The following is a 72,089-nucleotide window of genomic DNA, read 5'->3' on the forward strand; positions in this document are numbered from 1 at the left end:
AAACGTTACTGATGGAGTCTGTACCGTAACACAACATAACAGACCGGTAGAGATGAGAAACGTTACTGATGGAGTCTGTACCGTAACACAACATAACAGACCGTTAGAGATGAGAAACGTTACTGATGGAGTCTGTATAGTAACACAACATAACAGACTGTTAGAGATGAGAAACGTTACTGATGGAGTCTGTACCGTAACACAACATAACAGACCGGTAGAGATGAGAAACGTTACCGATGGAGTCTGTACCGTAACACAACATAACAGACCGGTAGAGATGAGAAACGTTACCGATGGAGTCTGTACCGTAACACAACATAACAGACCGGTAGAGATGAGAAACGTTACCGATGGAGTCTGTACCGTAACACAACATAACAGACCGTTAGAGATGAGAAACGTTACCGATTGAGTCTGTACCGTAACACAACATAACAGACCGTTAGAGATGAGAAACGTTACCGATGGAGTCTGTACCGTAACACAACATAACAGACCGTTAGAGATGAGAAAAGTTACCGATGGAGTCTGTACCGTAACACAACATAACAGACCGGTAGAGATGAGAAACGTTACCGATGGAGTCTGTACCGTAACACAACATAACAGACCGTTAGAGATGAGAAACGTTACCGATGGAGTCTGTACCGTAACACAACATAACAGACCGTTAGAGATGAGAAACGTTACCGATGGAGTCTGTACCGTAACACAACACAACAGACCGTTAGAGATGAGAAACGTTACCGATGGAGTCTGTACCGTAACACAACACAACAGACCGTTAGAGATGAGAAACGTTACCGATGGAGTCTGTACCGTAACACAACATAACAGACCGTTAGAGATGAGAAACGTTACTGATGGAGTCTGTACCGTAACACAACATAACAGACCGTTAGAGATGAGAAACGTTACTGATGGAGTCTGTACCGTAACACAACATAACAGACCGGTAGAGATGAGAAACGTTACCGATGGAGTCTGTACCGTAACACAACATAACAGACCGGTAGAGATGAGAAACGTTACCGATGGAGTCTGTACCGTAACACAACATAACAGACCGTTAGAGATGAGAAACGTTACCGATGGAGTCTGTACCGTAACACAACATAACAGACCGTTAGAGATGAGAAACGTTACCGATGGAGTCTGTACCGTAACACAACATAACAGACCGTTAGAGATGAGAAACGTTACCGATGGAGTCTGTACCGTAACACAACATAACAGACCGGTAGAGATGAGAAACGTTACTGATGGAGTCTGTACCGTAACACAACATAACAGACCGTTAGAGATGGGAAACGTTACTGATGGAGTCTGTACCGTAACACAACATAACAGACTGTTAGAGATGAGAAACGTTACTGATGGAGTCTGTATAGTAACACAACATAACAGACCGTTAGAGATGAGAAACGTTACTGATGGAGTCTGTACCGTAACACAACATAACAGACTGTTAGAGATGGGAAACGTTACTGATGGAGTCTGTATAGTAACACAACATAACAGACTGTTAGAGATGAGAAACGTTACCGATGGAGTCTGTACCGTAACACAACATAACAGACCGTTAGAGATGAGAAACGTTACTGATGGAGTCTGTACCGTAACACAACATAACAGACTGTTAGAGATGAGAAACGTTACTGATGGGGTCTGTACCGTAACACAACATAACAGACCGTTAGAGATGAGATACGTTACTGATGGAGTCTGTACCGTAACACAACATAACAGACTGTTAGAGATGAGATACGTTACTGATGGAGTCTGTATAGTAACACAACATAACAGACCGTTAGAGATGAGAAACGTTACTGATGGAGTCTGTATAGTAACACAACATAACAGACTGTTAGAGATGAGAAACGTTACCGATGGAGTCTGTACCGTAACACAACATAACAGACCGTTAGAGATGAGAAACGTTACCGATGGAGTCTGTACCGTAACACAACATAACAGACATATATAAAGATGTTGATTGCACAGTCAGAGGTAGTGCTCTATGTAGGGAATAGGCCTGTCTATGTAATATGTCTCTATATAGGGAATATGTCTCTATATAAGTAATATGTCTGTATGTAATATGTCTCTATGTAATATGTCTCTATATAAGTAATATGTCTATATATGTAATATGTCTCTATATAAGTAATATGTCTGCATGTAATATGTCTCTATATATGTAATATGTCTCTATATATGTAATATGTCTCTATATAAGTAATATGTCTGTATGTAATATGTCTCTATATATGTAATATGTCTGTATGTAATATGTCTCTATGTAATATGTCTCTATGTAATATGTCTCTATATAAGTAATATGTCTCTATATATGTAATATGTCTCTATATATGTAATATGTCTCTATATATGTAATATGTCTCTATATATGTAATATGTCTCTATGTATGTAATATGTCTCTATGTATGTAATATGTCTGCATGTAATATGTCTCTATATATGTAATATGTCTCTATATATGTAATATGTCTCTATATATGTAATGTGTCTTATGTAATACGGCTCTCAGTATCACAACATAAAACTGCTCCAGTAATAAACTGCTACCCCTCAGGGGACCTACACTGAACAAAAATATAAACGCATAAAAATATAAAATGTAAAATGTTGGTACCATGTTTCATGAGCTGAAATAAAAGCTTACTTTTCTCAAATATTGTGCACACATTTGTTTACATCCCTGTTAGTGAGCATTTCTCCTTTGCCAAGATAATCCATCCACCTGACAGGTGTGGCATATCAAGAAGCTGATTAAACAGCATGATCATTACACAGGTGCACCTTCTGCTGGGGACAATAAAACGCCACTCTTAAATGTGCAGTTTTGTCACACAACACACTGTTACAGATGTCTCAAGATTTGGCATGCTGACTGCAGGAATGTCCACCAGAGCTGTTGTCAAATAATTGAATGTTTATTTCTCTACGAAAGCCGTCTCCAACATCGTTTTAGAGAATTTGGCAATGCATCCAATCGGCCTCACAACCACAGACCATGTGAAAACGCTCCACATCCGGCTTCCTCACCTGCGGGATCGTCTGAGACCAGCCACCTGTACACAGCTCATCTGTAAATAGCCCATCCAACCAACTACCTACCTCATCCCCATATTTGTTTTTGTTTTTCTGCTCTTTTGCACACCAGTATTTCTACTTGCATATCCTCATCTGCACATATATCAACTGGACTACCTTGTTAAATAAAGGTGAAATAAAATAAAATAATAAAACCTTGACAGCTGATGAAATTGTGGGTTTGGCACAACCGAAGAATTTCTGCACAAAACTGTCAGAAACTGTCTCAGGGAAGCTCATCTGCGTGCCATTGTCACCAGAGTCTTGACATGACTGCAGTTCGGCGTCGTCACCGACTTCATTTGGCAAATGCTCACCTTCGATGGCCACTGGCACGCTGGAGAAGTGTGCTCTTCACGGATGAATCCCGGTTTCAACTGTACCGGGCAGATGACAGACAGCGTGCAACATTGTGAACAGAGTGCTCCATGGTGGGGTTATGGTATGGGCAGGTATAAGCTACAGACAACCAACACAATTGCATTATATTGATGGCAATTTGAATGCACAGAGACACCGTCATGAGATCCTGAGGCCCAATGTCCTGCCATTCATCCTCCACCATCACCTCATGTCTCAGCATGTTAATGCACAGAGACACCGTCATGAGATCCTGAGGCCCAATGTCCTGCCATTCATCCTCCACCATCACCTCATGTTTCAGCATGATAATGCACAGAGACACCGTCATGAGATCCTGAGACCCAATGTCCTGCCATTCATCCTCCACCATCACCTCATGTTTCAGCATGATAATGCACAGAGACACCGTCATGAGATCCTGAGGCCCAATGTCCTGCCATTCACCCTCCACCATCACCTCATGTTTCAGCATGATAATGCACAGAGACACCGTCATGAGATCCTGAGGCCCAATGTCCTGCCATTCACCCTCCACCATCACCTCATGTTTCATCATGATAATGCACAGAGACACCGTCATGAGATCCTGAGGCCCAATGTCCTGCCATTCACCCTCCACCATCACCTCATGTTTCATCATGATAATGCACAGAGACACCGTCATGAGATCCTGAGACCCAATGTCCTGCCATTCATCCTCCACCATCACCTCATGTTTCAGCATGATAATGCACAGCCCCATGTGGCAAGGATCTGTATACAATTCCTGGAAGCTGAAAATGTCCCAGTTCTTCCATGGCCTGCATACTCGCCAGACATGTCACCCAATGAGCATGTTTGGGATGCTCTGGATCGATGTGTACAACAGCGTATTCCAGTTCCCTCCAGGTTAGGGTTAGGAGCTAGGGTTATGTTTAGGGTTGAGGTTAGGGTTAGGAGCTAGGGTTATGTTTAGAGTTGAGGTTAGGGTTAGGAGCTAGCGTTATGTTTAGGGTTGAGGTTAGGGTTAGGAGCTAGGGTTATGTTTAGGGTTGAGGTTAGGGTTAGGAGCTAGGGTTATGTTTAGGGTTGAGGTTAGGTTTAGGGTTAGGAGCTAGGGTTATGTTTAGGGTTGAGGTTAGGTTTAGGGTTAGGAGCTAGCGTTATGTTTAGGGTTGAGGTTAGGTTTAGGGTTAGGAGCTAGGGTTATGTTTAGGGTTGAGGTTAGGGATAGGGTTAGGAGCTAGCGTTATGTTTAGGGTTGAGGTTAGGGTTAGGAGCTAGGGTTATGTTTAGGGTTGAGGTTAGGTTTAGGGTTAGGAGCTAGGGTTATGTTTAGGGTTGAGGTTAGGTTTAGGGTTAGGGGCTAGGGTTATGTTTAGAGTTGAGGTTAGGGTTAGGAGCTAGCGTTATGTTTAGGGTTGAGGTTAGGTTTAGGGTTAGGAGCTAGGGTTATGTTTAGGGTTGAGGTTAGGGATAGGGTTAGGAGCTAGGGTTATGTTTAGGGTTGAGGTTAGGGTTAGGAGCTAGGGTTATGTTTAGGGTTGAGGTTAGGGTTAGGAGCTAGGGTTATGTTTAGGGTTGAGGTTAGGGTTAGGAGCTAGGGTTATGTTTAGGGTTGAGGTTAGGTTTAGGGTTAGGAGCTAGGGTTATGTTTAGGGTTGAGGTTAGGTTTAGGGTTAGGAGCTAGGGTTATGTTTAGGGTTGAGGTTAGGTTTAGGGTTAGGAGCTAGGGTTATGTTTAGAGTTGAGGTTAGGGATAGGGTTAGGAGCTAGGGTTATGTTTAGGGTTGAGGTTAGAGTTAGGAGCTAGGGTTATGTTTAGGGTTAGGGTTAGGGTTAGGAGCTAGGGTTATGTTTAGGGTTAGGGTTAGGGGAGAGAGAGGGAGAGAGAGAGCGGAGAGGGAGGGAGGGAGAGAAAGGGGGAGAGAGGAGGGAGAGAGGGGGGAGAGGGGAGAGGGAGGGATAGAGGGGAGAGGGAAATGAGAGAGAGGGGAGAGGGAGGGAGGGAGAGAGAGGGGGAGGAAGGGAGAAAGAGGGGGGAGAGAGGAGGGGAGGGGGAGGGAGGGAGGGATGGGAGAGGGAAAGGAGAGAGAGGGGACACTAAGCTGTGTCTCTGGTTGACTGTGAATGTCTCTGGTTGACTGTGAATGTTTCTGGTTGACTGTAACTGTTTCTGGTTGACTGTGAATGTCTCTGGTTGACTGTGAATGTCTCTGGTTGACCGTGAATGTTTCTGGTTGACTGTGAATGTCTCTGGTTGACTGTGAATGTCTCTGGTTGACTGTGAATGTCTCTAGTTGACTGTGAATGTCTCTGGTTGACTGTGAATGTCTCTGGTTGACTGTGAATGTCTCTGGTTGACCGTGAATGTTTCTGGTTGACTGTGAATGTCTCTGGTTGACTGTGAATGTCTCTAGTTGACTGTGAATGTCTCTGGTTGACCGTGAATGTTTCTGGTTGACTGTGAATGTCTCTGGTTGACTGTGAATGTCTCTGGTTGACTGTGAATGTCTCTAGTTGACTGTATATGTCTCTGGTTGACTGTGAATGTCTCTGGTTGACTGTGAATGTCTCTGGTTGACCGTGAATGTTTCTGGTTGACTGTGAATGTCTCTGGTTGATTGTGAATGTCTCTGGTTGACTGTGAATGTTTCTGGTTGACTGTGAATGTCTCTGGTTGACTGTGAATGTCTCTGGTTGACTGTGAATGTCTCTGGTTGACTGTGAATGTCTCTGGTTGACTGTGATTGATTGCAGTCATAATCACAACACCTCATAGACTGTAACTTACTTTACTAATGCTGGTAAAGTTGTGGTAAATCTCCTCTCTTCTGCAAGTTGATACAAATCAGAACTGTTGAGACAAGGTTCATACATTAGATAAAATACAGTAACCTCTCTGGGAGTCTGATGTTAGTAATCTTACACCCTTTCCCACCACCTCTTCTCTTCTCTCTGAATGGAAGACTAAACACTACAGGGAGAGAATGTGATTCTGGAACAAGAAGAGAGATACAGGAGCTGAAAAAGGTTGGCCAAACAAACACTACTTCCCACTTTCAGAGACACTGGCTGCATCCCAAATAGAACCCTATTCCCTATGTTGACTGGTCAAAATGGAACCCTATTCCCTATGGGGACTGGTCAAAATGGAACCCTATTCCCTATGGGGACTGGTCTAAATGGAACCCTATTCCCTATGGGGACTGGTCTAAATGGAACCCTATTCCATATGGGCACTGGTCAAAATGGAACCCTATTCCCTATGTGTACTGGTCTAAATGGAACCCTATTCCCTCTGGGCACTGGTCTAAATTGAACCCTATTCCCTCTGGGCTTTGGTCAAAGTAGTGCACTATATGGTGCTCTTTGGGACGCAACCTATATTCAAATCAGCCCTCATCACAAGTGACATGGGTCTCCATGGCTACAACCCCCCTGGCTTTCAACGGGAGCTAATGGTAGATGATAAGCTATCATTACTGGATGGCAGAAAGCAAAATCTCATCACAGATGAACTTAGACCACTCCAGGCCTCTCACAGACCTCTCACACACACCCACACACTGTCCTCTTCACTGACACCCACACACACACTGCCCTCTTCACTGACACCCACACACACACACTGCCCTCTTCACTGACACCCACACACACACACACTGCCCTCTTCACTGACACCCACACACACACACACTGCCCTCTTCACTGACACCCACACACACACACTGCCCTCTTCACTGACACCCACACACACACACACACACACACACACACACACACACACACACACACACACTGTCCTTTTCCCTGAATAACACACACAAGCAGGCAGGCACACACACACACACAGAAGCACAGACATACATGCACACATGCACGCACACACACAACACACCACTCTCTTCCCTGACTCTCACACCAAATTACACAGCTACTCCAACTCCAACACAATCCCCTGGGAGCAGAGGAGCATCGTCACCTTGGCTACTGGTGCCATAGCTACCTAAATGGATGGCTGAGCACTTCCTCCCTCTCCCTCAGTGACTACAGTTACTACCCATGTTACTGGTGAGGTTTGGTAACTTCTCTCTACCTCCCCCTCAGTGACTACTGTTACTACCCATGTTACTGGTGAGGTTTGGTAACTTCTCTCTACCTCCCCCTCAGTGACTACTGTTACTACCCATGTTACTGGTGAGGTTTGGTAACTTCTCTCTACCTCCCCCTCAGTGACTACTGTTACTACCCATGTTACTGGTGAGGTTTGGTAACTTCTCTCTACCTCCCCCTCAGTGACTACTGTTACTACCCATGTTACTGGTGAGGTTTGGTAACTACTCTCTACCTCCCCCTCAGTGACTACTGTTACTACCCATGTTACTGGTGAGGTTTGGTAACTACTCTCTACCTCCCCCTCAGTGACTACTGTTACTACCCATGTTACTGGTGAGGTTTGGTAACTACTCTCTACCTCCCCCTCAGTGACTACTGTTACTATCCATGTTACTGGTGAGGTTTGGTAACTACTCTCTACCTCCCCCTCAGTGACTACTGTTACTACCCATGTTACTGGTGAGGTTTGGTAACTACTCTCTACCTCCCCCTCAGTGACTACTGTTACTACCCATGTTACTGGTGAGGTTTGGTAACTACTCTCTACCTCCCCCTCAGTGACTACTGTTACTACCCATGTTACTGGTGAGGTTTGGTAACTTCTCTCTACCTCCCCCTCAGTGACTACTGTTACTACCCATGTTACTGGTGAGGTTTGGTAACTTCTCTCTACCTCCCCCTCAGTGACTACTGTTACTACCCATGTTACTGGTGAGGTTGGGTAACTACTCTCTACCTCCCCCTCAGTGACTACTGTTACTACCCATGTTACTGGTGAGGTTTGGTAACTACTCTCTACCTCCCACTCAGTGACTACTGTTACTACCCATGTTACTGGTGAGGTTTGGTAACTACTCTCTACCTCCCCCTCAGTGACTACTGTTACTACCCATGTTACTGGTGAGGTTTGGTAACTTCTCTCTACCTCCCCCTCAGTGACTACTGTTACTACCCATGTTACTGGTGAGGTTTGGTAACTTCTCTCTACCTCCCCCTCAGTGACTACTGTTACTACCCATGTTACTGGTGAGGTTTGGTAACTACTCTCTACCTCCCCCTCAGTGACTACTGTTACTATCCATGTTACTGGTGAGGTTTGGTAACTTCTCTCTACCTCTCCCTCAGTGACTACTGTTACTACCCATGTTACTGGTGAGGTTTGGTAACTACTCTCTACCTCCCCCTCAGTGACTACTGTTACTACCCATGTTACTGGTGAGGTTTGGTAACTACTCTCTACCTCCCCCTCAGTGACTACTGTTACTACCCATGTTACTGGTGAGGTTTGGTAACTACTCTCTACCTCCCCCTCAGTGACTACTGTTACTACCCATGTTACTGGTGAGGTTTGGTAACTACTCTCTACCTCCCCCTCAGTGACTACTGTTACTACCCATGTTACTGGTGAGGTTTGGTAACTTCTCTCTACCTCCCCCTCAGTGACTACTGTTACTACCCATGTTACTGGTGAGGTTTGGTAACTTCTCTCTACCTCCCCCTCAGTGACTACTGTTACTACCCATGTTACTGGTGAGGTTTGGTAACTACTTCATGTTCATGTGCAGAAGAAGAAAAGGGAAAACCTGAACTGTGTTTTGCACTGGAAACCCATGATGTACCTTTCTGCATTAATAGAGTAGCCTAGTCCAACCTGACTCTCCTGTGTCTCCATAGATCAACACCAAACTAGATAATGTAGTCTAGTCCAACCTGACTCTCCTGTGTCTCCATAGATCAACACCAAACTAGATAATGTAGTCTAGTCCAACCTGACTCTCCTGTGTCTCCATAGATCAACACCAAACTAGATAATGTAGTCTAGTCCAACCTGACTCTCCTGTGTCTCCATAGATCAACACCAAACTAGATAATGTAGCCTAGTCCAACCTGACTCTCCTGTGTCTCCATAGATCAACACCAAACTAGATAATGTAGTCTAGTCCAACCTGACTCTCCTGTGTCTCCATAGATCAACACCAAACTAGATAATGTAGTCTAGTCCAACCTGACTCTCCTGTGTCTCCATAGATCAACACCAAACTAGATAATGTAGCCTAGTCCAACCTGACTCTCCTGTGTCTCCATAGATCAACATCAAACTAGATAATGTAGTCTAGTCCAACCTGACTCTCTGTGTCTCCATAGATCAACACCAAACTAGATAATGTAGTCTAGTCCAACCTGACTCTCCTGTGTCTCCATAGATCAACACCAAACTAGATAATGTAGTCTAGTCCAACCTGACTCTCCTGTGTCTCCATAGATCAACACCAAACTAGATAATGTAGCCTAGTCCAACGTGACTCTCCTGTGTCTCCATAGATCAACACCAAACTAGATAATGTAGCCTAGTCCAACCTGACTCTCCTGTGTCTCCATAGATCAACACCAAACTAGATAATGTAGTCTAGTCCAACCTGACTCTCCTGTGTCTCCATAGATCAACACCAAACTAGATAATGTAGTCTAGTCCAACCTGACTCTCCTGTGTCTCCATAGATCAACACCAAACTAGATAATGTAGTCTAGTCCAACCTGACTCTCCTGTGTCTCCATAGATCAACATCAAACTAGATAATGTAGTCTAGTCCAACCTGACTCTCTGTGTCTCCATAGATCAACACCAAACTAGATAATGTAGTCTAGTCCAACCTGACTCTCCTGTGTCTCCATAGATCAACACCAAACTAGATAATGTAGTCTAGTCCAACCTGACTCTCCTGTGTCTCCATAGATCAACACCAAACTAGATAATGTAGTCTAGTCCAACCTGACTCTCCTGTGTCTCCATAGATCAACACCAAACTAGATAATGTAGTCTAGTCCAACCTGACTCTCCTGTGTCTCCATAGATCAACACCAAACTAGATAATGTAGTCTAGTCCAACCTGACTCTCCTGTGTCTCCATAGATCAACACCAAACTAGATAATGTAGCCTAGTCCAACCTGACTCTCCTGTGTCTCCATAGATCAACACCAAACAAGATAATGTAGTCTAGTCCAACCTAACTCTCCTGTGTCTCCATAGATCAACACCAAACTAGATAATGTAGTCTAGTCCAACCTGACTCTCCTGTGTCTCCATAGATCAACACCAAACTAGATAATGTAGTCTAGTCCAACCTGACTCTCCTGTGTCTCCATAGATCAACACAAAACTAGATAATGTAGTCTAGTCCAACCTGACTCTCTGTGTCTCCATAGATCAACACCAAACTAGATAATGTAGTCTAGTCCAACCTGACTCTCTGTGTCTCCATAGATCAACACCAAACTAGATAATGTAGTCTAGTCCAACCTCACTCTCCTGTGTCTCCATAGATCAACACCAAACTAGATAATGTAGTCTAGTCCAACCTCACTCTCCTGTGTCTCCATAGATCAACACCAAACTAGATAATGTAGCCTAGTCCAACCTGACTCTCCTGTGTCTCCATAGATCAACACCAAACTAGATAATGTAGTCTAGTCCAACCTGACTCTCCTGTGTCTCCATAGATCAACACCAAACTAGATAATGTAGCCTAGTCCAACCTGACTCTCCTGTGTCTCCATAGATCAACACCAAACTAGATAATGTAGCCTAGTCCAACCTGACTCTCCTGTGTCTCCATAGATCAACACCAAACTAGATAATGTAGCCTAGTCCAACCTGACTCTCCTGTGTCTCCATAGATCAACACCAAACTAGATAATGTAGTCTAGTCCAACCTGACTCTCCTGTGTCTCCATAGATCAACACCAAACTAGATAATGTAGTCTAGTCCAACCTGACTCTCCTGTGTCTCCATAGATCAACACCAAACTAGATAATGTAGTCTAGTCCAACCTGACTCTCCTGTGTCTCCATAGATCAACACCAAACTAGATAATGTAGCCTAGTCCAACCTGACTCTCCTGTGTCTCCATAGATCAACACCAAACAAGATAATGTAGTCTAGTCCAACCTAACTCTCCTGTGTCTCCATAGATCAACACCAAACTAGATAATGTAGTCTAGTCCAACCTGACTCTCCTGTGTCTCCATAGATCAACACCAAACTAGATAATGTAGCCTAGTCCAACCTGACTCTCCTGTGTCTCCATAGATCAACACCAAACTAGATAATGTAGCCTAGTCCAACCTGACTCTCCTGTGTCTCCATAGATCAACACCAAACTAGATAATGTAGTCTAGTCCAACCTGACTCTCCTGTGTCTCCATAGATCAACACCAAACTAGATAATGTAGTCTAGTCCAACCTGACTCTCCTGTGTCTCCATAGATCAACACCAAACTAGATAATGTAGTCTAGTCCAACCTGACTCTCCTGTGTCTCCATAGATCAACACCAAACTAGATAATGTAGTCTAGTCCAACCTGACTCTCCTGTGTCTCCATAGATCAACACCAAACTAGATAATGTAGTCTAGTCCAACCTGACTCTCCTGTGTCTCCATAGATCAACACCAAACTAGATAATGTAGTCTAGTCCAACCTGACTCTCCTGTGTCTCCATAGATCAACACCAAACTAGATAATGTAGTCTAGTCCAACCTGACTCTCCTGTGTCTCCATAGATCAACACCAAACTAGATAATGTAGTCTAGTCCAACCTGACTCTCCTGTGTCTCCATAGATCAACACCAAACTAGATAATGTAGTCTAGTCCAACCTGACTCTCCTGTGTCTCCATAGATCAACACCAAACTAGATAATGTAGTCTAGTCCAACCTGACTCTCCTGTGTCTCCATAGATCAACACCAAACTAGATAATGTAGTCTAGTCCAACCTGACTCTCCTGTGTCTCCATAGATCAACACCAAACTAGATAATGTAGTCTAGTCCAACCTGACTCTCCTGTGTCTCCATAGATCAACACCAAACTAGATAATGTAGTCTAGTCCAACCTGACTCTCCTGTGTCTCCATAGATCAACACCAAACTAGATAATGTAGTCTAGTCCAACCTGACTCTCTGTGTCTCCATAGATCAACACCAAACTAGATAATGTAGTCTAGTCCAACCTGACTCTCCTGTGTCTCCATAGATCAACACCAAACTAGATAATGTAGTCTAGTCCAACCTGACTCTCCTGTGTCTCCATAGATCAACACCAAACTAGATAATGTAGCCTAGTCCAACCTGACTCTCCTGTGTCTCCATAGATCAACACCAAACTAGATAATGTAGCCTAGTCCAACCTGACTCTCCTGTGTCTCCATAGATCAACACCAAACTAGATAATGTAGTCTAGTCCAACCTGACTCTCCTGTGTCTCCATAGATCAACACCAAACTAGATAATGTAGTCTAGTCCAACCTGACTCTCCTGTGTCTCCATAGATCAACACCAAACTAGATAATGTAGTCTAGTCCAACCTGACTCTCCTGTGTCTCCATAGATCAACACCAAACTAGATAATGTAGTCTAGTCCAACCTGACTCTCCTGTGTCTCCATAGATCAACACCAAACAAGATAATGTAGTCTAGTCCAACCTAACTCTCCTGTGTCTCCATAGATCAACACCAAACTAGATAATGTAGTCTAGTCCAACCTGACTCTCCTGTGTCTCCATAGATCAACACCAAACTAGATAATGTAGCCTAGTCCAACCTGACTCTCCTGTGTCTCCATAGATCAACACCAAACTAGATAATGTAGCCTAGTCCAACCTGACTCTCCTGTGTCTCCATAGATCAACACCAAACTAGATAATGTAGTCTAGTCCAACCTGACTCTCCTGTGTCTCCATAGATCAACACCAAACTAGATAATGTAGTCTAGTCCAACCTGACACTCCTGTGTCTCCATAGATCAACACCAAACTAGATAATGTAGTCTAGTCCAACCTGACTCTCCTGTGTCTCCATAGATCAACATCAAACTAGATAATGTAGTCTAGTCCAACCTGACTCTCTGTGTCTCCATAGATCAACACCAAACTAGATAATGTAGTCTAGTCCAACCTGACTCTCCTGTGTCTCCATAGATCAACACCAAACTAGATAATGTAGTCTAGTCCAACCTGACTCTCCTGTGTCTCCATAGATCAACACCAAACTAGATAATGTAGTCTAGTCCAACCTGACTCTCCTGTGTCTCCATATATCAACACCAAACTAGATAATGTAGTCTAGTCCAACCTGACTCTCCTGTGTCTCCATAGATCAACACCAAACTAGATAATGTAGTCTAGTCCAACCTGACTCTCCTGTGTCTCCATAGATCAACACCAAACTAGATAATGTAGTCTAGTCCAACCTAACTCTCCTGTGTCTCCATAGATCAACACCAAACAAGATAATGTAGTCTAGTCCAACCTGACTCTCCTGTGTCTCCATAGATCAACACCAAACTAGATAATGTAGTCTAGTCCAACCTGACTCTCCTGTGTCTCCATAGATCAACACAAAACTAGATAATGTAGTCTAGTCCAACCTGACTCTCTGTGTCTCCATAGATCAACACAAAACTAGATAATGTAGTCTAGTCCAACCTGACTCTCTGTGTCTCCATAGATCAACACCAAACTAGATAATGTAGTCTAGTCCAACCTCACTCTCCTGTGTCTCCATAGATCAACACCAAACTAGATAATGTAGTCTAGTCCAACCTCACTCTCCTGTGTCTCCATAGATCAACACCAAACTAGATAATGTAGCCTAGTCCAACCTGACTCTCCTGTGTCTCCATAGATCAACACCAAACTAGATAATGTAGCCTAGTCCAACCTGACTCTCCTGTGTCTCCATAGATCAACACCAAACTAGATAATGTAGTCTAGTCCAACCTGACTCTCCTGTGTCTCCATAGATCAACACCAAACTAGATAATGTAGCCTAGTCCAACCTGACTCTCCTGTGTCTCCATAGATCAACACCAAACTAGATAATGTAGCCTAGTCCAACCTGACTCTCCTGTGTCTCCATAGATCAACACCAAACTAGATAATGTAGCCTAGTCCAACCTGACTCTCCTGTGTCTCCATAGATCAACACCAAACTAGATAATGTAGTCTAGTCCAACCTGACTCTCCTGTGTCTCCATAGATCAACACCAAACTAGATAATGTAGTCTAGTCCAACCTGACTCTCCTGTGTCTCCATAGATCAACACCAAACTAGATAATGTAGTCTAGTCCAACCTGACTCTCCTGTGTCTCCATAGATCAACACCAAACTAGATAATGTAGTCTAGTCCAACCTCACTCTCCTGTGTCTCCATAGATCAACACCAAACTAGATAATGTAGTCTAGTCCAACCTCACTCTCCTGTGTCTCCATAGATCAACACCAAACTAGATAATGTAGCCTAGTCCAACCTGACTCTCCTGTGTCTCCATAGATCAACACCAAACTAGATAATGTAGCCTAGTCCAACCTGACTCTCCTGTGTCTCCATAGATCAACACCAAACTAGATAATGTAGTCTAGTCCAACCTGACTCTCCTGTGTCTCCATAGATCAACACCAAACTAGATAATGTAGCCTAGTCCAACCTGACTCTCCTGTGTCTCCATAGATCAACACCAAACTAGATAATGTAGCCTAGTCCAACCTGACTCTCCTGTGTCTCCATAGATCAACACCAAACTAGATAATGTAGCCTAGTCCAACCTGACTCTCCTGTGTCTCCATAGATCAACACCAAACTAGATAATGTAGCCTAGTCCAACCTGACTCTCCTGTGTCTCCATAGATCAACACCAAACTAGATAATGTAGCCTAGTCCAACCTGACTCTCCTGTGTCTCCATAGATCAACACCAAACTAGATAATGTAGCCTAGTCCAACCTCACTCTCCTGTGTCTCCATAGATCAACACCAAACTAGATAATGCAGTCTAGTCCAACCTGACTCTCCTGTGTCTCCATAGATCAACACCAAACTAGATAATGTAGCCTAGTCCAACCTGACTCTCTGTGTCTCCATAGATCAACACCAAACTAGATAATGTAGTCTAGTCCAACCTGACTCTCCTGTGTCTCCATAGATCAACACCAAACTAGATAATGTAGTCTAGTCCAACCTGACTCTCCTGTGTCTCCATAGATCAACACCAAACTAGATAATGTAGTCTAGTCCAACCTGACTCTCCTGTGTCTCCATAGATCAACACCAAACTAGATAATGTAGCCTAGTCCAACCTGACTCTCCTGTGTCTCCATCGATCAACACCAAACTGGATAATGTAGCCTAGTCCAACCTGACTCTCCTGTGTCTCCATAGATCAACACCAAACTAGATAATGTAGTCTAGTCCAACCTGACTCTCCTGTGTCTCCATAGATCAACACCAAACTAGATAATGTAGCCTAGTCCAACCTGACTCTCCTGTGTCTCCATAGATCAACACCAAACTAGATAATGTAGTCTAGTCCAACCTGACTCTCCTGTGTCTCCATAGATCAACACCAAACTAGATAATGTAGTCTAGTCCAACCTGACTCTCTGTGTCTCCATAGATCAACACCAAACTAGATAATGTAGTCTAGTCCAACCTGAATCTCTGTGTCTCCATAGATCAACACCAAACTAGATAATGTTGCCTAGTCCAACCTCACTCTCCTGTGTCTCCATAGATCAACACCAAACTAGATAATGTAGTCTAGTCCAACCTCACTCTCCTGTGTCTCCATAGATCAACACCAAACTAGATAATGTAGTCTAGTCCAACCTGACTCTCTGTGTCTCCATAGATCAACAGCAAACTAGATAATGTAGTCTAGTCCAACCTGACTCTCTGTGTCTCCATAGATCAACACCAAACTAGATAATGTAGCCTAGTCCAACCTCACTCTCGTGTGTCTCCATAGATCAACACCAAACTAGATAATGTAGTCTAGTCCAACCTCACTCTCCTGTGTCTCCATAGATCAACACCAAACTAGATAATGTAGCCTAGTCCAACCTGACTCTCCTGTGTCTCCATAGATCAACACCAAACTAGATAATGTAGTCTAGTCCAACCTGACTCTCCTGTGTCTCCATAGATCAACACCAAACTAGATAATGTAGTCTAGTCCAACCTGACTCTCCTGTGTCTCCATAGATCAACACCAAACTAGATAATGTAGCCTAGTCCAACCTGACTCTCCTGTGTCTCCATAGATCAACACCAAACTAGATAATGTAGTCTAGTCCAACCTGACTCTCCTGTGTCTCCATAGATCAACACCAAACTAGATAATGTAGTCTAGTCCAACCTGACTCTCCTGTGTCTCCATAGATCAACACCAAACTAGATAATGTAGTCTAGTCCAACCTGACTCTCCTGTGTCTCCATAGATCAACATCAAACTAGATAATGTAGTCTAGTCCAACCTGACTCTCTGTGTCTCCATAGATCAACACCAAACTAGATAATGTAGTCTAGTCCAACCTGACTCTCCTGTGTCTCCATAGATCAACACCAAACTAGATAATGTAGTCTAGTCCAACCTGACTCTCCTGTGTCTCCATAGATCAACACCAAACTAGATAATGTAGTCTAGTCCAACCTGACTCTCCTGTGTCTCCATAGATCAACACCAAACTAGATAATGTAGTCTAGTCCAACCTGACTCTCCTGTGTCTCCATAGATCAACACCAAACTAGATAATGTAGTCTAGTCCAACCTGACTCTCCTGTGTCTCCATAGATCAACACCAAACTAGATAATGTAGTCTAGTCCAACCTCACTCTCCTGTGTCTCCATAGATCAACACCAAACTAGATAATGTAGCCTAGTCCAACCTGACTCTCCTGTGTCTCCATAGATCAACACCAAACTAGATAATGTAGCCTAGTCCAACCTGACTCTCCTGTGTCTCCATAGATCAACACCAAACTAGATAATGTAGTCTAGTCCAACCTGACTCTCCTGTGTCTCCATAGATCAACACCAAACTAGATAATGTAGCCTAGTCCAACCTGACTCTCCTGTGTCTCCATAGATCAACACCAAACTAGATAATGTAGCCTAGTCCAACCTGACTCTCCTGTGTCTCCATAGATCAACACCAAACTAGATAATGTAGCCTAGTCCAACCTGACTCTCCTGTGTCTCCATAGATCAACACCAAACTAGATAATGTAGCCTAGTCCAACCTGACTCTCCTGTGTCTCCATAGATCAACACCAAACTAGATAATGTAGCCTAGTCCAACCTCACTCTCCTGTGTCTCCATAGATCAACACCAAACTAGATAATGTAGCCTAGTCCAACCTCACTCTCCTGTGTCTCCATAGATCAACACCAAACTAGATAATGTAGTCTAGTCCAACCTGACTCTCCTGTGTCTCCATAGATCAACACCAAACTAGATAATGTAGCCTAGTCCAACCTGACTCTCCTGTGTCTCCATAGATCAACACCAAACTAGATAATGTAGTCTAGTCCAACCTGACTCTCCTGTGTCTCCATAGATCAACACCAAACTAGATAATGTAGTCTAGTCCAACCTGACTCTCCTGTGTCTCCATAGATCAACACCAAACTAGATAATGTAGTCTAGTCCAACCTGACTCTCCTGTGTCTCCATAGATCAACACCAAACTAGATAATGTAGCCTAGTCCAACCTGACTCTCCTGTGTCTCCATAGATCAACACCAAACTAGATAATGTAGCCTAGTCCAACCTGACTCTCCTGTGTCTCCATAGATCAACACCAAACTAGATAATGTAGTCTAGTCCAACCTGACTCTCCTGTGTCTCCATAGATCAACACCAAACTAGATAATGTAGCCTAGTCCAACCTGACTCTCCTGTGTCTCCATAGATCAACACCAAACTAGATAATGTAGTCTAGTCCAACCTGACTCTCCTGTGTCTCCATAGATCAACACCAAACTAGATAATGTAGTCTAGTCCAACCTGACTCTCTGTGTCTCCATAGATCAACACCAAACTAGATAATGTAGTCTAGTCCAACCTGACTCTCTGTGTCTCCATAGATCAACACCAAACTAGATAATGTTGCCTAGTCCAACCTGACTCTCCTGTGTCTCCATAGATCAACACCAAACTAGATAATGTAGTCTAGTCCAACCTGACTCTCTGTGTCTCCATAGATCAACACCAAACTAGATAATGTAGTCTAGTCCAACCTGACTCTCTGTGTCTCCATAGATCAACACCAAACTAGATAATGTAGTCTAGTCCAACCTGACTCTCCTGTGTCTCCATAGATCAACACCAAACTAGATAATGTAGTCTAGTCCAACCTCACTCTCCTGTGTCTCCATAGATCAACACCAAACTAGATAATGTAGTCTAGTCCAACCTCACTCTCCTGTGTCTCCATAGATCAACACCAAACTAGATAATGTAGCCTAGTCCAACCTGACTCTCCTGTGTCTCCATAGATCAACACCAAACTAGATAATGTAGCCTAGTCCAACCTGACTCTCCTGTGTCTCCATAGATCAACACCAAACTAGATAATGTAGTCTAGTCCAACCTGACTCTCCTGTGTCTCCATAGATCAACACCAAACTAGATAATGTAGCCTAGTCCAACCTGACTCTCCTGTGTCTCCATAGATCAACACCAAACTAGATAATGTAGCCTAGTCCAACCTGACTCTCCTGTGTCTCCATAGATCAACACCAAACTAGATAATGTAGCCTAGTCCAACCTGACTCTCCTGTGTCTCCATAGATCAACACCAAACTAGATAATGTAGCCTAGTCCAACCTGACTCTCCTGTGTCTCCATAGATCAACACCAAACTAGATAATGTAGCCTAGTCCAACCTCACTCTCCTGTGTCTCCATAGATCAACACCAAACTAGATAATGTAGCCTAGTCCAACCTCACTCTCCTGTGTCTCCATAGATCAACACCAAACTAGATAATGCAGTCTAGTCCAACCTGACTCTCCTGTGTCTCCATAGATCAACACCAAACTAGATAATGTAGCCTAGTCCAACCTGACTCTCCTGTGTCTCCATAGATCAACACCAAACTAGATAATGTAGTCTAGTCCAACCTGACTCTCCTGTGTCTCCATAGATCAACACCAAACTAGATAATGTAGTCTAGTCCAACCTGACTCTCCTGTGTCTCCATAGATCAACACCAAACTAGATAATGTAGTCTAGTCCAACCTGACTCTCCTGTGTCTCCATAGATCAACACCAAACTAGATAATGTAGCCTAGTCCAACCTGACTCTCCTGTGTCTCCATCGATCAACACCAAACTAGATAATGTAGCCTAGTCCAACCTGACTCTCCTGTGTCTCCATAGATCAACACCAAACTAGATAATGTAGTCTAGTCCAACCTGACTCTCCTGTGTCTCCATAGATCAACACCAAACTAGATAATGTAGCCTAGTCCAACCTGACTCTCCTGTGTCTCCATAGATCAACACCAAACTAGATAATGTAGTCTAGTCCAACCTGACTCTCCTGTGTCTCCATAGATCAACACCAAACTAGATAATGTAGTCTAGTCCAACCTGACTCTCTGTGTCTCCATAGATCAACACCAAACTAGATAATGTAGTCTAGTCCAACCTGACTCTCTGTGTCTCCATAGATCAACACCAAACTAGATAATGTTGCCTAGTCCAACCTGACTCTCCTGTGTCTCCATAGATCAACACCAAACTAGATAATGTAGTCTAGTCCAACCTGACTCTCTGTGTCTCCATAGATCAACACCAAACTAGATAATGTAGTCTAGTCCAACCTGACTCTCTGTGTCTCCATAGATCAACACCAAACTAGATAATGTTGCCTAGTCCAACCTCACTCTCCTGTGTCTCCATAGATCAACACCAAACTAGATAATGTAGTCTAGTCCAACCTCACTCTCCTGTGTCTCCATAGATCAACACCAAACTAGATAATGTAGTCTAGTCCAACCTGACTCTCTGTGTCTCCATAGATCAACAGCAAACTAGATAATGTAGTCTAGTCCAACCTGACTCTCTGTGTCTCCATAGATCAACACCAAACTAGATAATGTAGCCTAGTCCAACCTCACTCTCGTGTGTCTCCATAGATCAACACCAAACTAGATAATGTAGTCTAGTCCAACCTGACTCTCCTGTGTCTCCATAGATCAACACCAAACTAGATAATGTAGCCTAGTCCAACCTGACTCTCCTGTGTCTCCATAGATCAACACCAAACAAGATAATGTAGTCTAGTCCAACCTAACTCTCCTGTGTCTCCATAGATCAACACCAAACTAGATAATGTAGTCTAGTCCAACCTGACTCTCCTGTGTCTCCATAGATCAACACCAAACTAGATAATGTAGCCTAGTCCAACCTGACTCTCCTGTGTCTCCATAGATCAACACCAAACTAGATAATGTAGCCTAGTCCAACCTGACTCTCCTGTGTCTCCATAGATCAACACCAAACTAGATAATGTAGTCTAGTCCAACCTGACTCTCCTGTGTCTCCATAGATCAACACCAAACTAGATAATGTAGTCTAGTCCAACCTGACACTCCTGTGTCTCCATAGATCAACACCAAACTAGATAATGTAGTCTAGTCCAACCTGACTCTCCTGTGTCTCCATAGATCAACATCAAACTAGATAATGTAGTCTAGTCCAACCTGACTCTCTGTGTCTCCATAGATCAACACCAAACTAGATAATGTAGTCTAGTCCAACCTTACTCTCCTGTGTCTCCATAGATCAACACCAAACTAGATAATGTAGTCTAGTCCAACCTGACTCTCCTGTGTCTCCATAGATCAACACCAAACTAGATAATGTAGTCTAGTCCAACCTGACTCTCCTGTGTCTCCATAGATCAACACCAAACTAGATAATGTAGTCTAGTCCAACCTGACTCTCCTGTGTCTCCATAGATCAACACCAAACTAGATAATGTAGTCTAGTCCAACCTGACTCTCCTGTGTCTCCATAGATCAACACCAAACTAGATAATGTAGTCTAGTCCAACCTAACTCTCCTGTGTCTCCATAGATCAACACCAAACAAGATAATGTAGTCTAGTCCAACCTGACTCTCCTGTGTCTCCATAGATCAACACCAAACTAGATAATGTAGTCTAGTCCAACCTGACTCTCCTGTGTCTCCATAGATCAACACAAAACTAGATAATGTAGTCTAGTCCAACCTGACTCTCTGTGTCTCCATAGATCAACACAAAACTAGATAATGTAGTCTAGTCCAACCTGACTCTCTGTGTCTCCATAGATCAACACCAAACTAGATAATGTAGTCTAGTCCAACCTCACTCTCCTGTGTCTCCATAGATCAACACCAAACTAGATAATGTAGTCTAGTCCAACCTCACTCTCCTGTGTCTCCATAGATCAACACCAAACTAGATAATGTAGCCTAGTCCAACCTGACTCTCCTGTGTCTCCATAGATCAACACCAAACTAGATAATGTAGCCTAGTCCAACCTGACTCTCCTGTGTCTCCATAGATCAACACCAAACTAGATAATGTAGTCTAGTCCAACCTGACTCTCCTGTGTCTCCATAGATCAACACCAAACTAGATAATGTAGCCTAGTCCAACCTGACTCTCCTGTGTCTCCATAGATCAACACCAAACTAGATAATGTAGCCTAGTCCAACCTGACTCTCCTGTGTCTCCATAGATCAACACCAAACTAGATAATGTAGCCTAGTCCAACCTGACTCTCCTGTGTCTCCATAGATCAACACCAAACTAGATAATGTAGTCTAGTCCAACCTGACTCTCCTGTGTCTCCATAGATCAACACCAAACTAGATAATGTAGTCTAGTCCAACCTGACTCTCCTGTGTCTCCATAGATCAACACCAAACTAGATAATGTAGTCTAGTCCAACCTGACTCTCCTGTGTCTCCATAGATCAACACCAAACTAGATAATGTAGTCTAGTCCAACCTCACTCTCCTGTGTCTCCATAGATCAACACCAAACTAGATAATGTAGTCTAGTCCAACCTCACTCTCCTGTGTCTCCATAGATCAACACCAAACTAGATAATGTAGCCTAGTCCAACCTGACTCTCCTGTGTCTCCATAGATCAACACCAAACTAGATAATGTAGCCTAGTCCAACCTGACTCTCCTGTGTCTCCATAGATCAACACCAAACTAGATAATGTAGTCTAGTCCAACCTGACTCTCCTGTGTCTCCATAGATCAACACCAAACTAGATAATGTAGCCTAGTCCAACCTGACTCTCCTGTGTCTCCATAGATCAACACCAAACTAGATAATGTAGCCTAGTCCAACCTGACTCTCCTGTGTCTCCATAGATCAACACCAAACTAGATAATGTAGCCTAGTCCAACCTGACTCTCCTGTGTCTCCATAGATCAACACCAAACTAGATAATGTAGCCTAGTCCAACCTGACTCTCCTGTGTCTCCATAGATCAACACCAAACTAGATAATGTAGCCTAGTCCAACCTCACTCTCCTGTGTCTCCATAGATCAACACCAAACTAGATAATGTAGCCTAGTCCAACCTGACTCTCCTGTGTCTCCATAGATCAACACCAAACTAGATAATGTAGTCTAGTCCAACCTGACTCTCCTGTGTCTCCATAGATCAACACCAAACTAGATAATGTAGCCTAGTCCAACCTGACTCTCCTGTGTCTCCATAGATCAACACCAAACTAGATAATGTAGTCTAGTCCAACCTGACTCTCCTGTGTCTCCATAGATCAACACCAAACTAGATAATGTAGTCTAGTCCAACCTGACTCTCCTGTGTCTCCATAGATCAACACCAAACTAGATAATGTAGTCTAGTCCAACCTGACTCTCCTGTGTCTCCATAGATCAACACCAAACTAGATAATGTAGCCTAGTCCAACCTGACTCTCCTGTGTCTCCATAGATCAACACCAAACTAGATAATGTAGTCTAGTCCAACCTGACTCTCCTGTGTCTCCATAGATCAACACCAAACTAGATAATGTAGTCTAGTCCAACCTGACTCTCCTGTGTCTCCATAGATCAACACCAAACTAGATAATGTAGCCTAGTCCAACCTGACTCTCCTGTGTCTCCATAGATCAACACCAAACTAGATAATGTAGTCTAGTCCAACCTGACTCTCCTGTGTCTCCATAGATCAACACCAAACTAGATAATGTAGTCTAGTCCAACCTGACTCTCCTGTGTCTCCATAGATCAACACCAAACTAGATAATGTAGTCTAGTCCAACCTGACTCTCCTGTGTCTCCATAGATCAACACCAAACTAGATAATGTAGCCTAGTCCAACCTGACTCTCCTGTGTCTCCATAGATCAACACCAAACTAGATAATGTAGCCTAGTCCAACCTGACTCTCCTGTGTCTCCATAGATCAACACCAAACTAGATAATGTAGTCTAGTCCAACCTGACTCTCCTGTGTCTCCATAGATCAACACCAAACTAGATAATGTAGTCTAGTCCAACCTGACTCTCCTGTGTCTCCATAGATCAACACCAAACTAGATAATGTAGTCTAGTCCAACCTGACTCTCCTGTGTCTCCATAGATCAACATCAAACTAGATAATGTAGTCTAGTCCAACCTGACTCTCTGTGTCTCCATAGATCAACACCAAACTAGATAATGTAGTCTAGTCCAACCTGACTCTCCTGTGTCTCCATAGATCAACACCAAACTAGATAATGTAGTCTAGTCCAACCTGACTCTCCTGTGTCTCCATAGATCAACACCAAACTAGATAATGTAGTCTAGTCCAACCTGACTCTCCTGTGTCTCCATAGATCAACACCAAACTAGATAATGTAGTCTAGTCCAACCTGACTCTCCTGTGTCTCCATAGATCAACACCAAACTAGATAATGTAGTCTAGTCCAACCTGACTCTCCTGTGTCTCCATAGATCAACACCAAACTAGATAATGTAGCCTAGTCCAACCTGACTCTCCTGTGTCTCCATAGATCAACACCAAACTAGATAATGTAGTCTAGTCCAACCTAACTCTCCTGTGTCTCCATAGATCAACACCAAACTAGATAATGTAGTCTAGTCCAACCTGACTCTCCTGTGTCTCCATAGATCAACACCAAACTAGATAATGTAGTCTAGTCCAACCTGACTCTCCTGTGTCTCCATAGATCAACACAAAACTAGATAATGTAGTCTAGTCCAACCTGACTCTCTGTGTCTCCATAGATCAACACCAAACTAGATAATGTAGTCTAGTCCAACCTGACTCTCTGTGTCTCCATAGATCAACACCAAACTAGATAATGTAGTCTAGTCCAACCTCACTCTCCTGTGTCTCCATAGATCAACACCAAACTAGATAATGTAGTCTAGTCCAACCTCACTCTCCTGTGTCTCCATAGATCAACACCAAACTAGATAATGTAGCCTAGTCCAACCTGACTCTCCTGTGTCTCCATAGATCAACACCAAACTAGATAATGTAGTCTAGTCCAACCTGACTCTCCTGTGTCTCCATAGATCAACACCAAACTAGATAATGTAGCCTAGTCCAACCTGACTCTCCTGTGTCTCCATAGATCAACACCAAACTAGATAATGTAGCCTAGTCCAACCTGACTCTCCTGTGTCTCCATAGATCAACACCAAACTAGATAATGTAGCCTAGTCCAACCTGACTCTCCTGTGTCTCCATAGATCAACACCAAACTAGATAATGTAGTCTAGTCCAACCTGACTCTCCTGTGTCTCCATAGATCAACACCAAACTAGATAATGTAGTCTAGTCCAACCTGACTCTCCTGTGTCTCCATAGATCAACACCAAACTAGATAATGTAGTCTAGTCCAACCTGACTCTCCTGTGTCTCCATAGATCAACACCAAACTAGATAATGTAGCCTAGTCCAACCTGACTCTCCTGTGTCTCCATAGATCAACACCAAACAAGATAATGTAGTCTAGTCCAACCTAACTCTCCTGTGTCTCCATAGATCAACACCAAACTAGATAATGTAGTCTAGTCCAACCTGACTCTCCTGTGTCTCCATAGATCAACACCAAACTAGATAATGTAGCCTAGTCCAACCTGACTCTCCTGTGTCTCCATAGATCAACACCAAACTAGATAATGTAGCCTAGTCCAACCTGACTCTCCTGTGTCTCCATAGATCAACACCAAACTAGATAATGTAGTCTAGTCCAACCTGACTCTCCTGTGTCTCCATAGATCAACACCAAACTAGATAATGTAGTCTAGTCCAACCTGACACTCCTGTGTCTCCATAGATCAACACCAAACTAGATAATGTAGTCTAGTCCAACCTGACTCTCCTGTGTCTCCATAGATCAACACCAAACTAGATAATGTAGTCTAGTCCAACCTGACTCTCTGTGTCTCCATAGATCAACACCAAACTAGATAATGTAGTCTAGTCCAACCTGACTCTCCTGTGTCTCCATAGATCAACACCAAACTAGATAATGTAGTCTAGTCCAACCTGACTCTCCTGTGTCTCCATAGATCAACACCAAACTAGATAATGTAGTCTAGTCCAACCTGACTCTCCTGTGTCTCCATAGATCAACACCAAACTAGATAATGTAGTCTAGTCCAACCTGACTCTCCTGTGTCTCCATAGATCAACACCAAACTAGATAATGTAGTCTAGTCCAACCTGACTCTCCTGTGTCTCCATAGATCAACACCAAACTAGATAATGTAGTCTAGTCCAACCTAACTCTCCTGTGTCTCCATAGATCAACACCAAACAAGATAATGTAGTCTAGTCCAACCTGACTCTCCTGTGTCTCCATAGATCAACACCAAACTAGATAATGTAGTCTAGTCCAACCTGACTCTCCTGTGTCTCCATAGATCAACACAAAACTAGATAATGTAGTCTAGTCCAACCTGACTCTCTGTGTCTCCATAGATCAACACAAAACTAGATAATGTAGTCTAGTCCAACCTGACTCTCTGTGTCTCCATAGATCAACACCAAACTAGATAATGTAGTCTAGTCCAACCTCACTCTCCTGTGTCTCCATAGATCAACACCAAACTAGATAATGTAGTCTAGTCCAACCTCACTCTCCTGTGTCTCCATAGATCAACACCAAACTAGATAATGTAGCCTAGTCCAACCTGACTCTCCTGTGTCTCCATAGATCAACACCAAACTAGATAATGTAGCCTAGTCCAACCTGACTCTCCTGTGTCTCCATAGATCAACACCAAACTAGATAATGTAGTCTAGTCCAACCTGACTCTCCTGTGTCTCCATAGATCAACACCAAACTAGATAATGTAGCCTAGTCCAACCTGACTCTCCTGTGTCTCCATAGATCAACACCAAACTAGATAATGTAGCCTAGTCCAACCTGACTCTCCTGTGTCTCCATAGATCAACACCAAACTAGATAATGTAGCCTAGTCCAACCTGACTCTCCTGTGTCTCCATAGATCAACACCAAACTAGATAATGTAGTCTAGTCCAACCTGACTCTCCTGTGTCTCCATAGATCAACACCAAACTAGATAATGTAGTCTAGTCCAACCTGACTCTCCTGTGTCTCCATAGATCAACACCAAACTAGATAATGTAGTCTAGTCCAACCTGACTCTCCTGTGTCTCCATAGATCAACACCAAACTAGATAATGTAGTCTAGTCCAACCTCACTCTCCTGTGTCTCCATAGATCAACACCAAACTAGATAATGTAGTCTAGTCCAACCTCACTCTCCTGTGTCTCCATAGATCAACACCAAACTAGATAATGTAGCCTAGTCCAACCTGACTCTCCTGTGTCTCCATAGATCAACACCAAACTAGATAATGTAGCCTAGTCCAACCTGACTCTCCTGTGTCTCCATAGATCAACACCAAACTAGATAATGTAGTCTAGTCCAACCTGACTCTCCTGTGTCTCCATAGATCAACACCAAACTAGATAATGTAGCCTAGTCCAACCTGACTCTCCTGTGTCTCCATAGATCAACACCAAACTAGATAATGTAGCCTAGTCCAACCTGACTCTCCTGTGTCTCCATAGATCAACACCAAACTAGATAATGTAGCCTAGTCCAACCTGACTCTCCTGTGTCTCCATAGATCAACACCAAACTAGATAATGTAGCCTAGTCCAACCTGACTCTCCTGTGTCTCCATAGATCAACACCAAACTAGATAATGTAGCCTAGTCCAACCTGACTCTCCTGTGTCTCCATAGATCAACACCAAACTAGATAATGTAGCCTAGTCCAACCTCACTCTCCTGTGTCTCCATAGATCAACACCAAACTAGATAATGCAGTCTAGTCCAACCTGACTCTCCTGTGTCTCCATAGATCAACACCAAACTAGATAATGTAGCCTAGTCCAACCTGACTCTCCTGTGTCTCCATAGATCAACACCAAACTAGATAATGTAGTCTAGTCCAACCTGACTCTCCTGTGTCTCCATAGATCAACACCAAACTAGATAATGTAGTCTAGTCCAACCTGACTCTCCTGTGTCTCCATAGATCAACACCAAACTAGATAATGTAGTCTAGTCCAACCTGACTCTCCTGTGTCTCCATAGATCAACACCAAACTAGATAATGTAGCCTAGTCCAACCTGACTCTCCTGTGTCTCCATCGATCAACACCAAACTAGATAATGTAGCCTAGTCCAACCTGACTCTCCTGTGTCTCCATAGATCAACACCAAACTAGATAATGTAGTCTAGTCCAACCTGACTCTCCTGTGTCTCCATAGATCAACACCAAACTAGATAATGTAGCCTAGTCCAACCTGACTCTCCTGTGTCTCCATAGATCAACACCAAACTAGATAATGTAGTCTAGTCCAACCTGACTCTCCTGTGTCTCCATAGATCAACACCAAACTAGATAATGTAGTCTAGTCCAACCTGACTCTCTGTGTCTCCATAGATCAACACCAAACTAGATAATGTAGTCTAGTCCAACCTGACTCTCTGTGTCTCCATAGATCAACACCAAACTAGATAATGTTGCCTAGTCCAACCTCACTCTCCTGTGTCTCCATAGATCAACACCAAACTAGATAATGTAGTCTAGTCCAACCTCACTCTCCTGTGTCTCCATAGATCAACACCAAACTAGATAATGTAGTCTAGTCCAACCTGACTCTCTGTGTCTCCATAGATCAACAGCAAACTAGATAATGTAGTCTAGTCCAACCTGACTCTCTGTGTCTCCATAGATCAACACCAAACTAGATAATGTAGCCTAGTCCAACCTCACTCTCGTGTGTCTCCATAGATCAACACCAAACTAGATAATGTAGTCTAGTCCAACCTCACTCTCCTGTGTCTCCATAGATCAACACCAAACTAGATAATGTAGCCTAGTCCAACCTGACTCTCCTGTGTCTCCATAGATCAACACCAAACTAGATAATGTAGTCTAGTCCAACCTGACTCTCCTGTGTCTCCATAGATCAACACCAAACTAGATAATGTAGTCTAGTCCAACCTGACTCTCCTGTGTCTCCATAGATCAACACCAAACTAGATAATGTAGCCTAGTCCAACCTGACTCTCCTGTGTCTCCATAGATCAACACCAAACTAGATAATGTAGTCTAGTCCAACCTGACTCTCCTGTGTCTCCATAGATCAACACCAAACTAGATAATGTAGTCTAGTCCAACCTGACTCTCCTGTGTCTCCATAGATCAACACCAAACTAGATAATGTAGTCTAGTCCAACCTGACTCTCCTGTGTCTCCATAGATCAACATCAAACTAGATAATGTAGTCTAGTCCAACCTGACTCTCTGTGTCTCCATAGATCAACACCAAACTAGATAATGTAGTCTAGTCCAACCTGACTCTCCTGTGTCTCCATAGATCAACACCAAACTAGATAATGTAGTCTAGTCCAACCTGACTCTCCTGTGTCTCCATAGATCAACACCAAACTAGATAATGTAGTCTAGTCCAACCTGACTCTCCTGTGTCTCCATAGATCAACACCAAACTAGATAATGTAGTCTAGTCCAACCTGACTCTCCTGTGTCTCCATAGATCAACACCAAACTAGATAATGTAGTCTAGTCCAACCTCACTCTCCTGTGTCTCCATAGATCAACACCAAACTAGATAATGTAGTCTAGTCCAACCTCACTCTCCTGTGTCTCCATAGATCAACACCAAACTAGATAATGTAGCCTAGTCCAACCTGACTCTCCTGTGTCTCCATAGATCAACACCAAACTAGATAATGTAGCCTAGTCCAACCTGACTCTCCTGTGTCTCCATAGATCAACACCAAACTAGATAATGTAGTCTAGTCCAACCTGACTCTCCTGTGTCTCCATAGATCAACACCAAACTAGATAATGTAGCCTAGTCCAACCTGACTCTCCTGTGTCTCCATAGATCAACACCAAACTAGATAATGTAGCCTAGTCCAACCTGACTCTCCTGTGTCTCCATAGATCAACACCAAACTAGATAATGTAGCCTAGTCCAACCTGACTCTCCTGTGTCTCCATAGATCAACACCAAACTAGATAATGTAGCCTAGTCCAACCTGACTCTCCTGTGTCTCCATAGATCAACACCAAACTAGATAATGTAGCCTAGTCCAACCTCACTCTCCTGTGTCTCCATAGATCAACACCAAACTAGATAATGTAGCCTAGTCCAACCTCACTCTCCTGTGTCTCCATAGATCAACACCAAACTAGATAATGCAGTCTAGTCCAACCTGACTCTCCTGTGTCTCCATAGATCAACACCAAACTAGATAATGTAGCCTAGTCCAACCTGACTCTCCTGTGTCTCCATAGATCAACACCAAACTAGATAATGTAGTCTAGTCCAACCTGACTCTCCTGTGTCTCCATAGATCAACACCAAACTAGATAATGTAGTCTAGTCCAACCTGACTCTCCTGTGTCTCCATAGATCAACACCAAACTAGATAATGTAGTCTAGTCCAACCTGACTCTCCTGTGTCTCCATAGATCAACACCAAACTAGATAATGTAGCCTAGTCCAACCTGACTCTCCTGTGTCTCCATCGATCAACACCAAACTAGATAATGTAGCCTAGTCCAACCTGACTCTCCTGTGTCTCCATAGATCAACACCAAACTAGATAATGTAGTCTAGTCCAACCTGACTCTCCTGTGTCTCCATAGATCAACACCAAACTAGATAATGTAGCCTAGTCCAACCTGACTCTCCTGTGTCTCCATAGATCACACACCAAACTAGATAATGTAGTCTAGTCCAACCTGACTCTCCTGTGTCTCCATAGATCAACACCAAACTAGATAATGTAGTCTAGTCCAACCTGACTCTCTGTGTCTCCATAGATCAACACCAAACTAGATAATGTAGTCTAGTCCAACCTGACTCTCTGTGTCTCCATAGATCAACACCAAACTAGATAATGTTGCCTAGTCCAACCTGACTCTCCTGTGTCTCCATAGATCAACACCAAACTAGATAATGTAGTCTAGTCCAACCTGACTCTCTGTGTCTCCATAGATCAACACCAAACTAGATAATGTAGTCTAGTCCAACCTGACTCTCTGTGTCTCCATAGATCAACACCAAACTAGATAATGTTGCCTAGTCCAACCTGACTCTCCTGTGTCTCCATAGATCAACACCAAACTAGATAATGTAGTCTAGTCCAACCTCACTCTCCTGTGTCTCCATAGATCAACACCAAACTAGATAATGTAGTCTAGTCCAACCTGACTCTCTGTGTCTCCATAGATCAACAGCAAACTAGATAATGTAGTCTAGTCCAACCTGACTCTCTGTGTCTCCATAGATCAACACCAAACTAGATAATGTAGCCTAGTCCAACCTCACTCTCGTGTGTCTCCATAGATCAACACCAAACTAGATAATGTAGTCTAGTCCAACCTGACTCTCCTGTGTCTCCATAGATCAACACCAAACTAGATAATGTAGCCTAGTCCAACCTGACTCTCCTGTGTCTCCATAGATCAACACCAAACAAGATAATGTAGTCTAGTCCAACCTAACTCTCCTGTGTCTCCATAGATCAACACCAAACTAGATAATGTAGTCTAGTCCAACCTGACTCTCCTGTGTCTCCATAGATCAACACCAAACTAGATAATGTAGCCTAGTCCAACCTGACTCTCCTGTGTCTCCATAGATCAACACCAAACTAGATAATGTAGCCTAGTCCAACCTGACTCTCCTGTGTCTCCATAGATCAACACCAAACTAGATAATGTAGTCTAGTCCAACCTGACTCTCCTGTGTCTCCATAGATCAACACCAAACTAGATAATGTAGTCTAGTCCAACCTGACACTCCTGTGTCTCCATAGATCAACACCAAACTAGATAATGTAGTCTAGTCCAACCTGACTCTCCTGTGTCTCCATAGATCAACATCAAACTAGATAATGTAGTCTAGTCCAACCTGACTCTCCTGTGTCTCCATAGATCAACACCAAACTAGATAATGTAGTCTAGTCCAACCTGACTCTCCTGTGTCTCCATAGATCAACACCAAACTAGATAATGTAGTCTAGTCCAACCTGACTCTCCTGTGTCTCCATAGATCAACACCAAACTAGATAATGTAGTCTAGTCCAACCTGACTCTCCTGTGTCTCCATAGATCAACACCAAACTAGATAATGTAGTCTAGTCCAACCTGACTCTCCTGTGTCTCCATAGATCAACACCAAACTAGATAATGTAGTCTAGTCCAACCTGACTCTCCTGTGTCTCCATAGATCAACACCAAACTAGATAATGTAGTCTAGTCCAACCTAACTCTCCTGTGTCTCCATAGATCAACACCAAACAAGATAATGTAGTCTAGTCCAACCTGACTCTCCTGTGTCTCCATAGATCAACACCAAACTAGATAATGTAGTCTAGTCCAACCTGACTCTCCTGTGTCTCCATAGATCAACACAAAACTAGATAATGTAGTCTAGTCCAACCTGACTCTCTGTGTCTCCATAGATCAACACAAAACTAGATAATGTAGTCTAGTCCAACCTGACTCTCTGTGTCTCCATAGATCAACACCAAACTAGATAATGTAGTCTAGTCCAACCTCACTCTCCTGTGTCTCCATAGATCAACACCAAACTAGATAATGTAGTCTAGTCCAACCTCACTCTCCTGTGTCTCCATAGATCAACACCAAACTAGATAATGTAGCCTAGTCCAACCTGACTCTCCTGTGTCTCCATAGATCAACACCAAACTAGATAATGTAGCCTAGTCCAACCTGACTCTCCTGTGTCTCCATAGATCAACACCAAACTAGATAATGTAGTCTAGTCCAACCTGACTCTCCTGTGTCTCCATAGATCAACACCAAACTAGATAATGTAGCCTAGTCCAACCTGACTCTCCTGTGTCTCCATAGATCAACACCAAACTAGATAATGTAGCCTAGTCCAACCTGACTCTCCTGTGTCTCCATAGATCAACACCAAACTAGATAATGTAGCCTAGTCCAACCTGACTCTCCTGTGTCTCCATAGATCAACACCAAACTAGATAATGTAGTCTAGTCCAACCTGACTCTCCTGTGTCTCCATAGATCAACACCAAACTAGATAATGTAGTCTAGTCCAACCTGACTCTCCTGTGTCTCCATAGATCAACACCAAACTAGATAATGTAGTCTAGTCCAACCTGACTCTCCTGTGTCTCCATAGATCAACACCAAACTAGATAATGTAGTCTAGTCCAACCTCACTCTCCTGTGTCTCCATAGATCAACACCAAACTAGATAATGTAGTCTAGTCCAACCTCACTCTCCTGTGTCTCCATAGATCAACACCAAACTAGATAATGTAGCCTAGTCCAACCTGACTCTCCTGTGTCTCCATAGATCAACACCAAACTAGATAATGTAGCCTAGTCCAACCTGACTCTCCTGTGTCTCCATAGATCAACACCAAACTAGATAATGTAGTCTAGTCCAACCTGACTCTCCTGTGTCTCCATAGATCAACACCAAACTAGATAATGTAGCCTAGTCCAACCTGACTCTCCTGTGTCTCCATAGATCAACACCAAACTAGATAATGTAGCCTAGTCCAACCTGACTCTCCTGTGTCTCCATAGATCAACACCAAACTAGATAATGTAGCCTAGTCCAACCTGACTCTCCTGTGTCTCCATAGATCAACACCAAACTAGATAATGTAGCCTAGTCCAACCTGACTCTCCTGTGTCTCCATAGATCAACACCAAACTAGATAATGTAGCCTAGTCCAACCTGACTCTCCTGTGTCTCCATAGATCAACACCAAACTAGATAATGTAGCCTAGTCCAACCTCACTCTCCTGTGTCTCCATAGATCAACACCAAACTAGATAATGCAGTCTAGTCCAACCTGACTCTCCTGTGTCTCCATAGATCAACACCAAACTAGATAATGTAGCCTAGTCCAACCTGACTCTCTGTGTCTCCATAGATCAACACCAAACTAGATAATGTAGTCTAGTCCAACCTGACTCTCCTGTGTCTCCATAGATCAACACCAAACTAGATAATGTAGTCTAGTCCAACCTGACTCTCCTGTGTCTCCATAGATCAACACCAAACTAGATAATGTAGTCTAGTCCAACCTGACTCTCCTGTGTCTCCATAGATCAACACCAAACTAGATAATGTAGCCTAGTCCAACCTGACTCTCCTGTGTCTCCATCGATCAACACCAAACTAGATAATGTAGCCTAGTCCAACCTGACTCTCCTGTGTCTCCATAGATCAACACCAAACTAGATAATGTAGTCTAGTCCAACCTGACTCTCCTGTGTCTCCATAGATCAACACCAAACTAGATAATGTAGCCTAGTCCAACCTGACTCTCCTGTGTCTCCATAGATCAACACCAAACTAGATAATGTAGTCTAGTCCAACCTGACTCTCCTGTGTCTTCATAGATCAACACCAAACTAGATAATGTAGTCTAGTCCAACCTGACTCTCTGTGTCTCCATAGATCAACACCAAACTAGATGATGTAGTCTAGTCCAACCTGAATCTCTGTGTCTCCATAGATCAACACCAAACTAGATAATGTTGCCTAGTCCAACCTCACTCTCCTGTGTCTCCATAGATCAACACCAAACTAGATAATGTAGTCTAGTCCAACCTCACTCTCCTGTGTCTCCATAGATCAACACCAAACTAGATAATGTAGTCTAGTCCAACCTGACTCTCTGTGTCTCCATAGATCAACAGCAAACTAGATAATGTAGTCTAGTCCAACCTGACTCTCCTGTGTCTCCATAGATCAACACCAAACTAGATAATGTAGTCTAGTCCAACCTGACTCTCCTGTGTCTCCATAGATCAACACCAAACTAGATAATGTAGTCTAGTCCAACCTGACTCTCCTGTGTCTCCATAGATCAACACCAAACTAGATAATGTAGTCTAGTCCAACCTGACTCTCCTGTGTCTCCATAGATCAACACCAAACTAGATAATGTAGTCTAGTCCAACCTGACTCTCCTGTGTCTCCATAGATCAACACCAAACTAGATAATGTAGTCTAGTCCAACCTGACTCTCCTGTGTCTCCATAGATCAACACCAAACTAGATAATGTAGTCTAGTCCAACCTAACTCTCCTGTGTCTCCATAGATCAACACCAAACAAGATAATGTAGTCTAGTCCAACCTGACTCTCCTGTGTCTCCATAGATCAACACCAAACTAGATAATGTAGTCTAGTCCAACCTGACTCTCCTGTGTCTCCATAGATCAACACAAAACTAGATAATGTAGTCTAGTCCAACCTGACTCTCTGTGTCTCCATAGATCAACACAAAACTAGATAATGTAGTCTAGTCCAACCTGACTCTCTGTGTCTCCATAGATCAACACCAAACTAGATAATGTAGTCTAGTCCAACCTCACTCTCCTGTGTCTCCATAGATCAACACCAAACTAGATAATGTAGTCTAGTCCAACCTCACTCTCCTGTGTCTCCATAGATCAACACCAAACTAGATAATGTAGCCTAGTCCAACCTGACTCTCCTGTGTCTCCATAGATCAACACCAAACTAGATAATGTAGCCTAGTCCAACCTGACTCTCCTGTGTCTCCATAGATCAACACCAAACTAGATAATGTAGTCTAGTCCAACCTGACTCTCCTGTGTCTCCATAGATCAACACCAAACTAGATAATGTAGCCTAGTCCAACCTGACTCTCCTGTGTCTCCATAGATCAACACCAAACTAGATAATGTAGCCTAGTCCAACCTGACTCTCCTGTGTCTCCATAGATCAACACCAAACTAGATAATGTAGCCTAGTCCAACCTGACTCTCCTGTGTCTCCATAGATCAACACCAAACTAGATAATGTAGTCTAGTCCAACCTGACTCTCCTGTGTCTCCATAGATCAACACCAAACTAGATAATGTAGTCTAGTCCAACCTGACTCTCCTGTGTCTCCATAGATCAACACCAAACTAGATAATGTAGTCTAGTCCAACCTGACTCTCCTGTGTCTCCATAGATCAACACCAAACTAGATAATGTAGTCTAGTCCAACCTCACTCTCCTGTGTCTCCATAGATCAACACCAAACTAGATAATGTAGTCTAGTCCAACCTCACTCTCCTGTGTCTCCATAGATCAACACCAAACTAGATAATGTAGCCTAGTCCAACCTGACTCTCCTGTGTCTCCATAGATCAATACCAAACTAGATAATGTAGCCTAGTCCAACCTGACTCTCCTGTGTCTCCATAGATCAACACCAAACTAGATAATGTAGTCTAGTCCAACCTGACTCTCCTGTGTCTCCATAGATCAACACCAAACTAGATAATGTAGCCTAGTCCAACCTGACTCTCCTGTGTCTCCATAGATCAACACCAAACTAGATAATGTAGCCTAGTCCAACCTGACTCTCCTGTGTCTCCATAGATCAACACCAAACTAGATAATGTAGCCTAGTCCAACCTGACTCTCCTGTGTCTCCATAGATCAACACCAAACTAGATAATGTAGCCTAGTCCAACCTGACTCTCCTGTGTCTCCATAGATCAACACCAAACTAGATAATGTAGCCTAGTCCAACCTGACTCTCCTGTGTCTCCATAGATCAACACCAAACTAGATAATGTAGCCTAGTCCAACCTCACTCTCCTGTGTCTCCATAGATCAACACCAAACTAGATAATGCAGTCTAGTCCAACCTGACTCTCCTGTGTCTCCATAGATCAACACCAAACTAGATAATGTAGCCTAGTCCAACCTGACTCTCTGTGTCTCCATAGATCAACACCAAACTAGATAATGTAGTCTAGTCCAACCTGACTCTCCTGTGTCTCCATAGATCAACACCAAACTAGATAATGTAGTCTAGTCCAACCTGACTCTCCTGTGTCTCCATAGATCAACACCAAACTAGATAATGTAGTCTAGTCCAACCTGACTCTCCTGTGTCTCCATAGATCAACACCAAACTAGATAATGTAGCCTAGTCCAACCTGACTCTCCTGTGTCTCCATCGATCAACACCAAACTAGATAATGTAGCCTAGTCCAACCTGACTCTCCTGTGTCTCCATAGATCAACACCAAACTAGATAATGTAGTCTAGTCCAACCTGACTCTCCTGTGTCTCCATAGATCAACACCAAACTAGATAATGTAGCCTAGTCCAACCTGACTCTCCTGTGTCTCCATAGATCAACACCAAACTAGATAATGTAGTCTAGTCCAACCTGACTCTCCTGTGTCTCCATAGATCAACACCAAACTAGATAATGTAGTCTAGTCCAACCTGACTCTCTGTGTCTCCATAGATCAACACCAAACTAGATAATGTAGTCTAGTCCAACCTGAATCTCTGTGTCTCCATAGATCAACACCAAACTAGATAATGTTGCCTAGTCCAACCTCACTCTCCTGTGTCTCCATAGATCAACACCAAACTAGATAATGTAGTCTAGTCCAACCTCACTCTCCTGTGTCTCCATAGATCAACACCAAACTAGATAATGTAGTCTAGTCCAACCTACTCTCTGTGTCTCCATAGATCAACAGCAAACTAGATAATGTAGTCTAGTCCAACCTGACTCTCTGTGTCTCCATAGATCAACACCAAACTAGATAATGTAGCCTAGTCCAACCTCACTCTCGTGTGTCTCCATAGATCAACACCAAACTAGATAATGTAGTCTAGTCCAACCTCACTCTCCTGTGTCTCCATAGATCAACACCAAACTAGATAATGTAGCCTAGTCCAACCTGACTCTCCTGTGTCTCCATAGATCAACACCAAACTAGATAATGTAGTCTAGTCCAACCTGACTCTCCTGTGTCTCCATAGATCAACACCAAACTAGATAATGTAGTCTAGTCCAACCTGACTCTCCTGTGTCTCCATAGATCAACACCAAACTAGATAATGTAGCCTAGTCCAACCTGACTCTCCTGTGTCTCCATAGATCAACACCAAACTAGATAATGTAGTCTGGTCCAACCTGACTCTCCTGTGTCTCCATAGATCAACACCAAACTAGATAATGTAGTCTAGTCCAACCTGACTCTCCTGTGTCTCCATAGATCAAAACCAAACTAGATAATGTAGTCTAGTCCAACCTGACTCTCCTGTGTCTCCATAGATCAACATCAAACTAGATAATGTAGTCTAGTCCAACCTGACTCTCTGTGTCTCCATAGATCAACACCAAACTAGATAATGTAGTCTAGTCCAACCTGACTCTCCTGTGTCTCCATAGATCAACACCAAACTAGATAATGTAGTCTAGTCCAACCTGACTCTCCTGTGTCTCCATAGATCAACACCAAACTAGATAATGTAGTCTAGTCCAACCTGACTCTCCTGTGTCTCCATAGATCAACACCAAACTAGATAATGTAGTCTAGTCCAACCTGACTCTCCTGTGTCTCCATAGATCAACACCAAACTAGATAATGTAGTCTAGTCCAACCTCACTCTCCTGTGTCTCCATAGATCAACACCAAACTAGATAATGTAGTCTAGTCCAACCTCACTCTCCTGTGTCTCCATAGATCAACACCAAACTAGATAATGTAGCCTAGTCCAACCTGACTCTCCTGTGTCTCCATAGATCAACACCAAACTAGATAATGTAGCCTAGTCCAACCTGACTCTCCTGTGTCTCCATAGATCAACACCAAACTAGATAATGTAGTCTAGTCCAACCTGACTCTCCTGTGTCTCCATAGATCAACACCAAACTAGATAATGTAGCCTAGTCCAACCTGACTCTCCTGTGTCTCCATAGATCAACACCAAACTAGATAATGTAGCCTAGTCCAACCTGACTCTCCTGTGTCTCCATAGATCAACACCAAACTAGATAATGTAGCCTAGTCCAACCTGACTCTCCTGTGTCTCCATAGATCAACACCAAACTAGATAATGTAGCCTAGTCCAACCTGACTCTCCTGTGTCTCCATAGATCAACACCAAACTAGATAATGTAGCCTAGTCCAACCTGACTCTCCTGTGTCTCCATAGATCAACACCAAACTAGATAATGTAGCCTAGTCCAACCTGACTCTCCTGTGTCTCCATAGATCAACACCAAACTAGATAATGTAGCCTAGTCCAACCTGACTCTCCTGTGTCTCCATAGATCAACACCAAACTAGATAATGTAGTCTAGTCCAACCTGACTCTCCTGTGTCTCCATAGATCAACACCAAACTAGATAATGTAGTCTAGTCCAACCTGACTCTCTGTGTCTCCATAGATCAACACCAAACTAGATAATGTAGTCTAGTCCAACCTGACTCTCTGTGTCTCCATAGATCAACACCAAACTAGATAATGTTGCCTAGTCCAACCTGACTCTCCTGTGTCTCCATAGATCAACACCAAACTAGATAATGTAGTCTAGTCCAACCTGACTCTCTGTGTCTCCATAGATCAACACCAAACTAGATAATGTAGTCTAGTCCAACCTGACTCTCTGTGTCTCCATAGATCAACACCAAACTAGATAATGTTGCCTAGTCCAACCTCACTCTCCTGTGTCTCCATAGATCAACACCAAACTAGATAATGTAGTCTAGTCCAACCTCACTCTCCTGTGTCTCCATAGATCAACACCAAACTAGATAATGTAGTCTAGTCCAACCTGACTCTCTGTGTCTCCATAGATCAACAGCAAACTAGATAATGTAGTCTAGTCCAACCTGACTCTCTGTGTCTCCATAGATCAACACCAAACTAGATAATGTAGCCTAGTCCAACCTCACTCTCGTGTGTCTCCATAGATCAACACCAAACTAGATAATGTAGTCTAGTCCAACCTGACTCTCCTGTGTCTCCATAGATCAACACCAAACTAGATAATGTAGCCTAGTCCAACCTGACTCTCCTGTGTCTCCATAGATCAACACCAAACAAGATAATGTAGTCTAGTCCAACCTAACTCTCCTGTGTCTCCATAGATCAACACCAAACTAGATAATGTAGTCTAGTCCAACCTGACTCTCCTGTGTCTCCATAGATCAACACCAAACTAGATAATGTAGCCTAGTCCAACCTGACTCTCCTGTGTCTCCATAGATCAACACCAAACTAGATAATGTAGCCTAGTCCAACCTGACTCTCCTGTGTCTCCATAGATCAACACCAAACTAGATAATGTAGTCTAGTCCAACCTGACTCTCCTGTGTCTCCATAGATCAACACCAAACTAGATAATGTAGTCTAGTCCAACCTGACACTCCTGTGTCTCCATAGATCAACACCAAACTAGATAATGTAGTCTAGTCCAACCTGACTCTTCTGTGTCTCCATAGATCAACACCAAACTAGATAATGTAGTCTAGTCCAACCTGACTCTCCTGTGTCTCCATAGATCAACACCAAACTAGATAATGTAGTCTAGTCCAACCTGACTCTCCTGTGTCTCCATAGATCAACACCAAACTAGATAATGTAGTCTAGTCCAACCTAACTCTCCTGTGTCTCCATAGATCAACACCAAACAAGATAATGTAGTCTAGTCCAACCTGACTCTCCTGTGTCTCCATAGATCAACACCAAACTAGATAATGTAGTCTAGTCCAACCTGACTCTCCTGTGTCTCCATAGATCAACACAAAACTAGATAATGTAGTCTAGTCCAACCTGACTCTCTGTGTCTCCATAGATCAACACAAAACTAGATAATGTAGTCTAGTCCAACCTGACTCTCTGTGTCTCCATAGATCAACACCAAACTAGATAATGTAGTCTAGTCCAACCTCACTCTCCTGTGTCTCCATAGATCAACACCAAACTAGATAATGTAGTCTAGTCCAACCTCACTCTCCTGTGTCTCCATAGATCAACACCAAACTAGATAATGTAGCCTAGTCCAACCTGACTCTCCTGTGTCTCCATAGATCAACACCAAACTAGATAATGTAGCCTAGTCCAACCTGACTCTCCTGTGTCTCCATAGATCAACACCAAACTAGATAATGTAGTCTAGTCCAACCTGACTCTCCTGTGTCTCCATAGATCAACACCAAACTAGATAATGTAGCCTAGTCCAACCTGACTCTCCTGTGTCTCCATAGATCAACACCAAACTAGATAATGTAGCCTAGTCCAACCTGACTCTCCTGTGTCTCCATAGATCAACACCAAACTAGATAATGTAGCCTAGTCCAACCTGACTCTCCTGTGTCTCCATAGATCAACACCAAACTAGATAATGTAGTCTAGTCCAACCTGACTCTCCTGTGTCTCCATAGATCAACACCAAACTAGATAATGTAGTCTAGTCCAACCTGACTCTCCTGTGTCTCCATAGATCAACACCAAACTAGATAATGTAGTCTAGTCCAACCTGACTCTCCTGTGTCTCCATAGATCAACACCAAACTAGATAATGTAGTCTAGTCCAACCTCACTCTCCTGTGTCTCCATAGATCAACACCAAACTAGATAATGTAGTCTAGTCCAACCTCACTCTCCTGTGTCTCCATAGATCAACACCAAACTAGATAATGTAGCCTAGTCCAACCTGACTCTCCTGTGTCTCCATAGATCAACACCAAACTAGATAATGTAGCCTAGTCCAACCTGACTCTCCTGTGTCTCCATAGATCAACACCAAACTAGATAATGTAGTCTAGTCCAACCTGACTCTCCTGTGTCTCCATAGATCAACACCAAACTAGATAATGTAGCCTAGTCCAACCTGACTCTCCTGTGTCTCCATAGATCAACACCAAACTAGATAATGTAGCCTAGTCCAACCTGACTCTCCTGTGTCTCCATAGATCAACACCAAACTAGATAATGTAGCCTAGTCCAACCTGACTCTCCTGTGTCTCCATAGATCAACACCAAACTAGATAATGTAGCCTAGTCCAACCTGACTCTCCTGTGTCTCCATAGATCAACACCAAACTAGATAATGTAGCCTAGTCCAACCTCACTCTCCTGTGTCTCCATAGATCAACACCAAACTAGATAATGTAGCCTAGTCCAACCTCACTCTCCTGTGTCTCCATAGATCAACACCAAACTAGATAATGCAGTCTAGTCCAACCTGACTCTCCTGTGTCTCCATAGATCAACACCAAACTAGATAATGTAGCCTAGTCCAACCTGACTCTCCTGTGTCTCCATAGATCAACACCAAACTAGATAATGTTGTCTAGTCCAACCTGACTCTCCTGTGTCTCCATAGATCAACACCAAACTAGATAATGTAGTCTAGTCCAACCTGACTCTCCTGTGTCTCCATAGATCAACACCAAACTAGATAATGTAGTCTAGTCCAACCTGACTCTCCTGTGTCTCCATAGATCAACACCAAACTAGATAATGTAGCCTAGTCCAACCTGACTCTCCTGTGTCTCCATCGATCAACACCAAACTAGATAATGTAGCCTAGTCCAACCTGACTCTCCTGTGTCTCCATAGATCAACACCAAACTAGATAATGTAGTCTAGTCCAACCTGACTCTCCTGTGTCTCCATAGATCAACACCAAACTAGATAATGTAGCCTAGTCCAACCTGACTCTCCTGTGTCTCCATAGATCAACACCAAACTAGATAATGTAGTCTAGTCCAACCTGACTCTCCTGTGTCTCCATAGATCAACACCAAACTAGATAATGTAGTCTAGTCCAACCTGACTCTCTGTGTCTCCATAGATCAACACCAAACTAGATAATGTAGTCTAGTCCAACCTGACTCTCTGTGTCTCCATAGATCAACACCAAACTAGATAATGTTGCCTAGTCCAACCTCACTCTCCTGTGTCTCCATAGATCAACACCAAACTAGATAATGTAGTCTAGTCCAACCTCACTCTCCTGTGTCTCCATAGATCAACACCAAACTAGATAATGTAGTCTAGTCCAACCTGACTCTCTGTGTCTCCATAGATCAACAGCAAACTAGATAATGTAGTCTAGTCCAACCTGACTCTCTGTGTCTCCATAGATCAACACCAAACTAGATAATGTAGCCTAGTCCAACCTCACTCTCGTGTGTCTCCATAGATCAACACCAAACTAGATAATGTAGTCTAGTCCAACCTCACTCTCCTGTGTCTCCATAGATCAACACCAAACTAGATAATGTAGCCTAGTCCAACCTGACTCTCCTGTGTCTCCATAGATCAACACCAAACTAGATAATGTAGTCTAGTCCAACCTGACTCTCCTGTGTCTCCATAGATCAACACCAAACTAGATAATGTAGTCTAGTCCAACCTGACTCTCCTGTGTCTCCATAGATCAACACCAAACTAGATAATGTAGCCTAGTCCAACCTGACTCTCCTGTGTCTCCATAGATCAACACCAAACTAGATAATGTAGTCTAGTCCAACCTGACTCTCCTGTGTCTCCATAGATCAACACCAAACTAGATAATGTAGTCTAGTCCAACCTGACTCTCCTGTGTCTCCATAGATCAACACCAAACTAGATAATGTAGTCTAGTCCAACCTGACTCTCCTGTGTCTCCATAGATCAACATCAAACTAGATAATGTAGTCTAGTCCAACCTGACTCTCTGTGTCTCCATAGATCAACACCAAACTAGATAATGTAGTCTAGTCCAACCTGACTCTCCTGTGTCTCCATAGATCAACACCAAACTAGATAATGTAGTCTAGTCCAACCTGACTCTCCTGTGTCTCCATAGATCAACACCAAACTAGATAATGTAGTCTAGTCCAACCTGACTCTCCTGTGTCTCCATAGATCAACACCAAACTAGATAATGTAGTCTAGTCCAACCTGACTCTCCTGTGTCTCCATAGATCAACACCAAACTAGATAATGTAGTCTAGTCCAACCTCACTCTCCTGTGTCTCCATAGATCAACACCAAACTAGATAATGTAGTCTAGTCCAACCTCACTCTCCTGTGTCTCCATAGATCAACACCAAACTAGATAATGTAGCCTAGTCCAACCTGACTCTCCTGTGTCTCCATAGATCAACACCAAACTAGATAATGTAGCCTAGTCCAACCTGACTCTCCTGTGTCTCCATAGATCAACACCAAACTAGATAATGTAGTCTAGTCCAACCTGACTCTCCTGTGTCTCCATAGATCAACACCAAACTAGATAATGTAGCCTAGTCCAACCTGACTCTCCTGTGTCTCCATAGATCAACACCAAACTAGATAATGTAGCCTAGTCCAACCTGACTCTCCTGTGTCTCCATAGATCAACACCAAACTAGATAATGTAGCCTAGTCCAACCTGACTCTCCTGTGTCTCCATAGATCAACACCAAACTAGATAATGTAGCCTAGTCCAACCTGACTCTCCTGTGTCTCCATAGATCAACACCAAACTAGATAATGTAGCCTAGTCCAACCTCACTCTCCTGTGTCTCCATAGATCAACACCAAACTAGATAATGTAGCCTAGTCCAACCTCACTCTCCTGTGTCTCCATAGATCAACACCAAACTAGATAATGCAGTCTAGTCCAACCTGACTCTCCTGTGTCTCCATAGATCAACACCAAACTAGATAATGTAGCCTAGTCCAACCTGACTCTCCTGTGTCTCCATAGATCAACACCAAACTAGATAATGTAGTCTAGTCCAACCTGACTCTCCTGTGTCTCCATAGATCAACACCAAACTAGATAATGTAGTCTAGTCCAACCTGACTCTCCTGTGTCTCCATAGATCAACACCAAACTAGATAATGTAGTCTAGTCCAACCTGACTCTCCTGTGTCTCCATAGATCAACACCAAACTAGATAATGTAGCCTAGTCCAACCTGACTCTCCTGTGTCTCCATCGATCAACACCAAACTAGATAATGTAGCCTAGTCCAACCTGACTCTCCTGTGTCTCCATAGATCAACACCAAACTAGATAATGTAGTCTAGTCCAACCTGACTCTCCTGTGTCTCCATAGATCAACACCAAACTAGATAATGTAGCCTAGTCCAACCTGACTCTCCTGTGTCTCCATAGATCAACACCAAACTAGATAATGTAGTCTAGTCCAACCTGACTCTCCTGTGTCTCCATAGATCAACACCAAACTAGATAATGTAGTCTAGTCCAACCTGACTCTCTGTGTCTCCATAGATCAACACCAAACTAGATAATGTAGTCTAGTCCAACCTGACTCTCTGTGTCTCCATAGATCAACACCAAACTAGATAATGTTGCCTAGTCCAACCTCACTCTCCTGTGTCTCCATAGATCAACACCAAACTAGATAATGTAGTCTAGTCCAACCTCACTCTCCTGTGTCTCCATAGATCAACACCAAACTAGATAATGTAGTCTAGTCCAACCTGACTCTCTGTGTCTCCATAGATCAACAGCAAACTAGATAATGTAGTCTAGTCCAACCTGACTCTCTGTGTCTCCATAGATCAACACCAAACTAGATAATGTAGCCTAGTCCAACCTCACTCTCGTGTGTCTCCATAGATCAACACCAAACTAGATAATGTAGTCTAGTCCAACCTCACTCTCCTGTGTCTCCATAGATCAACACCAAACTAGATAATGTAGCCTAGTCCAACCTGACTCTCCTGTGTCTCCATAGATCAACACCAAACTAGATAATGTAGTCTAGTCCAACCTGACTCTCCTGTGTCTCCATAGATCAACACCAAACTAGATAATGTAGTCTAGTCCAACCTGACTCTCCTGTGTCTCCATAGATCAACACCAAACTAGATAATGTAGCCTAGTCCAACCTGACTCTCCTGTGTCTCCATAGATCAACACCAAACTAGATAATGTAGTCTAGTCCAACCTGACTCTCCTGTGTCTCCATAGATCAACACCAAACTAGATAATGTTGTCTAGTCCAACCTGACTCTCCTGTGTCTCCATAGATCAACACCAAACTAGATAATGTAGTCTAGTCCAACCTGACTCTCCTGTGTCTCCATAGATCAACATCAAACTAGATAATGTAGTCTAGTCCAACCTGACTCTCTGTGTCTCCATAGATCAACACCAAACTAGATAATGTAGTCTAGTCCAACCTGACTCTCCTGTGTCTCCATAGATCAACACCAAACTAGATAATGTAGTCTAGTCCAACCTGACTCTCCTGTGTCTCCATAGATCAACACCAAACTAGATAATGTAGTCTAGTCCAACCTGACTCTCCTGTGTCTCCATAGATCAACACCAAACTAGATAATGTAGCCTAGTCCAACCTGACTCTCCTGTGTCTCCATAGATCAACACCAAACAAGATAATGTAGTCTAGTCCAACCTAACTCTCCTGTGTCTCCATAGATCAACACCAAACTAGATAATGTAGTCTAGTCCAACCTGACTCTCCTGTGTCTCCATAGATCAACACCAAACTAGATAATGTAGTCTAGTCCAACCTGACTCTCCTGTGTCTCCATAGATCAACACAAAACTAGATAATGTAGTCTAGTCCAACCTGACTCTCTGTGTCTCCATAGATCAACACCAAACTAGATAATGTAGTCTAGTCCAACCTGACTCTCTGTGTCTCCATAGATCAACACCAAACTAGATAATGTAGTCTAGTCCAACCTCACTCTCCTGTGTCTCCATAGATCAACACCAAACTAGATAATGTAGTCTAGTCCAACCTCACTCTCCTGTGTCTCCATAGATCAACACCAAACTAGATAATGTAGCCTAGTCCAACCTGACTCACCTGTGTCTCCATAGATCAACACCAAACTAGATAATGTAGCCTAGTCCAACCTGACTCTCCTGTGTCTCCATAGATCAACACCAAACTAGATAATGTAGCCTAGTCCAACCTGACTCTCCTGTGTCTCCATAGATCAACACCAAACTAGATAATGTAGTCTAGTCCAACCTGACTCTCCTGTGTCTCCATAGATCAACACCAAACTAGATAATGTAGTCTAGTCCAACCTGACTCTCCTGTGTCTCCATAGATCAACACCAAACTAGATAATGTAGTCTAGTCCAACCTGACTCTCCTGTGTCTCCATAGATCAACACCAAACTAGATAATGTAGCCTAGTCCAACCTGACTCTCCTGTGTCTCCATAGATCAACACCAAACAAGATAATGTAGTCTAGTCCAACCTAACTCTCCTGTGTCTCCATAGATCAACACCATACTAGATAATGTAGTCTAGTCCAACCTGACTCTCCTGTGTCTCCATAGATCAACACCAAACTAGATAATGTAGTCTAGTCCAACCTGACTCTCCTGTGTCTCCATAGATCAACACCAAACTAGATAATGTAGTCTAGTCCAACCTGACTCTCTGTGTCTCCATAGATCAACACCAAACTAGATAATGTAGTCTAGTCCAACCTGACTCTCTGTGTCTCCATAGATCAACACCAAACTAGATAATGTAGTCTAGTCCAACCTCACTCTCCTGTGTCTCCATAGATCAACACCAAACTAGATAATGTAGCCTAGTCCAACCTGACTCTCCTGTGTCTCCATAGATCAACACCAAACTAGATAATGTAGTCTAGTCCAACCTGACTCTCCTGTGTCTCCATAGATCAACACCAAACTAGATAATGTAGTCTAGTCCAACCTGACTCTCTGTGTCTCCATAGATCAACACCAAACTAGATAATGTAGTCTAGTCCAACCTGACTCTCTGTGTCTCCATAGATCAACACCAAACTAGATAATGTTGCCTAGTCCAACCTCACTCTCCTGTGTCTCCATAGATCAACACCAAACTAGATAATGTAGTCTAGTCCAACCTCACTCTCCTGTGTCTCCATAGATCAACACCAAACTAGATAATGTAGTCTAGTCCAACCTGACTCTCTGTGTCTCCATAGATCAACAGCAAACTAGATAATGTAGTCTAGTCCAACCTGACTCTCTGTGTCTCCATAGATCAACACCAAACTAGATAATGTAGCCTAGTCCAACCTCACTCTCGTGTGTCTCCATAGATCAACACCAAACTAGATAATGTAGTCTAGTCCAACCTCACTCTCCTGTGTCTCCATAGATCAACACCAAACTAGATAATGTAGCCTAGTCCAACCTGACTCTCCTGTGTCTCCATAGATCAACACCAAACTAGATAATGTAGTCTAGTCCAACCTGACTCTCCTGTGTCTCCATAGATCAACACCAAACTAGATAATGTAGTCTAGTCCAACCTGACTCTCCTGTGTCTCCATAGATCAACACCAAACTAGATAATGTAGCCTAGTCCAACCTGACTCTCCTGTGTCTCCATAGATCAACACCAAACTAGATAATGTAGTCTAGTCCAACCTGACTCTCCTGTGTCTCCATAGATCAACACCAAACTAGATAATGTAGTCTAGTCCAACCTGACTCTCCTGTGTCTCCATAGATCAACATCAAACTAGATAATGTAGTCTAGTCCAACCTGACTCTCTGTGTCTCCATAGATCAACACCAAACTAGATAATGTTGCCTAGTCCAACCTCACTCTCCTGTGTCTCCATAGATCAACACCAAACTAGATAATGTAGTCTAGTCCAACCTCACTCTCCTGTGTCTCCATAGATCAACACCAAACTAGATAATGTAGTCTAGTCCAACCTGACTCTCTGTGTCTCCATAGATCAACAGCAAACTAGATAATGTAGTCTAGTCCAACCTGACTCTCTGTGTCTCCATAGATCAACACCAAACTAGATCATGTAGCCTAGTCCAACCTCACTCTCGTGTGTCTCCATAGATCAACACCAAACTAGATAATGTAGTCTAGTCCAACCTGACTCTCCTGTGTCTCCATAGATCAACACCAAACTAGATAATGTAGCCTAGTCCAACCTGACTCTCCTGTGTCTCCATAGATCAACACCAAACAAGATAATGTAGTCTAGTCCAACCTAACTCTCCTGTGTCTCCATAGATCAACACCAAACTAGATAATGTAGTCTAGTCCAACCTGACTCTCCTGTGTCTCCATAGATCAACACCAAACTAGATAATGTAGCCTAGTCCAACCTGACTCTCCTGTGTCTCCATAGATCAACACCAAACTAGATAATGTAGCCTAGTCCAACCTGACTCTCCTGTGTCTCCATAGATCAACACCAAACTAGATAATGTAGTCTAGTCCAACCTGACTCTCCTGTGTCTCCATAGATCAACACCAAACTAGATAATGTAGTCTAGTCCAACCTGACACTCCTGTGTCTCCATAGATCAACACCAAACTAGATAATGTAGTCTAGTCCAACCTGACTCTCCTGTGTCTCCATAGATCAACATCAAACTAGATAATGTAGTCTAGTCCAACCTGACTCTCTGTGTCTCCATAGATCAACACCAAACTAGATAATGTAGTCTAGTCCAACCTGACTCTCCTGTGTCTCCATAGATCAACACCAAACTAGATAATGTAGTCTAGTCCAACCTGACTCTCCTGTGTCTCCATAGATCAACACCAAACTAGATAATGTAGTCTAGTCCAACCTGACTCTCCTGTGTCTCCATAGATCAACACCAAACTAGATAATGTAGTCTAGTCCAACCTGACTCTCCTGTGTCTCCATAGATCAACACCAAACTAGATAATGTAGTCTAGTCCAACCTGACTCTCCTGTGTCTCCATAGATCAACACCAAACTAGATAATGTTGCCTAGTCCAACCTCACTCTCCTGTGTCTCCATAGATCAACACCAAACTAGATAATGTAGTCTAGTCCAACCTCACTCTCCTGTGTCTCCATAGATCAACACCAAACTAGATAATGTAGTCTAGTCCAACCTGACTCTCTGTGTCTCCATAGATCAACAGCAAACTAGATAATGTAGTCTAGTCCAACCTGACTCTCTGTGTCTCCATAGATCAACACCAAACTAGATAATGTAGCCTAGTCCAACCTCACTCTCGTGTGTCTCCATAGATCAACACCAAACTAGATAATGTAGTCTAGTCCAACCTCACTCTCCTGTGTCTCCATAGATCAACACCAAACTAGATAATGTAGCCTAGTCCAACCTGACTCTCCTGTGTCTCCATAGATCAACACCAAACTAGATAATGTAGTCTAGTCCAACCTGACTCTCCTGTGTCTCCATAGATCAACACCAAACTAGATAATGTAGTCTAGTCCAACCTGACTCTCGTGTGTCTCCATAGATCAACACCAAACTAGATAATGTAGCCTAGTCCAACCTGACTCTCCTGTGTCTCCATAGATCAACACCAAACTAGATAATGTAGTCTAGTCCAACCTGACTCTCCTGTGTCTCCATAGATCAACACCAAACTAGATAATGTAGTCTAGTCCAACCTGACTCTCCTGTGTCTCCATAGATCAACACCAAACTAGATAATGTAGTCTAGTCCAACCTGACTCTCCTGTGTCTCCATAGATCAACACCAAACTAGATAATGTAGTCTAGTCCAACCTGACTCTCCTGTGTCTCCATAGATCAACACCAAACTAGATAATGTAGTCTAGTCCAACCTGACTCTCCTGTGTCTCCATAGATCAACACCAAACTAGATAATGTAGTCTAGTCCAACCTGACTCTCCTGTGTCTCCATAGATCAACACCAAACTAGATAATGTAGCCTAGTCCAACCTGACTCTCCTGTGTCTCCATAGATCAACACCAAACTAGATAATGTAGCCTAGTCCAACCTGACTCTCCTGTGTCTCCATAGATCAACACCAAACTAGATAATGTAGTCTAGTCCAACCTGACTCTCCTGTGTCTCCATAGATCAACACCAAACTAGATAATGTAGCCTAGTCCAACCTGACTCTCCTGTGTCTCCATAGATCAACATCAAACTAGATAATGTAGTCTAGTCCAACCTGACTCTCTGTGTCTCCATAGATCAACACCAAACTAGATAATGTAGTCTAGTCCAACCTGACTCTCCTGTGTCTCCATAGATCAACACCAAACTAGATAATGTAGTCTAGTCCAACCTGACTCTCCTGTGTCTCCATAGATCAACACCAAACTAGATAATGTAGTCTAGTCCAACCTGACTCTCCTGTGTCTCCATAGATCAACACCAAACTAGATAATGTAGCCTAGTCCAACCTGACTCTCCTGTGTCTCCATAGATCAACACCAAACAAGATAATGTAGTCTAGTCCAACCTAACTCTCCTGTGTCTCCATAGATCAACACCAAACTAGATAATGTAGTCTAGTCCAACCTGACTCTCCTGTGTCTCCATAGATCAACACCAAACTAGATAATGTAGTCTAGTCCAACCTGACTCTCCTGTGTCTCCATAGATCAACACAAAACTAGATAATGTAGTCTAGTCCAACCTGACTCTCTGTGTCTCCATAGATCAACACCAAACTAGATAATGTAGTCTAGTCCAACCTGACTCTCTGTGTCTCCATAGATCAACACCAAACTAGATAATGTAGTCTAGTCCAACCTCACTCTCCTGTGTCTCCATAGATCAACACCAAACTAGATAATGTAGTCTAGTCCAACCTCACTCTCCTGTGTCTCCATAGATCAACACCAAACTAGATAATGTAGCCTAGTCCAACCTGACTCTCCTGTGTCTCCATAGATCAACACCAAACTAGATAATGTAGCCTAGTCCAACCTGACTCTCCTGTGTCTCCATAGATCAACACCAAACTAGATAATGTAGCCTAGTCCAACCTGACTCTCCTGTGTCTCCATAGATCAACACCAAACTAGATAATGTAGTCTAGTCCAACCTGACTCTCCTGTGTCTCCATAGATCAACACCAAACTAGATAATGTAGTCTAGTCCAACCTGACTCTCCTGTGTCTCCATAGATCAACACCAAACTAGATAATGTAGTCTAGTCCAACCTGACTCTCCTGTGTCTCCATAGATCAACACCAAACTAGATAATGTAGCCTAGTCCAACCTGACTCTCCTGTGTCTCCATAGATCAACACCAAACAAGATAATGTAGTCTAGTCCAACCTAACTCTCCTGTGTCTCCATAGATCAACACCATACTAGATAATGTAGTCTAGTCCAACCTGACTCTCCTGTGTCTCCATAGATCAACACCAAACTAGATAATGTAGTCTAGTCCAACCTGACTCTCCTGTGTCTCCATAGATCAACACCAAACTAGATAATGTAGTCTAGTCCAACCTGACTCTCTGTGTCTCCATAGATCAACACCAAACTAGATAATGTAGTCTAGTCCAACCTGACTCTCTGTGTCTCCATAGATCAACACCAAACTAGATAATGTAGTCTAGTCCAACCTCACTCTCCTGTGTCTCCATAGATCAACACCAAACTAGATAATGTAGCCTAGTCCAACCTGACTCTCCTGTGTCTCCATAGATCAACACCAAACTAGATAATGTAGTCTAGTCCAACCTGACTCTCCTGTGTCTCCATAGATCAACACCAAACTAGATAATGTAGTCTAGTCCAACCTGACTCTCTGTGTCTCCATAGATCAACACCAAACTAGATAATGTAGCCTAGTCCAACCTCACTCTCGTGTGTCTCCATAGATCAACACCAAACTAGATAATGTAGTCTAGTCCAACCTCACTCTCCTGTGTCTCCATAGATCAACACCAAACTAGATAATGTTGCCTAGTCCAACCTCACTCTCGTGTGTCTCCATAGATCAACACCAAACTAGATAATGTAGTCTAGTCCAACCTCCCTCTCCTGTGTCTCCATAGATCAACACCAAACTAGATAATGTAGCCTAGTCCAACCTCACTCTCCTGTGTCTCCATAGATCAACACCAAACTAGATAATGTAGCCTAGTCCAACCTGACTCACCTGTGTCTCCATAGATCAACACCAAACTAGATAATGTAGCCTAGTCCAACCTGACTCTCCTGTGTCTCCATAGATCAACACCAAACTAGATAATGTAGCCTAGTCCAACCTGACTCTCCTGTGTCTCCATAGATCAACACCAAACTAGATAATGTAGTCTAGTCCAACCTGACTCTCCTGTGTCTCCATAGATCAACACCAAACTAGATAATGTAGTCTAGTCCAACCTGACTCTCCTGTGTCTCCATAGATCAACACCAAACTAGATAATGTAGTCTAGTCCAACCTGACTCTCCTGTGTCTCCATAGATCAACACCAAACTAGATAATGTAGCCTAGTCCAACCTGACTCTCCTGTGTCTCCATAGATCAACACCAAACAAGATAATGTAGTCTAGTCCAACCTAACTCTCCTGTGTCTCCATAGATCAACACCATACTAGATAATGTAGTCTAGTCCAACCTGACTCTCCTGTGTCTCCATAGATCAACACCAAACTAGATAATGTAGTCTAGTCCAACCTGACTCTCCTGTGTCTCCATAGATCAACACCAAACTAGATAATGTAGTCTAGTCCAACCTGACTCTCTGTGTCTCCATAGATCAACAGCAAACTAGATAATGTAGTCTAGTCCAACCTGACTCTCTGTGTCTCCATAGATCAACACCAAACTAGATAATGTAGCCTAGTCCAACCTCACTCTCGTGTGTCTCCATAGATCAACACCAAACTAGATAATGTAGTCTAGTCCAACCTCACTCTCCTGTGTCTCCATAGATCAACACCAAACTAGATAATGTAGCCTAGTCCAACCTGACTCTCCTGTGTCTCCATAGATCAACACCAAACTAGATAATGTAGTCTAGTCCAACCTGACTCTCCTGTGTCTCCATAGATCAACACCAAACTAGATAATGTAGTCTAGTCCAACCTGACTCTCCTGTGTCTCCATAGATCAACACCAAACTAGATAATGTAGCCTAGTCCAACCTGACTCTCCTGTGTCTCCATAGATCAACACCAAACTAGATAATGTAGTCTAGTCCAACCTGACTCTCCTGTGTCTCCATAGATCAACACCAAACTAGATAATGTAGTCTAGTCCAACCTGACTCTCCTGTGTCTCCATAGATCAACACCAAACTAGATAATGTAGTCTAGTCCAACCTGACTCTCCTGTGTCTCCATAGATCAACACCAAACTAGATAATGTAGTCTAGTCCAACCTGACTCTCCTGTGTCTCCATAGATCAACACCAAACTAGATAATGTAGTCTAGTCCAACCTGACTCTCCTGTGTCTCCATAGATCAACACCAAACTAGATAATGTAGCCTAGTCCAACCTGACTCTCCTGTGTCTCCATAGATCAACACCAAACAAGATAATGTAGTCTAGTCCAACCTAACTCTCCTGTGTCTCCATAGATCAACACCAAACTAGATAATGTAGTCTAGTCCAACCTGACTCTCCTGTGTCTCCATAGATCAACACCAAACTAGATAATGTAGTCTAGTCCAACCTGACTCTCCTGTGTCTCCATAGATCAACACAAAACTAGATAATGTAGTCTAGTCCAACCTGACTCTCTGTGTCTCCATAGATCAACACCAAACTAGATAATGTAGTCTAGTCCAACCTGACTCTCTGTGTCTCCATAGATCAACACCAAACTAGATAATGTAGTCTAGTCCAACCTCCCTCTCCTGTGTCTCCATAGATCAACACCAAACTAGATAATGTAGTCTAGTCCAACCTCACTCTCCTGTGTCTCCATAGATCAACACCAAACTAGATAATGTAGCCTAGTCCAACCTGACTCACCTGTGTCTCCATAGATCAACACCAAACTAGATAATGTAGCCTAGTCCAACCTGACTCTCCTGTGTCTCCATAGATCAACACCAAACTAGATAATGTAGCCTAGTCCAACCTGACTCTCCTGTGTCTCCATAGATCAACACCAAACTAGATAATGTAGTCTAGTCCAACCTGACTCTCCTGTGTCTCCATAGATCAACACCAAACTAGATAATGTAGTCTAGTCCAACCTGACTCTCCTGTGTCTCCATAGATCAACACCAAACTAGATAATGTAGTCTAGTCCAACCTGACTCTCCTGTGTCTCCATAGATCAACACCAAACTAGATAATGTAGCCTAGTCCAACCTGACTCTCCTGTGTCTCCATAGATCAACACCAAACAAGATAATGTAGTCTAGTCCAACCTAACTCTCCTGTGTCTCCATAGATCAACACCATACTAGATAATGTAGTCTAGTCCAACCTGACTCTCCTGTGTCTCCATAGATCAACACCAAACTAGATAATGTAGTCTAGTCCAACCTGACTCTCCTGTGTCTCCATAGATCAACACCAAACTAGATAATGTAGTCTAGTCCAACCTGACTCTCTGTGTCTCCATAGATCAACACCAAACTAGATAATGTAGTCTAGTCCAACCTGACTCTCTGTGTCTCCATAGATCAACACCAAACTAGATAATGTAGTCTAGTCCAACCTCACTCTCCTGTGTCTCCATAGATCAACACCAAACTAGATAATGTAGCCTAGTCCAACCTGACTCTCCTGTGTCTCCATAGATCAACACCAAACTAGATAATGTAGTCTAGTCCAACCTGACTCTCCTGTGTCTCCATAGATCAACACCAAACTAGATAATGTAGTCTAGTCCAACCTGACTCTCTGTGTCTCCATAGATCAACACCAAACTAGATAATGTAGCCTAGTCCAACCTCACTCTCGTGTGTCTCCATAGATCAACACCAAACTAGATAATGTAGTCTAGTCCAACCTCACTCTCCTGTGTCTCCATAGATCAACACCAAACTAGATAATGTTGCCTAGTCCAACCTCACTCTCGTGTGTCTCCATAGATCAACACCAAACTAGATAATGTAGTCTAGTCCAACCTCCCTCTCCTGTGTCTCCATAGATCAACACCAAACTAGATAATGTAGCATAGTCCAACCTCACTCTCCTGTGTCTCCATAGATCAACACCAAACTAGATAATGTAGCCTAGTCCAACCTGACTCACCTGTGTCTCCATAGATCAACACCAAACTAGATAATGTAGCCTAGTCCAACCTGACTCTCCTGTGTCTCCATAGATCAACACCAAACTAGATAATGTAGCCTAGTCCAACCTGACTCTCCTGTGTCTCCATAGATCAACACCAAACTAGATAATGTAGTCTAGTCCAACCTGACTCTCCTGTGTCTCCATAGATCAACACCAAACTAGATAATGTAGTCTAGTCCAACCTGACTCTCCTGTGTCTCCATAGATCAACACCAAACTAGATAATGTAGTCTAGTCCAACCTGACTCTCCTGTGTCTCCATAGATCAACACCAAACTAGATAATGTAGCCTAGTCCAACCTGACTCTCCTGTGTCTCCATAGATCAACACCAAACAAGATAATGTAGTCTAGTCCAACCTAACTCTCCTGTGTCTCCATAGATCAACACCAAACTAGATAATGTAGTCTAGTCCAACCTGACTCTCCTGTGTCTCCATAGATCAACACCAAACTAGATAATGTAGTCTAGTCCAACCTGACTCTCCTGTGTCTCCATAGATCAACACCAAACTAGATAATGTAGTCTAGTCCAACCTGACTCTCTGTGTCTCCATAGATCAACAGCAAACTAGATAATGTAGTCTAGTCCAACCTGACTCTCTGTGTCTCCATAGATCAACACCAAACTAGATAATGTAGCCTAGTCCAACCTCACTCTCGTGTGTCTCCATAGATCAACACCAAACTAGATAATGTAGTCTAGTCCAACCTCACTCTCCTGTGTCTCCATAGATCAACACCAAACTAGATAATGTAGCCTAGTCCAACCTGACTCTCCTGTGTCTCCATAGATCAACACCAAACTAGATAATGTAGCCTAGTCCAACCTGACTCTCCTGTGTCTCCATAGATCAACACCAAACTAGATAATGTAGTCTAGTCCAACCTGACTCTCCTGTGTCTCCATAGATCAACACCAAACTAGATAATGTAGCCTAGTCCAACCTGACTCTCCTGTGTCTCCATAGATCAACACCAAACTAGATAATGTAGTCTAGTCCAACCTGACTCTCCTGTGTCTCCATAGATCAACACCAAACTAGATAATGTAGTCTAGTCCAACCTGACTCTCCTGTGTCTCCATAGATCAACATCAAACTAGATAATGTAGTCTAGTCCAACCTGACTCTCTGTGTCTCCATAGATCAACACCAAACTAGATAATGTTGCCTAGTCCAACCTCACTCTCCTGTGTCTCCATAGATCAACACCAAACTAGATAATGTAGTCTAGTCCAACCTCACTCTCCTGTGTCTCCATAGATCAACACCAAACTAGATAATGTAGTCTAGTCCAACCTGACTCTCTGTGTCTCCATAGATCAACAGCAAACTAGATAATGTAGTCTAGTCCAACCTGACTCTCTGTGTCTCCATAGATCAACACCAAACTAGATCATGTAGCCTAGTCCAACCTCACTCTCGTGTGTCTCCATAGATCAACACCAAACTAGATAATGTAGTCTAGTCCAACCTGACTCTCCTGTGTCTCCATAGATCAACACCAAACTAGATAATGTAGCCTAGTCCAACCTGACTCTCCTGTGTCTCCATAGATCAACACCAAACAAGATAATGTAGTCTAGTCCAACCTAACTCTCCTGTGTCTCCATAGATCAACACCAAACTAGATAATGTAGTCTAGTCCAACCTGACTCTCCTGTGTCTCCATAGATCAACACCAAACTAGATAATGTAGCCTAGTCCAACCTGACTCTCCTGTGTCTCCATAGATCAACACCAAACTAGATAATGTAGCCTAGTCCAACCTGACTCTCCTGTGTCTCCATAGATCAACACCAAACTAGATAATGTAGTCTAGTCCAACCTGACTCTCCTGTGTCTCCATAGATCAACACCAAACTAGATAATGTAGTCTAGTCCAACCTGACTCTCCTGTGTCTCCATAGATCAACACCAAACTAGATAATGTAGTCTAGTCCAACCTGACTCTCCTGTGTCTCCATAGATCAACATCAAACTAGATAATGTAGTCTAGTCCAACCTGACTCTCTGTGTCTCCATAGATCAACACCAAACTAGATAATGTAGTCTAGTCCAACCTGACTCTCCTGTGTCTCCATAGATCAACACCAAACTAGATAATGTAGTCTAGTCCAACCTGACTCTCCTGTGTCTCCATAGATCAACACCAAACTAGATAATGTAGTCTAGTCCAACCTGACTCTCCTGTGTCTCCATAGATCAACACCAAACTAGATAATGTAGTCTAGTCCAACCTGACTCTCCTGTGTCTCCATAGATCAACACCAAACTAGATAATGTAGTCTAGTCCAACCTGACTCTCCTGTGTCTCCATAGATCAACACCAAACTAGATAATGTAGTCTAGTCCAACCTAACTCTCCTGTGTCTCCATAGATCAACACCAAACTAGATAATGTAGTCTAGTCCAACCTGACTCTCCTGTGTCTCCATAGATCAACACCAAACTAGATAATGTAGTCTAGTCCAACCTGACTCTCCTGTGTCTCCATAGATCAACACAAAACTAGATAATGTAGTCTAGTCCAACCTGACTCTCTGTGTCTCCATAGATCAACACCAAACTAGATAATGTAGTCTAGTCCAACCTGACTCTCTGTGTCTCCATAGATCAACACCAAACTAGATAATGTAGTCTAGTCCAACCTCACTCTCCTGTGTCTCCATAGATCAACACCAAACTAGATAATGTAGTCTAGTCCAACCTCACTCTCCTGTGTCTCCATAGATCAACACCAAACTAGATAATGTAGCCTAGTCCAACCTGACTCTCCTGTGTCTCCATAGATCAACACCAAACTAGATAATGTAGCCTAGTCCAACCTGACTCTCCTGTGTCTCCATAGATCAACACCAAACTAGATAATGTAGTCTAGTCCAACCTGACTCTCCTGTGTCTCCATAGATCAACACCAAACTAGATAATGTAGCCTAGTCCAACCTGACTCTCCTGTGTCTCCATAGATCAACACCAAACTAGATAATGTAGCCTAGTCCAACCTGACTCTCCTGTGTCTCCATAGATCAACACCAAACTAGATAATGTAGCCTAGTCCAACCTGACTCTCCTGTGTCTCCATAGATCAACACCAAACTAGATAATGTAGTCTAGTCCAACCTGACTCTCCTGTGTCTCCATAGATCAACACCAAACTAGATAATGTAGTCTAGTCCAACCTGACTCTCCTGTGTCTCCATAGATCAACACCAAACTAGATAATGTAGTCTAGTCCAACCTGACTCTCCTGTGTCTCCATAGATCAACACCAAACTAGATAATGTAGTCTAGTCCAACCTCACTCTCCTGTGTCTCCATAGATCAACACCAAACTAGATAATGTAGTCTAGTCCAACCTCACTCTCCTGTGTCTCCATAGATCAACACCAAACTAGATAATGTAGCCTAGTCCAACCTGACTCTCCTGTGTCTCCATAGATCAACACCAAACTAGATAATGTAGCCTAGTCCAACCTGACTCTCCTGTGTCTCCATAGATCAACACCAAACTAGATAATGTAGTCTAGTCCAACCTGACTCTCCTGTGTCTCCATAGATCAACACCAAACTAGATAATGTAGCCTAGTCCAACCTGACTCTCCTGTGTCTCCATAGATCAACACCAAACTAGATAATGTAGCCTAGTCCAACCTGACTCTCCTGTGTCTCCATAGATCAACACCAAACTAGATAATGTAGCCTAGTCCAACCTGACTCTCCTGTGTCTCCATAGATCAACACCAAACTAGATAATGTAGCCTAGTCCAACCTGACTCTCCTGTGTCTCCATAGATCAACACCAAACTAGATAATGTAGCCTAGTCCAACCTCACTCTCCTGTGTCTCCATAGATCAACACCAAACTAGATAATGTAGCCTAGTCCAACCTCACTCTCCTGTGTCTCCATAGATCAACACCAAACTAGATAATGCAGTCTAGTCCAACCTGACTCTCCTGTGTCTCCATAGATCAACACCAAACTAGATAATGTAGCCTAGTCCAACCTGACTCTCCTGTGTCTCCATAGATCAACACCAAACTAGATAATGTAGTCTAGTCCAACCTGACTCTCCTGTGTCTCCATAGATCAACACCAAACTAGATAATGTAGTCTAGTCCAACCTGACTCTCCTGTGTCTCCATAGATCAACACCAAACTAGATAATGTAGTCTAGTCCAACCTGACTCTCCTGTGTCTCCATAGATCAACACCAAACTAGATAATGTAGCCTAGTCCAACCTGACTCTCCTGTGTCTCCATCGATCAACACCAAACTAGATAATGTAGCCTAGTCCAACCTGACTCTCCTGTGTCTCCATAGATCAACACCAAACTAGATAATGTAGTCTAGTCCAACCTGACTCTCCTGTGTCTCCATAGATCAACACCAAACTAGATAATGTAGCCTAGTCCAACCTGACTCTCCTGTGTCTCCATAGATCAACACCAAACTAGATAATGTAGTCTAGTCCAACCTGACTCTCCTGTGTCTCCATAGATCAACACCAAACTAGATAATGTAGTCTAGTCCAACCTGACTCTCTGTGTCTCCATAGATCAACACCAAACTAGATAATGTAGTCTAGTCCAACCTGACTCTCTGTGTCTCCATAGATCAACACCAAACTAGATAATGTTGCCTAGTCCAACCTCACTCTCCTGTGTCTCCATAGATCAACACCAAACTAGATAATGTAGTCTAGTCCAACCTCACTCTCCTGTGTCTCCATAGATCAACACCAAACTAGATAATGTAGTCTAGTCCAACCTGACTCTCTGTGTCTCCATAGATCAACAGCAAACTAGATAATGTAGTCTAGTCCAACCTGACTCTCTGTGTCTCCATAGATCAACACCAAACTAGATAATGTAGCCTAGTCCAACCTCACTCTCGTGTGTCTCCATAGATCAACACCAAACTAGATAATGTAGTCTAGTCCAACCTCACTCTCCTGTGTCTCCATAGATCAACACCAAACTAGATAATGTAGCCTAGTCCAACCTGACTCTCCTGTGTCTCCATAGATCAACACCAAACTAGATAATGTAGTCTAGTCCAACCTGACTCTCCTGTGTCTCCATAGATCAACACCAAACTAGATAATGTAGTCTAGTCCAACCTGACTCTCCTGTGTCTCCATAGATCAACACCAAACTAGATAATGTAGCCTAGTCCAACCTGACTCTCCTGTGTCTCCATAGATCAACACCAAACTAGATAATGTAGTCTAGTCCAACCTGACTCTCCTGTGTCTCCATAGATCAACACCAAACTAGATAATGTAGTCTAGTCCAACCTGACTCTCCTGTGTCTCCATAGATCAACACCAAACTAGATAATGTAGTCTAGTCCAACCTGACTCTCCTGTGTCTCCATAGATCAACATCAAACTAGATAATGTAGTCTAGTCCAACCTGACTCTCTGTGTCTCCATAGATCAACACCAAACTAGATAATGTAGTCTAGTCCAACCTGACTCTCCTGTGTCTCCATAGATCAACACCAAACTAGATAATGTAGTCTAGTCCAACCTGACTCTCCTGTGTCTCCATAGATCAACACCAAACTAGATAATGTAGTCTAGTCCAACCTGACTCTCCTGTGTCTCCATAGATCAACACCAAACTAGATAATGTAGTCTAGTCCAACCTGACTCTCCTGTGTCTCCATAGATCAACACCAAACTAGATAATGTAGTCTAGTCCAACCTCACTCTCCTGTGTCTCCATAGATCAACACCAAACTAGATAATGTAGTCTAGTCCAACCTCACTCTCCTGTGTCTCCATAGATCAACACCAAACTAGATAATGTAGCCTAGTCCAACCTGACTCTCCTGTGTCTCCATAGATCAACACCAAACTAGATAATGTAGCCTAGTCCAACCTGACTCTCCTGTGTCTCCATAGATCAACACCAAACTAGATAATGTAGTCTAGTCCAACCTGACTCTCCTGTGTCTCCATAGATCAACACCAAACTAGATAATGTAGCCTAGTCCAACCTGACTCTCCTGTGTCTCCATAGATCAACACCAAACTAGATAATGTAGCCTAGTCCAACCTGACTCTCCTGTGTCTCCATAGATCAACACCAAACTAGATAATGTAGCCTAGTCCAACCTGACTCTCCTGTGTCTCCATAGATCAACACCAAACTAGATAATGTAGCCTAGTCCAACCTGACTCTCCTGTGTCTCCATAGATCAACACCAAACTAGATAATGTAGCCTAGTCCAACCTCACTCTCCTGTGTCTCCATAGATCAACACCAAACTAGATAATGTAGCCTAGTCCAACCTCACTCTCCTGTGTCTCCATAGATCAACACCAAACTAGATAATGCAGTCTAGTCCAACCTGACTCTCCTGTGTCTCCATAGATCAACACCAAACTAGATAATGTAGCCTAGTCCAACCTGACTCTCCTGTGTCTCCATAGATCAACACCAAACTAGATAATGTAGTCTAGTCCAACCTGACTCTCCTGTGTCTCCATAGATCAACACCAAACTAGATAATGTAGTCTAGTCCAACCTGACTCTCCTGTGTCTCCATAGATCAACATCAAACTAGATAATGTAGTCTAGTCCAACCTGACTCTCTGTGTCTCCATAGATCAACACCAAACTAGATAATGTAGTCTAGTCCAACCTGACTCTCCTGTGTCTCCATAGATCAACACCAAACTAGATAATGTAGTCTAGTCCAACCTGACTCTCCTGTGTCTCCATAGATCAACACCAAACTAGATAATGTAGTCTAGTCCAACCTGACTCTCCTGTGTCTCCATAGATCAACACCAAACTAGATAATGTAGCCTAGTCCAACCTGACTCTCCTGTGTCTCCATAGATCAACACCAAACAAGATAATGTAGTCTAGTCCAACCTAACTCTCCTGTGTCTCCATAGATCAACACCAAACTAGATAATGTAGTCTAGTCCAACCTGACTCTCCTGTGTCTCCATAGATCAACACCAAACTAGATAATGTAGTCTAGTCCAACCTGACTCTCCTGTGTCTCCATAGATCAACACAAAACTAGATAATGTAGTCTAGTCCAACCTGACTCTCTGTGTCTCCATAGATCAACACCAAACTAGATAATGTAGTCTAGTCCAACCTGACTCTCTGTGTCTCCATAGATCAACACCAAACTAGATAATGTAGTCTAGTCCAACCTCACTCTCCTGTGTCTCCATAGATCAACACCAAACTAGATAATGTAGTCTAGTCCAACCTCACTCTCCTGTGTCTCCATAGATCAACACCAAACTAGATAATGTAGCCTAGTCCAACCTGACTCACCTGTGTCTCCATAGATCAACACCAAACTAGATAATGTAGCCTAGTCCAAGCTGACTCTCCTGTGTCTCCATAGATCAACACCAAACTAGATAATGTAGCCTAGTCCAACCTGACTCTCCTGTGTCTCCATAGATCAACACCAAACTAGATAATGTAGTCTAGTCCAACCTGACTCTCCTGTGTCTCCATAGATCAACACCAAACTAGATAATGTAGTCTAGTCCAACCTGACTCTCCTGTGTCTCCATAGATCAACACCAAACTAGATAATGTAGTCTAGTCCAACCTGACTCTCCTGTGTCTCCATAGATCAACACCAAACTAGATAATGTAGCCTAGTCCAACCTGACTCTCCTGTGTCTCCATAGATCAACACCAAACAAGATAATGTAGTCTAGTCCAACCTAACTCTCCTGTGTCTCCATAGATCAACACCATACTAGATAATGTAGTCTAGTCCAACCTGACTCTCCTGTGTCTCCATAGATCAACACCAAACTAGATAATGTAGTCTAGTCCAACCTGACTCTCCTGTGTCTCCATAGATCAACACCAAACTAGATAATGTAGTCTAGTCCAACCTGACTCTCTGTGTCTCCATAGATCAACACCAAACTAGATAATGTAGTCTAGTCCAACCTGACTCTCTGTGTCTCCATAGATCAACACCAAACTAGATAATGTAGTCTAGTCCAACCTCACTCTCCTGTGTCTCCATAGATCAACACCAAACTAGATAATGTAGCCTAGTCCAACCTGACTCTCCTGTGTCTCCATAGATCAACACCAAACTAGATAATGTAGTCTAGTCCAACCTGACTCTCCTGTGTCTCCATAGATCAACACCAAACTAGATAATGTAGTCTAGTCCAACCTGACTCTCTGTGTCTCCATAGATCAACACCAAACTAGATAATGTAGTCTAGTCCAACCTGACTCTCTGTGTCTCCATAGATCAACACCAAACTAGATAATGTTGCCTAGTCCAACCTCACTCTCCTGTGTCTCCATAGATCAACACCAAACTAGATAATGTAGTCTAGTCCAACCTCACTCTCCTGTGTCTCCATAGATCAACACCAAACTAGATAATGTAGTCTAGTCCAACCTGACTCTCTGTGTCTCCATAGATCAACAGCAAACTAGATAATGTAGTCTAGTCCAACCTGACTCTCTGTGTCTCCATAGATCAACACCAAACTAGATAATGTAGCCTAGTCCAACCTCACTCTCGTGTGTCTCCATAGATCAACACCAAACTAGATAATGTAGTCTAGTCCAACCTCACTCTCCTGTGTCTCCATAGATCAACACCAAACTAGATAATGTAGCCTAGTCCAACCTGACTCTCCTGTGTCTCCATAGATCAACACCAAACTAGATAATGTAGTCTAGTCCAACCTGACTCTCCTGTGTCTCCATAGATCAACACCAAACTAGATAATGTAGTCTAGTCCAACCTGACTCTCCTGTGTCTCCATAGATCAACACCAAACTAGATAATGTAGCCTAGTCCAACCTGACTCTCCTGTGTCTCCATAGATCAACACCAAACTAGATAATGTAGTCTAGTCCAACCTGACTCTCCTGTGTCTCCATAGATCAACACCAAACTAGATAATGTAGTCTAGTCCAACCTGACTCTCCTGTGTCTCCATAGATCAACACCAAACTAGATAATGTAGTCTAGTCCAACCTGACTCTCCTGTGTCTCCATAGATCAACATCAAACTAGATAATGTAGTCTAGTCCAACCTGACTCTCTGTGTCTCCATAGATCAACACCAAACTAGATAATGTAGTCTAGTCCAACCTGACTCTCCTGTGTCTCCATAGATCAACACCAAACTAGATAATGTAGTCTAGTCCAACCTGACTCTCCTGTGTCTCCATAGATCAACACCAAACTAGATAATGTAGTCTAGTCCAACCTGACTCTCCTGTGTCTCCATAGATCAACACCAAACTAGATAATGTAGCCTAGTCCAACCTGACTCTCCTGTGTCTCCATAGATCAACACCAAACAAGATAATGTAGTCTAGTCCAACCTAACTCTCCTGTGTCTCCATAGATCAACACCAAACTAGATAATGTAGTCTAGTCCAACCTGACTCTCCTGTGTCTCCATAGATCAACACCAAACTAGATAATGTAGTCTAGTCCAACCTGACTCTCCTGTGTCTCCATAGATCAACACAAAACTAGATAATGTAGTCTAGTCCAACCTGACTCTCTGTGTCTCCATAGATCAACACCAAACTAGATAATGTAGTCTAGTCCAACCTGACTCTCTGTGTCTCCATAGATCAACACCAAACTAGATAATGTAGTCTAGTCCAACCTCACTCTCCTGTGTCTCCATAGATCAACACCAAACTAGATAATGTAGTCTAGTCCAACCTCACTCTCCTGTGTCTCCATAGATCAACACCAAACTAGATAATGTAGCCTAGTCCAACCTGACTCACCTGTGTCTCCATAGATCAACACCAAACTAGATAATGTAGCCTAGTCCAACCTGACTCTCCTGTGTCTCCATAGATCAACACCAAACTAGATAATGTAGTCTAGTCCAACCTCACTCTCCTGTGTCTCCATAGATCAACACCAAACTAGATAAAGTAGTCTAGTCCAACCTGACTCTCCTGTGTCTCCATAGATCAACACCAAACTAGATAATGTAGTCTAGTCCAACCTGACTCTCCTGTGTCTCCATAGATCAACACCAAACTAGATAATGTAGCCTAGTCCAACCTGACTCTCCTGTGTCTCCATAGATCAACACCAAACAAGATAATGTAGTCTAGTCCAACCTAACTCTCCTGTGTCTCCATAGATCAACACCATACTAGATAATGTAGTCTAGTCCAACCTGACTCTCCTGTGTCTCCATAGATCAACACCAAACTAGATAATGTAGTCTAGTCCAACCTGACTCTCCTGTGTCTCCATAGATCAACACCAAACTAGATAATGTAGTCTAGTCCAACCTGACTCTCTGTGTCTCCATAGATCAACACCAAACTAGATAATGTAGTCTAGTCCAACCTGACTCTCTGTGTCTCCATAGATCAACACCAAACTAGATAATGTAGTCTAGTCCAACCTCACTCTCCTGTGTCTCCATAGATCAACACCAAACTAGACAATGTAGTCTAGTCCAACCTCACTCTCCTGTGTCTCCATAGATCAACACCAAACTAGATAATGTAGCCTAGTCCAACCTGACTCTCCTGTGTCTCCATAGATCAACACCAAACTAGATAATGTAGCCTAGTCCAACCTGACTCTCCTGTGTCTCCATAGATCAACACCAAACTAGATAATGTAGTCTAGTCCAACCTGACTCTCCTGTGTCTCCATAGATCAACACCAAACTAGATAATGTAGTCTAGTCCAACCTGACTCTCTGTGTCTCCATAGATCAACACCAAACTAGATAATGTAGTCTAGTCCAACCTCACTCTCCTGTGTCTCCATAGATCAACACCAAACTAGACAATGTAGTCTAGTCCAACCTGACTCTCCTGTGTCTCCATAGATCAACACCAAACTAGATAATGTAGTCTAGTCCAACCTGACTCTCCTGTGTCTCCATAGATCAACACCAAACTAGATAATGTAGCCTAGTCCAACCTGACTCTCCTGTGTCTCCATAGATCAACACCAAACAAGATAATGTAGTCTAGTCCAACCTAACTCTCCTGTGTCTCCATAGATCAACACCAAACTAGATAATGTAGTCTAGTCCAACCTGACTCTCCTGTGTCTCCATAGATCAACACCAAACTAGATAATGTAGTCTAGTCCAACCTGACTCTCCTGTGTCTCCATAGATCAACACAAAACTAGATAATGTAGTCTAGTCCAACCTGACTCTCTGTGTCTCCATAGATCAACACCAAACTAGATAATGTAGTCTAGTCCAACCTGACTCTCTGTGTCTCCATAGATCAACACCAAACTAGATAATGTAGTCTAGTCCAACCTCACTCTCCTGTGTCTCCATAGATCAACACCAAACTAGATAATGTAGTCTAGTCCAACCTCACTCTCCTGTGTCTCCATAGATCAACACCAAACTAGATAATGTAGCCTAGTCCAACCTGACTCACCTGTGTCTCCATAGATCAACACCAAACTAGATAATGTAGCCTAGTCCAACCTGACTCTCCTGTGTCTCCATAGATCAACACCAAACTAGATAATGTAGCCTAGTCCAACCTGACTCTCCTGTGTCTCCATAGATCAACACCAAACTAGATAATGTAGTCTAGTCCAACCTGACTCTCCTGTGTCTCCATAGATCAACACCAAACTAGATAATGTAGTCTAGTCCAACCTGACTCTCCTGTGTCTCCATAGATCAACACCAAACTAGATAATGTAGTCTAGTCCAACCTGACTCTCCTGTGTCTCCATAGATCAACACCAAACTAGATAATGTAGCCTAGTCCAACCTGACTCTCCTGTGTCTCCATAGATCAACACCAAACAAGATAATGTAGTCTAGTCCAACCTAACTCTCCTGTGTCTCCATAGATCAACACCATACTAGATAATGTAGTCTAGTCCAACCTGACTCTCCTGTGTCTCCATAGATCAACACCAAACTAGATAATGTAGTCTAGTCCAACCTGACTCTCCTGTGTCTCCATAGATCAACACCAAACTAGATAATGTAGTCTAGTCCAACCTGACTCTCTGTGTCTCCATAGATCAACACCAAACTAGATAATGTAGTCTAGTCCAACCTGACTCTCTGTGTCTCCATAGATCAACACCAAACTAGATAATGTAGTCTAGTCCAACCTCACTCTCCTGTGTCTCCATAGATCAACACCAAACTAGATAATGTAGCCTAGTCCAACCTGACTCTCCTGTGTCTCCATAGATCAACACCAAACTAGATAATGTAGTCTAGTCCAACCTGACTCTCCTGTGTCTCCATAGATCAACACCAAACTAGATAATGTAGTCTAGTCCAACCTGACTCTCTGTGTCTCCATAGATCAACACCAAACTAGATAATGTAGTCTAGTCCAACCTGACTCTCTGTGTCTCCATAGATCAACACCAAACTAGATAATGTTGCCTAGTCCAACCTCACTCTCCTGTGTCTCCATAGATCAACACCAAACTAGATAATGTAGTCTAGTCCAACCTCACTCTCCTGTGTCTCCATAGATCAACACCAAACTAGATAATGTAGTCTAGTCCAACCTGACTCTCTGTGTCTCCATAGATCAACAGCAAACTAGATAATGTAGTCTAGTCCAACCTGACTCTCTGTGTCTCCATAGATCAACACCAAACTAGATAATGTAGCCTAGTCCAACCTCACTCTCGTGTGTCTCCATAGATCAACACCAAACTAGATAATGTAGTCTAGTCCAACCTCACTCTCCTGTGTCTCCATAGATCAACACCAAACTAGATAATGTAGCCTAGTCCAACCTGACTCTCCTGTGTCTCCATAGATCAACACCAAACTAGATAATGTAGTCTAGTCCAACCTGACTCTCCTGTGTCTCCATAGATCAACACCAAACTAGATAATGTAGTCTAGTCCAACCTGACTCTCCTGTGTCTCCATAGATCAACACCAAACTAGATAATGTAGCCTAGTCCAACCTGACTCTCCTGTGTCTCCATAGATCAACACCAAACTAGATAATGTAGTCTAGTCCAACCTGACTCTCCTGTGTCTCCATAGATCAACACCAAACTAGATAATGTAGTCTAGTCCAACCTGACTCTCCTGTGTCTCCATAGATCAACACCAAACTAGATAATGTAGTCTAGTCCAACCTGACTCTCCTGTGTCTCCATAGATCAACATCAAACTAGATAATGTAGTCTAGTCCAACCTGACTCTCTGTGTCTCCATAGATCAACACCAAACTAGATAATGTAGTCTAGTCCAACCTGACTCTCCTGTGTCTCCATAGATCAACACCAAACTAGATAATGTAGTCTAGTCCAACCTGACTCTCCTGTGTCTCCATAGATCAACACCAAACTAGATAATGTAGTCTAGTCCAACCTGACTCTCCTGTGTCTCCATAGATCAACACCAAACTAGATAATGTAGCCTAGTCCAACCTGACTCTCCTGTGTCTCCATAGATCAACACCAAACAAGATAATGTAGTCTAGTCCAACCTAACTCTCCTGTGTCTCCATAGATCAACACCAAACTAGATAATGTAGTCTAGTCCAACCTGACTCTCCTGTGTCTCCATAGATCAACACCAAACTAGATAATGTAGTCTAGTCCAACCTGACTCTCCTGTGTCTCCATAGATCAACACAAAACTAGATAATGTAGTCTAGTCCAACCTGACTCTCTGTGTCTCCATAGATCAACACCAAACTAGATAATGTAGTCTAGTCCAACCTGACTCTCTGTGTCTCCATAGATCAACACCAAACTAGATAATGTAGTCTAGTCCAACCTCACTCTCCTGTGTCTCCATAGATCAACACCAAACTAGATAATGTAGTCTAGTCCAACCTCACTCTCCTGTGTCTCCATAGATCAACACCAAACTAGATAATGTAGCCTAGTCCAACCTGACTCACCTGTGTCTCCATAGATCAACACCAAACTAGATAATGTAGCCTAGTCCAACCTGACTCTCCTGTGTCTCCATAGATCAACACCAAACTAGATAATGTAGTCTAGTCCAACCTGACTCTCCTGTGTCTCCATAGATCAACACCAAACTAGATAATGTAGTCTAGTCCAACCTGACTCTCCTGTGTCTCCATAGATCAACACCAAACTAGATAATGTAGTCTAGTCCAACCTGACTCTCCTGTGTCTCCATAGATCAACACCAAACTAGATAATGTAGCCTAGTCCAACCTGACTCTCCTGTGTCTCCATAGATCAACACCAAACAAGATAATGTAGTCTAGTCCAACCTAACTCTCCTGTGTCTCCATAGATCAACACCAAACTAGATAATGTAGTCTAGTCCAACCTGACTCTCCTGTGTCTCCATAGATCAACACCAAACTAGATAATGTAGTCTAGTCCAACCTGACTCTCCTGTGTCTCCATAGATCAACACCAAACTAGATAATGTAGTCTAGTCCAACCTGACTCTCTGTGTCTCCATAGATCAACACCAAACTAGATAATGTAGTCTAGTCCAACCTGACTCTCTGTGTCTCCATAGATCAACACCAAACTAGATAATGTAGTCTAGTCCAACCTCACTCTCCTGTGTCTCCATAGATCAACACCAAACTAGACAATGTAGTCTAGTCCAACCTCACTCTCCTGTGTCTCCATAGATCAACACCAAACTAGATAATGTAGCCTAGTCCAACCTGACTCTCCTGTGTCTCCATAGATCAACACCAAACTAGATAATGTAGCCTAGTCCAACCTGACTCTCCTGTGTCTCCATAGATCAACACCAAACTAGATAATGTAGTCTAGTCCAACCTGACTCTCCTGTGTCTCCATAGATCAACACCAAACTAGATAATGTAGTCTAGTCCAACCTGACTCTCTGTGTCTCCATAGATCAACACCAAACTAGATAATGTAGTCTAGTCCAACCTCACTCTCCTGTGTCTCCATAGATCAACACCAAACTAGACAATGTAGTCTAGTCCAACCTCACTCTCCTGTGTCTCCATAGATCAACACCAAACTAGATAATGTAGCCTAGTCCAACCTGACTCTCCTGTGTCTCCATAGATCAACACCAAACTAGATAATGTAGCCTAGTCCAACCTGACTCTCCTGTGTCTCCATAGATCAACACCAAACTAGATAATGTAGTCTAGTCCAACCTGACTCTCCTGTGTCTCCATAGATCAACACCAAACTAGATAATGTAGCCTAGTCCAACCTGACTCTCCTGTGTCTCCATAGATCAACACCAAACTAGATAATGTAGCCTAGTCCAACCTGACTCTCCTGTGTCTCCATAGATCAACACCAAACTAGATAATGTAGCCTAGTCCAACCTGACTCTCCTGTGTCTCCATAGATCAACACCAAACTAGATAATGTAGCCTAGTCCAACCTGACTCTCCTGTGTCTCCATAGATCAACACCAAACTAGATAATGTAGCCTAGTCCAACCTCACTCTCCTGTGTCTCCATAGATCAACACCAAACTAGATAATGTAGCCTAGTCCAACCTCACTCTCCTGTGTCTCCATAGATCAACACCAAACTAGATAATGTAGTCTAGTCCAACCTGACTCTCCTGTGTCTCCATAGATCAACACCAAACTAGATAATGTAGCCTAGTCCAACCTGACTCTCCTGTGTCTCCATAGATCAACACCAAACTAGATAATGTAGTCTAGTCCAACCTGACTCTCCTGTGTCTCCATAGATCAACACCAAACTAGATAATGTAGTCTAGTCCAACCTGACTCTCCTGTGTCTCCATAGATCAACACCAAACTAGATAATGTAGTCTAGTCCAACCTGACTCTCCTGTGTCTCCATAGATCAACACCAAACTAGATAATGTAGCCTAGTCCAACCTGACTCTCCTGTGTCTCCATCGATCAACACCAAACTAGATAATGTAGCCTAGTCCAACCTGACTCTCCTGTGTCTCCATAGATCAACACCAAACTAGATAATGTAGTCTAGTCCAACCTGACTCTCCTGTGTCTCCATAGATCAACACCAAACTAGATAATGTAGCCTAGTCCAACCTGACTCTCCTGTGTCTCCATAGATCAACACCAAACTAGATAATGTAGTCTAGTCCAACCTGACTCTCCTGTGTCTCCATAGATCAACACCAAACTAGATAATGTAGTCTAGTCCAACCTGACTCTCCTGTGTCTCCATAGATCAACACCAAACTAGATAATGTAGTCTAGTCCAACCTGACTCTCTGTGTCTCCATAGATCAACACCAAACTAGATAATGTAGTCTAGTCCAACCTGACTCTCTGTGTCTCCATAGATCAACACCAAACTAGATAATGTTGCC

This window comes from Salmo salar, chromosome 17, assembly GCF_965601325.2.
Source record: "Salmo salar chromosome 17, fSalSal1, whole genome shotgun sequence".
In the NCBI taxonomy this organism is placed as follows: Eukaryota; Metazoa; Chordata; class Actinopteri; order Salmoniformes; family Salmonidae; genus Salmo; species Salmo salar.